This window comes from Primulina tabacum, chromosome 1, assembly GCF_025594145.1.
Source record: "Primulina tabacum isolate GXHZ01 chromosome 1, ASM2559414v2, whole genome shotgun sequence".
NCBI classification, from domain to species: Eukaryota; Viridiplantae; Streptophyta; class Magnoliopsida; order Lamiales; family Gesneriaceae; genus Primulina; species Primulina tabacum.
The window spans coordinates 46,749,502-46,821,590 of record NC_134550.1 but is presented as its reverse complement, the minus strand read 5'-3'; the positions used below and the strand labels follow the sequence as shown (position 1 = coordinate 46,821,590).

Genomic DNA, 72,089 nt, shown 5'->3' with positions numbered 1-72,089 from the left:
TACAAATCTATAGAGATAGATCAAAAGGATGCTAGGACTCACCCAAGCCACTTATATCGATATCATTCTGAAGCGATTCTCTATGGAAGAATCCAAGAAAGGATACTTAACAATACTTAACAATGTGTCATGGTATTACTCTATCTAAAGCTATGTGTCCCAAAACTGATGAAGAGATAAAGATGATGACATGTATTCTATATGCATCAGCCATTGGTAGTATCATGTATGGTATGATATAGACACATCCTGATGTTTTTTACGCTCTGAATGTTACAAGCAGATATCAGGCGAACCCTGGTCCAATGGATTGGAAGGCCGTGAAAGATATTCTTAAGTACTTGAGAAGGACTAAGAACTTGTTCATGGTCTATGGGGGTGGAGAATTGAAATTGGAAGGCTACACTGATTCTAGCTTCCAATGTGACGTAGATGATTCGAAATCGACTTCTGGCTTTGTATTCATGCTTAATGGTGCGGCTGTCTCTTGGAAAAGTTCCAAGCAAGACACCGTTGCGGATTCCACCACTGAATCTGAGTACATTGCTGCATCTGCTGCAGCCAAAGAGGCAGTTTGGATGAGGAATTTTGTCCAAGAGTTGGGCGTTATTCCCAATGGAGTTGATCCAGTCCCGTTGCACTGGGACAACACTGGTGCCGTTGCACAAGCAAAGGAACCAAGGTATCATTAGCGATCCAAACATATACTGAAGAAGTTCCACATCATACGGGAGATTGTGGGAAGAGGAGACATATCGGTCGAAAGAGTCCCTCTGCAGATAATGTTGCTGATCCACTTACAAAGCCCTTGCCAGGACCATTGTTTGAGAAGCATCGCGAAGCAATGTGATTAAAGTTATGGGTAGTTGGCTCTAGGGCAAGTGGGAGATTGTTAGAGTAGATGCCCTGCAAGCCAAAGGTTGGCTAGGGAATTTATTGACTCAAGTGTAATAAACAATATTTATTTTAATATAATTTACTTTTTAATGGTGTCGTTTTTACTTTATCTGTATACTCATGCAATCAGTATAGATAAAGTCCTTGATTATGCTTTAATACAAATGAATCGTAATTCGATGTTGAAACTCATTTGTAAACACTGCATATTCTAAATTCGTTCTTAGTCGATTTAGCCACCTAAAACATGAATAAAGGTCGCTTGATCTCGAGACTAGCATCTGTGATGTTGTGTACTGCGTTTCTTGGTAAGGGCATAGAGATGTCCAAACATGCAGATGGGTAGTCATATGATGATTATAACGAACAACCCTCCCTCGGAATTTCCAAGTGGTTATCATTCATCGAGAGGATAAGTCTGTGGTTATGATTTTACACTATTAGTCCTTACGACCCGGGACAACACTGAGGCTCTATATGCTATGGCTGTGCTTTGACACGTTTACCGGCTCCAGGAGAGTCATCAAATGGCGAGGTTGGGTACAGTTGCGACACATATAGGAGCCAGTGTATTGTAGTCGGGGATTCATCGCTCGCCTACGGGTGTGGATATCCTATGTGATCTGATGAAATAATAGTGCGTGGAATCTCTGGCCAGAGTATGAGATTTACGGTTGTTAGAGAAGGAGTTCTCCAACCGTACATGCGATGCCACTATTTATAGTTATCACATAGTTATCGAATTATTATGCAACCCTCGATGAACAAATGGTTGCAGATTCGATCGGGTATATGAGCTGAAGGGACCGTACTGTATGTTAATCATAATCGACTGGTTCTTGCACGCACTATCAGTGATACCTAGGGGATCATGGGGCGATGCTACTAGACACTCTTACCATGATCCGATGGGTGCAATCAAAAATGATTTCTGACATTCTTGATCAAGGTGTTGATGAAAAGAATGGGGCTAACTAGGGTAAGCCCGAATAAGAATAAATGTTATTCTGAATCACAAGGAGTTGTGAACCCACGGCTAGCTGTATCCCTGAACCATTGAGGGTCACACAAGTATTGGATTATTTGTTCCCGTTGAGAAAATAAATTCAAGTAGTTGAATTTATATATTATTATGGTAAATTCAAGGAGTTGAATTTATGATAATTAAATTTTGAGAAAATAAATTCAATGAGTTGAATTTATGAGATAGTAAATTCAAGAAGTTGAATTTATGAAATATGGAGAAAATAAATTCAAAGTTTTAATTTATAAAATTTGAGAATTTAATTTATTAAACTCAAAAGTTGGGTTTATTAAATATTAAATTTTGGAGTTGCTAAAATTCAAGGAGTTGAATTTATAATTTTAATAATAAATTCAAATGTTGAATTTATAAAAGATTTAATTTATTAAGCTCAAAAGTTGAGTTTATTAAATAATAAATTAAATATAATGGAAAGTGTGTTTATTGGGCTTGTAGGAGTACAAGTCCAACATATTAAATAATTAAAGTTCTAATGGACTTTGATTAATTAAACTAGTTGGACTAGTCCAATTTATTAATCAAGCCCATTAATGTTATTTAACAGGCCCATGTATTATTTTATGGTAATTAGGTCATGAAGGATTTATTTAAATAGGAAACTTAAACCCTAGCCTCCATTACACACCATAATTTTCGAAAATCATCCTCCTTCTCCCTACAATATTTCGGCCACCCTCTTTGCAAAAGAAGATTGAGCCGCCTCTCGAATTTTCGATTTCAACGAAAAATATCTTCTAAATTTCTAGTGCAATTTAGAAGAGGAACAAGTAATCCGGTCGTGGACCTGATTCGAAGATTGAAGAAAGGAGATTCGAAGAAAGTTCATGGGAAATTCATCAAAAGCTATCTCAGCTAACCCCGGAATAGTTGGAGCCATGTGAATCGTTCACCAAATGTATAAAATTTCCACACCCTATGAATGTTTGATTCAATAAACCTTACGAGCGCCCAAATCAAATATATTTTGATTGTCAAAATAAAATAAAAATTTTAAAACTTTCGCTGCGTTTGGACGCGTAGAAAACCGAGATCCTACAGTTCTTTTTAGCTGTTTGGAAAATTCTGAAGGTTTTTTTGGATCAAAATTGTTTCTTTGGAATGACTGGATTCTGTCTTCTTCTCGATTTTCAGACTCGCTTCACCATTTTTTTCAACACTCCCAAGGTTCTTAATAACATGAAGTACTCCAGTCATTTGAGCACTAACTCCAACCATTTTTTTATGTAAGCTGAGAGTTCACTTCATCGATCTTAGGGATAATTAGAAGTTACTAATTTGAATTTTCCACTAGGACTGGTTGCAGTAGCATTTTGTGATTTCTTGATTGATTCCAGCTTCATGAATATATGAATCACGTTCTTGGAAATGGCATAGACTTCCTCGATCACTTTGTCGTTAAAATCATCAACATTATTAGAAGTGATCAGTTGTACTCGCTGCAAAACTGTCAAAATGGTGTTGATATGGTCAAGAGTGTCAGTTTCTAAAATTTCTATCTTAGGAGAGTGCAAAGTTCTTGGGATTTATTTCAATCCACTTGGTGTAAGAGTGATTGTAAGTTGAATATCTGATACTAGAGGAGGAAGGACCTGCTTGAATGATCATAAAGCCTGATTGACTGGCTCAACAGTCTCAATTTTTTCAACTTCTTTTTATGGCAGAATCAATTTCTGATTAGTCATCACAACCTCTTGTACTACCTCAACTTGCTCAGGCAATACAACACTCTTCGCACTAACTTCTGCTCCAATCAGTTCTTCATCCTTAAATAAAATTAGCACTTCTACCGACATTACTATCTATTGTGGAATCAATGGTATGGCTAGCTGTTTAGTAACATGAGAGAAAAGAGGTAAATCATTGAAAAACCTATCATGTTGATATTGTGCAATGAAATGCACCACCTCGTCCACATTTGCAAGAGAGATTTCTTTGACTTGATGAGATGGCGCTTCTGACTGGGGAGGAAAGACCATAATTGATTCAACAGGAGGCACACTGCCTAAGGTCTCAACACTTGGGATCAGTGGAACTGCTTTGATATATTCTTGAATAGATGGCCAGGCTTGTTGATCTAGTTCTAAAGCTAATAGCTAAGCTTGTATGCCTAACTACTCTACTACAGGTTCATCACCATTTTCCTGTTGGGAAACCTAAGCTTTGCTGCCCTTCTTAACACCGATTGTCTTCTTAGCAACAACCAACTCTTCTCTTATCTCTTTCTTGACCTTCAGTAAGCCTGCTAGGGAGATATTGAGAGCATTTCCTTAGGGTCTTAGCGTAATTACATTCTACGGATTCAGAGTCTTGATTTTGTTCAGAGTAATTGTTTCACTTAAAGGTACATCGGCATCTTCGAACAGTCGGCTTAATGGAATGGAAAAGCCCTGTGATTGACTCTGAGAAGAAATCGTAGCTTTGAGTATATTGAGTAGCACTGATGACCAGTTCTTTATTCCGGCGGCAATGGTGGCCATCACAATGTATTTCTTAGTAGTATAAGTATCAAAGGTTCCTACCTTAACCAAAAGAGGTTTAGCTACCAAATCAACAAGGTGTTGAAACTCCATCTTCAAATCTCTTTTTTTATAAAAGGTCTTGAGTATGATTTTGCCTTTCTAGATTATAGTTTGATTTATTTCTAGATTATAAAATATTGCTTGATTTATTTCTAGATTATAAAATCTTGCTTGATTTGTATTTAGATATTATAGGATTTGTTTTTAATATGATTTTATCTCCAAGATATTTTATTCTTGTTAAAAAGAGTTTTATATCTAATGAAAATTTTGTTTCCATATTTTGTAGGACTCTTTTATGGATTAACTTTTAGGTCAAATCATGTATAGCCTTGCAGCCGTACAATAGGGTTCTTGGAGAGAGAATGGGCTTTTGAGAGAGAAAAGATTTTCGTGGGGTTGCAAAAAGAGAAAAGGCTTTTGTGTGAGAGAAGATGCTTTAGAGAGAGAAGAGCTTTGGAGAAAGAGCGAAGTTAGACACTTCGTAGAGACCTTTTTGTGATCTTTTGAGTGATCTTTTGGAGAGTCTCCTTTCGTGGTTTTGAAGAGTATTCTTTTGTGTCTTCGTGAGCTTTCTCGTGTGTGATCTCTGCGTGGTTTTTCGTGGACTTAGTGCATAGTCCTTTTACAGAGATTAGTGAAGAATATTTTTTATGTTGATGACTTTGTGTGATTGAGTCACAGACTTTGCCGTGTTGCAGATTTGTATTGCCTACACTCGAAGAACAACACTGACGCATGTTGATCGAAGAGTGGTTTCGTGTGGTTTTAAGCAATATGTTTTTATTTTATGCATCTAGTCTTTGTGTGGTTTATTTTGATGCATTTTTAATTTCTTGGAGTGTCAAGGAATCTTGTTTTGGTATTCTCACTAGTATTGTTTTGATGTAAACGATTTACATAATTTTCTAGTGAATTTTTTGCCATGAGGCATCGCACAAGTCTTTCTACTTGTGCATAATTTAATTCAAGTATTTATTTAGTAAAATTATATCCGTGAATAAATAATAAATTTCCGCTGCTGTGTTGTGTGCAGTGTTGACAACACCGAGCACAATACCCAATTCTGATATACCAGTTTTTAATATTTTCCTGTTACTTTATGCGCAATAATTCTTTCAAGTGGTATCAGAGCCTTCACTTGATACACTAAGTGATTGATTCTGGTTTATTGCTGTCTTTACAGGAAATACATTGATAGCTTAATGGATCCACTAGCATTTAACACTGCTTTTAGACCACCAGTCTTAGATGGTTCGAACTATGCTCTTTGGAAAGTCAAGATGAGGATGTACATCAAATCTATCGAATAAAGGGCATGACAACGAGTCTTAATGGTTGGTCTCCGCCAAGGATAGTTGATGATGATGGAGATAGTCGAAGCAAACCAGAGAGTTCCTGGTCCAATGATGAAGTTCAATCCTCGAACTTCAACTCAAAGGCGCTCAATGCTATATTCACCTCTGTTGATGTCAACATGTTCAGCCTCATCACCAACTGCATTTCTGCCAAAGAAGCTTGGGATATTCTTCAAAAGCACTGTGAAGGATCTGAAAGTGTTCGCAGAATCAAACTCAGGATGTTAACCTCTAAATTTGAAAGCTTAAGGATGGAGGAAAACGAGACTGTTGTAGAATATGATCGGAGATTGCGTGATATTGCAAATGAGGCCTTTAGTCTCGGTGATCCTATGTCAAACGAAAGACTGGTTAGCAAGGTCCTGAGATCCATTCCTGAGCGTTTTAATATCAAAATCTGTGCTATTGACGAATCCAAGGACACCTCTACACTTAATCTGGAAGACCTAATTAGCTCTCTCAGAACATTTGAGATGAATCTAGACCTACAGAAAAGAAATACTGGGAAGGCTGTTGCCTCACAAACCACTGATGACTCTGTGAATAGCCTAATTCAAGAGGCAGAGGATTCTGATCTTGGCGAGGAATCAATCTCCTTAATCACAAAAAAGTTTGGCGACTACCTAAAAAGAATGAGAGATAAGAAGAAGATTGTATCAACATCAAGACCACAGTTTGTTCCTTTTGAAAGGAATAAAATATCTGCATCAACTCAAGAGAATTTCAGATCGAGAAATGATTCATCAGCTCGAACAGAAACAAAGAAATTTAATTCAGTCCAATGTAGAGAATGCTCTGGATTTGGTCATTATGAAAATGAGTGCGCAAATCGACTTCACAAAAACAAAAATATGGCAGCTACACTGAGTGATGAGGACCCTGATGATGATTTTGATAGCAAGGATGGAGATGATTGCACCTCTTTATCTGCTATCCAGGAACAAACATACAAACTGCAGGTCAATCCCTTTGGTGTTGCCACTGGTGCTGCAACACCAGGGCGCAACACTATGTCAGAATCACTGTGTCTCAATGCTAACTCTCTGTAAATTTCAGAAGCTGACAAAATTCAGGAATCTGACCAAGAAGAGCTTACTATGGAAATTGTCCAAAGGATGTATGAAGAACTTTATGATGACTGGCTCAAAAGAAATAAAGCAAACTCATTACTGTCAAAAGAAAACACTGAGTTGAAAAGAAACTTGTCTCGTTTAGAAGTTTTGCTGAGTAGGAAGGATCTTGAACTATGTAAAGTCAAAGATGATCTTGGGAAAGCATAAAAAACTCTTGCCAAATTCAATTCAAGCTCATCAAAACTTGACACAGTGCTGACTATGAGAAAGGACAGCAGATCTGGCCTTGGTTATGTTGCAAGTATGTATGAACATGGTGAGTCGTCTAACTCCAGTTCAAGGACCACAGTATTTGTGAAGGGTGTAGGAGATGACGCTCTCACTAAAACAGAAAATCCACCCATGAAAACTGTACAAAGCTCAAAGCTGGTCTCTGAACAGACGCTGAAAACATCCTGTTCAGCTTCCTCACCGTCAAAAAGTCACTCCTCAGCAAAGATGGCTCAAGACAAGAAGCATGTATCAATCTCAAATCCCAAGCAGAGAAAGCATCATTTCATCTGTCACTACTGTCGTAAGTCTGGGCACATCAAACCTTTCTGCTACAAACTCATAACTGACTATCTCAGGTATCATTCAAATCGGGTGTTGCATAAGGTGTTGTCCAACACCATGTCCAACACCGCAGTCAAAAGTTCTTCCACTAAGAAAATTTGGGTACCAAAAACTGTTATACAATGCAATGTCATTTATACATCGCTAAAAACTAACATTGCAGGAGCATTGTACTTTGACAGTGGGTGTTCCCGTCATATGACAGGTTCTAAAGAACACCTTATTGATTATTCTGAACTAAAAAGTAGACGTGTAACTTATGGAGGTGGTGCAAAAGGGAGAATTATAGGCAAAGGAACCCTGAATGTTGATTGGCTTCCCAAACTTCATAATGTTCTACACGTTGAAGGACTTAACTCAAACTTAATAAGCATAAGTCAACTTTGTGACGATGATTTACATGTTAAGTTCAATAAAAATAATTGTGAAGTTTTTAATGATGCCAATGTTTGTATGATGTCAGGTACTCGTTCTGCTGACAATTGCTATCAATTGGGAGAAGGTGATGGTTGCCGAAGTGCCAAGGTGAGTGATTTAGACCTATGGCATCAAAAATTGGGACATATGAGCTTCAAGACCTTGAAGAATCTGTGTAAGTTTGATGCTGTGAGAGGTATGCCAAATTTAAGTTCAGGTAACTCATATGTCCGTGGACCGTGTCAGAAAGGTAAACAAACTCGTGTTGCGCACCTGGTGTTGCTACACTTTGGGACAACACGGTGCCTTGAACTCTTGCATATGGATCTAATGGGTCCGATGGAAGTTGAGAGCTTGGGTGGTAAGAAATATTCGTTTGTTTGTGTTGATGATTTTTCGCATTTTACTTGGGTAAGTTTTCTTAGAGAAAAATCTGATACATTTGATGCTTTTAAGAAGTTGCATGCTAGGATAACAAATCTGTATGATATGAGGGTGGTTAAAATAATAACCGATCATGGTGAGGAGTTCGAAAATTCTCATTTTATTTCTTTGTGCCATAAGAAAGGTATCACTCATGAATATTCATCTCCGAAGACCCCTCAAAAAATCGGCATAGCTGAAAGGAAAAATCGAACCCTGCAAGAAATGGCTCGGGTCATGCTTAGTTCTAAGAATGTGTCAAAATGTTTTTGGGCCGAAGCCTTAAATACAGCATGTCACATTTCCAACCGTGTATATTTAAGGAATGGTTCTAAAATGACCTCATATGAGATTATCATGGGAAGAAGACCAAACCTTAAATATTTTCATATTTTTGGATGTGTAGGTTATGTGTTGAATGATAGAGATCTAGCTAAATTTGATTCCAAAAGTGATAAATGTTTGTTTCTTGGATACTCTACTAATAACCGTGTTTATCATGTATTTAATCTAAGAACCAGGACTACAATGAAATCAATTAACGTTGTGTTTGATGATCTTGCAGATCTGGCAGTTAAAAAACCGGAGGATGATGTAGAAGAATTGGTGGATATAAGTGAGCCACTGACCAGAAACAGTGTTGAGTCTGGTGTTGAGACCAGGGAGACAACACCAAGCACAACACCGCCTCTGAACCGAACAGAAACTTTGGATAATGATAACGATGATAACGATGATGTGGTGATCAATTTTAAAAAAGGAATTCTCAGCAAGATTCAGAAGAATCATCCATCATCACAAATCATTGGTGAATTACATGATGATGTGCAAACAAGAAAGAAAGAAAAGGTGGACTACCGCAAAATGGTTGGTTTAATCTGCATGAGCTCCACGTTTTCCCAGGTAAGTCACTCGTGTTTTGTTTCTCAAATTGAACCCAAGAATATTAATGATGCAATAAAAGATGAATTATGGGTCAATGCAATGCATGAAGAACTTAAAAAATTTGTGCCCAATGATGTATGAGATTTAGTGCCTAGACTTTTAAATACCAATGTTATTGGAACAAAATGGATTTTCAAGAATAAAATAGATGAATCTGGTAACATTGTTCGGAACAAAGCTCGGTTGGTAGCTCAAGGCTATATACAGGTTGAGGGGGTGAATTTTGATGAAACCTTCGCTCCTGTAGCCCGAATTGAGTCAGTCCGACTGTTGCTTGCCATAGCATGTCACATGCACATCAAATTGTATCAAATGAATGTAAAGTGTGCTTTTTTGAATGGAATTTTGAATGAGGAAGTCTATGTCAGTCAACCTAAGGGATTTGAAGATTCTCACCATGTGGACCATGTCTACAAACTGAAGAAGGCCCTGTATGGACTGAAACAGGCTCCACGGGCATGGTACGGTATGTTAGCTGACTATCTGATAAACTTGGGCTTCAAACGAGGTGAGGTTGACAGAACCCTTTTCATTCAAAAACTGAAATCTGATATTTTGATCTGTCAAGTATATGTAGATGATATTATTTTCGGTTCTTCATCTCAAATACTTGTGAATAACTTTGTGGATTGCATGTCATCACAGTTCAAAATGAGCATGGTAGGAGAACTAAATTTCTTTCTTGGATTACAAGTTAAGCAATTACATGATGATATATTGTGACAACTCAAGTGTTATAGACATTTCTAAGAATCCTGTTCAACACTCTCGAACAAAACACATAGACATAAGACGTAACTTTATTCGAGATTTGGTTGAAAAAGGCATAATTCGACTGGAATTTGTTAGGACTGAGAATTAACTGGCTGATATATTCACGAAATCTTTGGACTTTGAGAGAATTTCAAATCTTCGGAAGTCTCTCAGCATGTGCATACAATAATCACACACACATGTTGTCATTGGTGTTGCCAACACAGGTGACAAAACCATTTTTGCATGTCTATTTTTAGGATGTTAGGCATACTGCATAATCATAAACATCCTATTTATTTGTGTAATGTCTGAACAGTGAAGGCAATTTCTGAAAGGTACTCTTTGAGTGTTCATACTTTCAATCAAATGTCGAGGAATAAATTATGCTCAATCCAAGGCACCGAGTAGTTGAGGATATTCATGGAAATCGTGATCTTGTCTAATGTGAAAAAGTGACTTGGAAAATGCTCGCATAAGGAGAAAAACAGAAAAGAGGTAAATAAAAAAAATTGTTAAGAAAAAAATGGAAAAAGCTACCTAGAGGAGTCCATTGAAGACCGTTCTTCTAGTGTGGGAGCTACCACTTCTAAGTACAATAGTAATGGAAAAAGCTATCTAGGGGAGTCCATTGAAGACCGTTCTTCCAGTGTGGGAGCTACCATTTCTGAATCAAAAGAAAATTTTATGGAAGTTTGACTAAAACTCAGTGGTGTTGCCAGGAAGTGTTGCCAACACCAAGTTCAGACACTGCACAATTTATACACTGCCTGGAATTTCGATAATTCATCATATTGGAGGCATATTTAGGACATGCATATTGATGTTTATTTCGTGAATCCATCATGTGCAGTGACATATCAGTATCTGACCTATGACAGTTGATAAAAACCTTGATTACCTAAATTTTGAATTTATGTGACTACTTGTGTCAGTGGGTTATACTAGACGTGGGTTTCACTGGATATTCTTTTGAAATCATCGTAACACGAGTTTGAATCAATTTTACTGTTTGATTTTGGGATTAAACCAGAATTATTTTTTTGGGTAAATTTCGAAAATTTTACATTTACCGTGTGGATTGTTCAGAATTGAAGGAGTGAATCAATGTGATTTTTTTTGGAGCAAGAGTATATATGTTTTGTTACCGTTGAATTCCTGATAATTACTATTGCTTATTTTCACTTACTCTCGCATCTTTCATTGCTCTCGTGATTTTTTTTGTGTGCGCAACTCCAGATATATCTTTATAATTTTCTCTCACATTTTACAGGTGGCTAAAGATACTGCTGATGTTGAGTCCGATGTTGTCAACACCGCTGACAACACTGACTCTTTTTATTATGCTATGAATCATTCTGTCTCCACCAAGTTCTACACTGAAGCTGCCTTAGTCCTATGGCTTCTCTATGTGAATAGAGAATTTATTGAAAAAAAAGAACATTGACATGGAGAAGCATGGCCAACCAAAATTTGACGACATTATTCAAAGATCGATGACTGCTTGCTACGAATTAAATGTTCAATTTCTCCCCGAATGTGATCAATGAGTTTTACAATATCCCCGCGGTTGAAGAAGATGAAATTTACGAGGCTACTTTTTTTTCCCTGATCTTTGGGATACTGGAGTTATAGGGGTTTCTCAAAGAAGATGATGAGATCCTTTTTTTTATGTGAGCGAAACCCTCAAGCTCGCTTCGCCTTATTTCAAGGGTAATAAGAAACTGGACCTACCTTGGTCAGTTACTGGTGTTCCCAATGGTGTTGGCAACATGGCGTCCTCGTCGACTTCCACTCCCAATGGATTTGTCATGGTCTATGCTTCTTACTTACAGGACCAAATTGAGTTTGGTCTACAACAGACTCAAAAGGCCAAAGAACTCATTGCTTATTAAGAAGAACAGGTGGCTGAGTAGAGGGTGCTTTTAGAAGTTGGCTTACATTCTGTTGAGAGTTTGGGTTGCTCTTATATCTGTTCGCGTGATTATTGAATTTTTCTTTCACATGTCTTCTTATGTTTTCAGGTGTTCTAACGATGGTGTTGACAACACTGTCAACAACACCAGTGCTCTAACATGTTTAATTCAGGGGGAGATGAACTTTGACTCAGGGGGAGATACACTCTAATGCAGGGGGAGCTTAACTGACTGCAATGCTTACCAAGATTATCATTTTTGGATGTTTTGTCCAGAAAGGCAAAAAGGGGGAGATTGAAAGGAATATTTTATTCCTTTATTATTTTGATAAATTGATATTATCAATTTATGATTTTGCCTTTCTAGATTATTGTTTGATTTATTTATAGATTATAAAATATTGCTTGATTTATTTCTAGATGATAAAATCTTGCTTGATTTATATCTAGATATTATAGGATTTGTTTTTAATATAATTTTTATCTCCAAGATATTTTATTCTTGTTAAAAAGAGTTTTATATCTAATGAAAATTTTGTTTCCATATTTTGTAGGACTCTTTTATGGAATAAATTTTAGGTCAGATCATGTATAGCCTTGCAGCCGTACAGTAGGGTTCTTGGAGAGAGAATGGGCTTTTGAGAGAAAAGAAGTTTTGAGAGAGAAAAGATTTTCGTGGGGTTGCAAAAAGAGAAAAGGCTTTTGTGTGAGAGAAGATGCTTTAGAGAGAGAAGAGCTTTGGAGAGAGAGCGAAGCTAGACACTTTGTGGAGGCCTTTTTGTGATCTTTTGAGTGATCTTTTGGAGAGTCTCCTTTCGTGGTTTTGAAGAGTGTTCTTTTGTGTCTTCGTGAGATTTTTCGTGTGTGATCTCTGCGTAGTTTTTCGTGGACTTAGTGCATAGTCCTTTTACAGAGATTACTGAAGAATATTTTTAATCTTGAAGACTTTGTGTGATTGAGTCACAGACTTTGCCGTGTTGCTGATTTGTGTTGCCAACACTCGAAGAACAACACTGACGCAGAGTGTTGATCGAAGAGTGGTTTCGTGTGGTTTTAAGCAATACGTTTTTTATTTTATGCATCTAGTCTTTGTGTGGTTTATTTTGATGCATTTTTTATTCCTTGGAGTGTCAAGGAATCTTGTTTTGGTATTCTCACTAGTATTGTTTTGGTGTAAACGATTTACATAATTTTCTAGTGAATTTTTTGCCATGAGGCATCGCACAAGTCTTTGTACTTGTGCATAATTTAATCCAAGTATTTATTTAGTAAAATTATATCCGTGATTAAATAATAAATTTCCGCTGCTGTGTTGTGTGCAGTGTTGACAACACCGAGCACAATACCCAATTCTAATATACCAGTTTTTAATATTTATCTCATGTTACTTTATGCGCAATAATTTTTTCTGAAGGAATTGTCATTTGTGCAGATGAAATTCTTTTAAAAAAAATTGAATAATTTGAATGCAAGGAAAATAAGAAGTAGGAATACGAAGAGTTTGCAAGAAATTTGAAATTCGGTGAAATAAAATAAATAAGGTGACTGGTATTTATATGTGCAACCTAATTCATACGGTCAGGACACGTGTCACAAAGCCGATTAAAAAATTTTGAATTATTTTCGAAAAACTTTTACGTTGTATGAACCAATCAACAATTTAATCGGACAACATTAAATATTTAAAATAAAATTTTGGAAAATTCAAATTTATATAATTTTCTAGGACCAAACGCTTGCCGCTTTACCAAAAGCTATAACTGGTGATAATGGTTCGACTCAAATCTTTTAAATCACACAGCAGCTCAAACACCACGGTTCGATCGCTCTACCAAGCAAGGACAATTATTGTATCCAAAAATCTCCCTCCCAATAATTGCACATTTTACAATAAATGGGAATCGAACCCTTGACTTTAGCTCTGATGCCAATTGTAGGACCGAGGGCTTGTCGCTTTACCAAAAGCTATAGCCGGTGGTAATGGTGCAACTCAAATCTTTTAAACCGCACAGACCACAGTTCGATCGCTCTACCAAGTAAGGACAATTATTGCCCCAACAAATTTAAATTTTTCTTTTGCTCTTAAATGATTAATTGAGGAATAAATGAGTCATTGTGACCATTACCACGTGATAAGTTCAGTCAGGCTTGGATTGCTGATAAATTAATGAGACTCCAAGTTGACTGATAATTGTCGTATCAGTAAGGCTCCAGTTCAACACATGCATTTTCAAGACAAATAAATAAGGCCTAAGATATTTTTAAAATAAGAAAGCTTAGCCTCTACAAGTGGTTTGGTGAAAATATCAGTTGTCTGCTGTTCCGTTGAGACATATTTCAACTTGATATTCGTTTTTCAACACAATATCTCTAATAAAATCGTATCAAATATTGATATGCTTAGTCCGAGAGTGCAAGACTAGATTATACATGATTGCAATTGAATTTGTCTTGTCACAAAAGTTTGGATACTCTGCTGCATTAATTTCATAATCTTTAAGTTATTGTTGAATCCATAATAGTTGAGCACAATAGCTTCCAACGGCTAGGCATTCAGCTTCGACAGTTGATGTGGCAATAGATGTTTGTTTCTTGCTAAACTAGGAAATCAGTCGGTCAATGAGAAACTGTAAAGTTCCACTTGTACTCTTCCTTTCAAGTTTGTATCAAGCATAATCTGCATCTAAATATGCAACTAAATTGAAAGATGAATCCTAAGGATACCATAAGCCTACATTCTGAGTTTCGTTTATATATTTAAAAAATCTTTTCGCAGCTAAGTAGTGAGAATATATAGGATCATATTGAAATCTAGCACAAATGCATAATAAAAACGTGATATCAGGTCGATTAGATGTTAGGTAAGGTAAAGAACCTATTAAATCTCGATACTTTGTTACCTCGACTGATATTCCTCCTGCGTTTTTATCAAGATTAATTGATGAACTCATTGATGTTGTTGTAGCAGAGCATGTCTCCATTCTGAATCGCTTTAGTAGTTATTTGGTGTTGGCTTGATTGATAAATATCCCAAAGTCCAACTGTTTGACTTGTAAACCAAGAAATAACAACAGTTTGCTTATAATACATATCTCAAATTTATCTTGCATCAATTTTGCAAACTTCTCACAAGTTTTTGGGTTAGATAAGTCAAATATGATATCATCAAAATAATTTTGAACTAATAAAGTATGATCAATGTTAGCAAAAGTAAATAAAGTCTTACCAACTGATCCGATTGTAAAATCATGATTAAGCACGAACTGTGATAATATGTCATACCTGGCTCGCGATGCTTGTTTTAATCCATACGAGGTTTATTCAATTAAACACATAATCAGGTAAAGTATAATTGGTAAACCCATGTGGTTGTTCCACATAAACCTTTTCTTGCAGTAGGCCATTCGAAAAGGCACTACTGACATCCATCTGAAACACTTTGAAGTTCTAATAGGCCGCATAAGCAAGAAATATTCTAATTGTCTCTAGTCTAGTTATTGGTGCAAACGTTTCATCAAAATTTATGCTTTTTCTTGCCTAAATTTTTGTGCAACTAATCTTGCTTTATTCATAATTACAATTCCATATTTTTTTGGTTTGTTTCTAAGAACTCACTGAGTTCCTATGACTGATTGATGAGTGTACCTAGGGACTAAGTACAATATTTTGTTTTCCATCAAATGATCAAGTTTTTCTTGCATAGCTTCTATCCAACTACTATCTAAAAATGTTTCGTCTATTTTCTCGTGTTCTAATTGTGAGATTAAAAAAATATGTAAATATTCATAAAGTATTAGTTGTCTAGTTCTAAGAGGTGCTGACGTGTTACCGATCACCAGCGATGATGGATGTTTCTTACTCCAATTGTAGCATGGTCCAAGAGGATTGATGTTATCATTGTTTAGAGTATGGTCAATTTGATTTTCTTCAGTCGGGTTCCATCAGCTTGGTTTTCAATGTCTTCGATTCATCAGTCCGGTTCACTTCAATTTGGTTCATATCAGTTTGATTATCAATGTAATTTTCTTGTTCCTCGGTAACTTGTCTGGCTAACTGACCTAGTATTTCTAGTTCAGGTTAATGGTGAATATTTTTGTTCACATTGATTTCATCATCGATTTCTTCTTCCAAATCGATTTTTGTCATCTGATTACTCATATCAACAATCAGACTAAGATCCATAGGGAACATGTGACAACTCAGACGCAAAAATTTTTGCGTACATCAAAGTTGATGATGCCAAAAAAGGAGAAGAAGGCCATAAAGTTCAAATGTTAGAGAACCAATAGACCTTCAACTGAATCCAGAACCAGTGAATTATTTTAAATATTCTGATTTAATGCTCTATGTTTTTAGCCGAAATATTTTGATAATATTATATGAAGCATTTGACTTATTTCAATTGCTAGATTTTGGCATCTCCAAAAAGAAAAATTGTTGGAACATTTAAAGTTTTGGTTATGTTCCTATCTTAAGAAATTAACTCATATATATGAAAATTCCGCACACCGAAAAATTCAGTAGTCAATCAGTTCAGGAGATCGTTTGCTTAATTATCAGAAAAGTTAAATAAGGTTTACCGAACTTCAAACAACCTTCACTAACTATCTATTTTTTTCTGAATTGTTGTCAACGATGATTTATGATATCATATTTGATTTATTATTTGAGGCATTAATTCAACAAATCAAAGATTCGGGGAATGTTCAGTACGCTATTTAAATAATTTATTCTGACACTTCGCATCACAAACATTAAATGTCGCCTACTATTTTTTGATCACAATGATTGATATATGGCAATTTGTATGCTTAAATTTATGACTTTGATACGACTCATTTATTATAAGGTCCAAAATGCGGTAACGTAATCCAACTGAATGCAAATCTAGAAAAAATGGAAAATGACTAATTAAATTATTTTAATCGCATTAATTAAATGTGGTAGACATGTTTACATGTTTAAAATGTGATTTTTTACTAGAATGCATAAAAACTGGGTTTTAAAGATTGTTCGAGACTTGATCGAGGAACGGAGACCGGGGATCACGAAAGGAAAATTTTTTTTACTAAATGATTATTTTTACTTATTTAACATATGGTATGTTTTGAATAAGAATTTCGAAAATGGTAACTTTTGATGTGCTTTTACACGTTGAGCTGTATTTAAAATCGATAATCGATTTTTGATAAAAATATGAACTTTTTTGGAACTCGGATAATATTTTCGAAAACTTTCTTAAACGAAATATTTTACCTACTTTATAATGGGCCTATTATACCTAAGTTATTGGGCCTAAACCTTTGCCATGGTATTTTTATTAAAACTAGTGTTTACAAACCCAAAAACTACATCATAATTCACACCTGAAGTACCTAGAGTCCTGGAGTTCGTTTCTCTCAAACCCTCGGCCACAACACACACCACACATCAGCTTATTCACGTTGGTTTTCAAGAAAAACGCAGCAAGTCCCGCCCTCTACGTCGACGTTCTTCGCATCTCAAATTGTTTTCATGCGTGAATACGCGAAGGCATGCCTTAATCTCTCTTCACTCATCGTTCATATCATATTATGTGTATTTAACATGATTGCATGAAAAACATGATACAATTTCCATTATTTTTGTTTTGATGGCTTGGACATGTAAAACCTTGATTTTTATGTTTCTAAATCCATGTTAATGTTGCATAAAGGGGCTGCCTTGCTAGGGCAATAAAAAGGGGTGAATTTCATAGGGATTAGGGACCCTTAGGTGCGTTAATGTTGCATAAAAGGACTGTCTTGCTAGGGCAATAAAAGATGTGAATTTGAGAGGGATTAGGGACCCTAAGCATGTTAATTTAAAAGGCTGGAAAGGAGAAAGCAAAAAGATGAACAAAAATTGGGGTTTAAGGAGACTAGGGTTTCAGCTTGGGGCTTCTTGAAGGGTGGGGCTGCTGGCTGCTGTTAGGACACATCCAGGGGTCCCAAGGGGGGCTGAGTCGGGGTCATAGGCTGATTTAGGGAAGGTTGGTTCGAAGGGAAAAGGCTGTGGCGTTCCTTGGGCGTGCGCAAGCCTTGTAGATGCATGGGTTGAGGGCCGGTCGTGTAAGGCCAATAGGGCATGGTCCAGTAGATTGTCAAGGGCTTGGTCTAGGTCCTAGGATGGTTGGTTAGGGTCGGAACGGGTTGGCTAAGTGCTGGGCTCGAAGATCGCATAGGTTGACTTGGGTTAGGGTTCGATCAATTTAGGGCAGAAAATTCAGTGACTGTTCTAGGCTTGTTCAAGGGTTTTAAATTCGTTGATTTGGGTTGTAAAGGGTATGTTTTGATGCTAATAAGTTATGGTTCAAGTTTGGTAAGGTTTGATTAACTTTTGAGTCAATTCGGGTTAAAACCGAAATATATGTTTAAGTTTTAAAACGAATCAAAAAATTAGTCGAGGAGCATAAGTTTATGTCTAAGAAATATTTATGGGTGTATTCTAAGATGTTATATTAAGTTTGGATGGATTTGGGTCGTCGTTTTAAGGTCCAAGGGTAAATTGGGAAAGTTAGGGTGTCAGGGGCAAAACGGTCATTTTACACCCGAAAAATGTTAGACGTCCTGGCAGTGCCTTGAATACTGTAACGAATGCTAAAATGTTTATTTTGAAAGTTTATGGAATTTTATGATGAAAAACGTTAATGCTAAAAGATGTGTTGCATGCTTGGTTTAAAAGAAAAATGAGATATATATTCATGAAATTTTATAAGTGATGAATATAATGAAAAGTTGAAGGAGGTGACTTGATTGTGATAATACGATGATATGATGATGTGTAAGGTCAAGGCTCAGTTGACGAGTGAGAGTGTCGTTGATGTCTCTGCCGCCTGATACCATGGTGATACGTAGATGGATCCATCGAATTACAGCTGATACGAAAGTCACAATTAACGATCTGAATTCAATAAAAAGGGAAAAATTATATGTATATGATGAAAGGAAATTTTTATGATGAAAGGAAAAAGGTTTAATGATATGCATGTTAATGAAAAGCTATTTTATGACAAGTATCTTTCGCTGTTGCTTGTGAATATATATGTATTATTTGTTATCATTGTTAAGGTTTGCTGAATAAAAAGACTTACTAGGTGTGATAAATGCAGGTGAGCATGATGTTCTTGATGATGGATGACTTGATGGTTGAACTAGCTGGACTGATGGTGCATATAACCCGAGGACATTTGCTAGTTTTCCGCAATAAAAATACTTTAAAGATTTTATGACTTTATGTTTTTGAGTGGCTTTGAGAGATTAAAGAGTTTATGCTTTATTTTGAAAAATGCTAGTTTTAGGTTTTGTTTGATGAGTTACGATTTTTTGTTTTGAAATGGTTTTTTGGATTTTCAAATAATTAGTTGGTGAGTTGATTTTAAATTTTGCAAAGTATAATCATATATATATATATATATATATATATATATATGTATATGTATATATATATATGGGCGAAATGTTTTTAATAAAAAAATTCTAATAAATTTTTAAAAAAAACGAGTTGTGGACGTTTCAGTTGGTATCAGAGCAATGTTCTTGCAAAGGGTTGTGCCACCACCAGTTCCGTAAAGCTCAATCATCAAGCCTCAAGTTTCTAAGTTTAAATGCTTAAAATATTTTTATGATGGTACTTGCATGTTTTCATGGTTTATATGCTTAAATTGCATGTTTAAATGCTTTTTGAAGTCAAAGGATATTTATGCTTAAAGTTGCTCAAAAAGGGATTTCTATATGCTGCATGACTAGAAGTTTAGATTTATATGCATGTTGGTTACGTTTAGAATTTGAAAAAAGTTCAGATATAATGCCTCCTAGACACACACTTAGTACCGATATGTAAGCTGAGACTAATGAGGATCGTCAAGGGAATGCATCCCCACCTCCTAATGGGGATGCTGCCACTCGTATTCTAGAGGGTATGTCACTTTTCTTTGAGCAACAGGCTCAGCAGGCTCGGAGGCCACAGCACGATATGTATTATCAGTTCTGGAGGCTGAGTCCGAAGGAGTTTTCTGCACTACCTACCCATTTGCTGCTGAAGGTGAGATTCGATCTCTTGAGATGCATTTCCGTTATCTGAATATGGGAGATGCTGACCGAGTTATATGTGATACTTACATGCTACGAGATGATAATTCTCTTTGGTGGGAAGGAGCTGAACATGATTTCAATCTAGCCACCCTCACTTGGGTGCAATTCATGAACATTTTCTACGAGAATTATTTTACTGCTGACGTCCGTGGACGCTTGAAGAGGGAGTTTATGACTCTCCGTCAGGGAGACATGACTGTGGTTGAGTTCGTTAAGAGATTTCATAGGGGTTGTCACTTTGTGCCCCTTCTTACTAGGGATGCTGCTGATAAACTGAGGCACTTCATGGATGGTATTCAACCTACTATACGCCGGGATATGATGTTGATTCGACCGGCAGATTATGCAGCTGCCACTGCTTGTGCATTCCAAGCTGAGCAAGCCTTAAAGGATATTGATTTTGAGACACAGTGCAAGAGGCAGCAGCACCAGCAGAACTCTCATCGAGTCAAGAGGCAATTTACGGGACCTCCTAAAGCTCAAGGGAAGCAAAAGATCCAAGGACAATTGAAGAAACCGGGGCAACCGAAGCCATCACAGCCTGGAGCACAAAAACCTGAAGAGATGTCACTGTGCAAAGAATGCAATTGCTTATAGTTTGGCAAGTGTATGTGGGGAATATACAAGTGCTTAATATGCAAGGACGAAGGACGTAAAGCTGTTGATTGTCCAAAGAAGAAGGGACCAACAGTTGGCAGAGCTTATGTGATGCATGCTGAAGAAGTCGAGGAAGAGTCAGACACGACTTTAATCACCGGTAACCTAGTTGTTTAACATTACATTGATTTTATTGCATGAAATGTTAAATTGGTTATGTGAATTGATTGGGATAATGGAGAATTTAGAAGAAAATAAGTTGCATTCTCTACCTTAGTTGGATTTAAGGGACGACGTCGAGAATTATAGAAATTGGGCATATAACATAAGCCTTAATAATGCAAAGAAACCAATGGAGCCAAAATAAGAATTGTAAGGCATGGAAATGGACAAATCGAAAATTTTTGGGGGCATGTATGGTAGTTTTCGAAAATTATGGGGACCAAATTGCAAAATCCAAAAGTATATGGTCTAAAGTGCAAGATATAAAATTTAAGGGGCTAAAGTGCACTAGGCCGAGAACTCAAAGGCTAAACCAAAATTTTTGAGCAGTCTGGGGATGGAAATTGTGAAAACCGAAAGTTTAGGGCTTAATTTGATTGGATTCGAAATTTTATGGGACTAGAATGCAAATTTTAAAAAATTTAGGACCAAATTGAGGAATTTTGTAACTTTAAGTGGATGAAAATGCAGTTTTAAAAAAAATATGAGCAAAATGTGCATTCTTCGAGAAATATTAGGGTCAAAGTTTTAATTTTCGAGAAATCTTGGGTAGTTAATGACAGAAATTCTTTAAGTTTGACACGATTGGATTTGTTGGTGTGTTTGTCGCAGGAAGGATATTCATTTTAGATGTAGCTACCTACGTATTGCTGGATTTTGGAGCTACACAATCATTTATATCCGAGACATTCGTCAAGCGACTAAAGATTATACCCTAGGATATGGTATTGGGCTTTAAAATTTCCATTTCTTCTAGTGATCAAATGGTCACTTCAAGCATTGTAAAGAATCTGGAGCTTCGTTTGCAAAAGGATGTGGCCCGAGAAGATTTTATCGAAACTCCCGATGCCTGAATAAAATATCATTCTTGTCATGGATTGGCTATCTATGAATGGAGCTTCGATAGATTTTCGGCAGAGGTCAGTATCTATTTGACCGCCCAGCGGGAAATCTTTTGTCTTTGAGGCAGCAAGGAACAAGCAAATGCCTCACGTTATCTCCTGAATCTGTACGAGAAAGCTTATGAGATGTGGCTGCCAAGCTTTTCTAGCATGTATTACTTCAGCACCTGTTCCGGTCAGTCAGAAGCTAGAGGATGTTGAGGTTGTCAGATACTTTCCTAGTGTCTTTCTTGAGGACGTTTCTGACATTCCACCGAACCGAGAGGTGGAATTTTCTATTGAGTTGATGCCGGGCACTGTGCCAATTTCTAAGTTAACCTATCGTCTAGCACCTGCTAAAATGAAAGAGCTAAAAGACCAAATTCAAGAGTTGTCGAACAAAGGTTTTATTCGCCCGAGTTGTTCTCCATGGGACGCACCGGTATTATTATGAAGAAAAAGGATGGTAGTATGGGTCTCTGCATTGATTATAGAGAGTTGAACAGAGTCACCATCAAAACAACTATCCCTTGCCTAGAATCGAGAATTTATTTGATCAATTGCAAGGAGAATCGATTTTCTCGAAGATAGATCTTCGTTCGGATACCATCAGCTGAAGGTGAAAGAGTTCGATGTTCATAAGACGAATTTTAGAACTCGATATAGGCGCTACGAGTTTATGGTGATGCCATTCAGGTTGACCAATGTGCCAGCGATCTTCATGGATCTCATTAATCGCGTATTTCAGCCGTCTCTGAATCAATTTATCATAGTCTTCATAGATCATATTCTGATCTACTCGAGGAGCAAATACTAGCACAGTCAGCACTTAAGAATAGAACTACAAATACTGCAAGATAGGAAATTTTTCGCTAAGTTCAGCAAATGCGAGTTTTGGCTCGAGAGAGTGGAGTTCTTAGGCCACATTATTTCTAGGTATGGAGTTTAAGTCGATCCAAGAAAAGTTGAAGAGGTTAGAGAGTGGCTAGTACCAAAGAGCATAACCGAGATCCATAGCTTCTTGGGTCTACCTAGCTACTACCAGAAGTTCATTTAAGGATTCTCATCTATCACAGTACCCTTGCCCGCGTTGACAAAGAAGAATGCAAAGTTTATATGGGGATCCGAGTGCCAAGAAAGTTTCAAGAAGCTGAAGCAAGCTTTGAATTCAGCTCCAGTTTTATCGATGCCATCGGGGCAAGGAGAGTATGTTCTCTATACCGACGCTTTGAAGCTTGGTTTAGGCACATTCCCGATGCAAAATGACCGAATGATAGCTTATGCGTCTAGACAGTTGAAGGTTCATGAGAAGAATCACCCGACTCATGACCTCGAGCTTGCAGCGGTATTATTTGCTCTCAAGATTTGGAGACATTACTTATATGTGGAGAAGTGCAAGATTTTCAATGATCATAAAAGCATGAAATACTTCTTCACCCAAAAAGAGTTGAACATGAGGCAACGAAGATGGTTAGAGTTGGTAAAGGACTACGACCGCGATATTAGCTACCATCCAGGCAAAGCTAATGTAGTTGCAGACACTTTGAGTAGAAAGACAACGATCATCGCCCAATTGACAGTTCAAATACCATTGCAAGAGGAAATTCAGCAATTCGAGCTTGCAGTATATGCTAGGAGCGAGGCTCATATTCTTTCTACTATGACAGTTCAGTCGACTCTAAGGGATAGAATCCGTGAAGGTAAGTCTTCTGATGAGCAGTTGCAAAAATGAAGACTGAGAGATGAAGCTAAGGGTCGGAAGCTGTATTCTGAGAAGGATGGCATCGTTCGATACCAAGATCGACTTTGGGTTCCTAGTGGCGATCCACTAAGAGAAGTTATTATGAATGAATCTCATAATAATCCGTACTACATTCATCCTGGAAGTACGAATATATACAAGGACCTGCAGTCATTGTATTGGTGGTGGGGCATGAAGCGAGACATCTTACGTTTTGTCTCTGAGTGTTTGACATGCCAGCAAGTTAAGGCAGAGCATCGGAGGCCAGCAAGGAAGCTTAAACCACTTCCTATTCCCGAGTGAAAATGGTAAAAGATTACTATGGATTTTTTTGTGGATTTCCAATGACTATCAAGGGATTTAATACCATTTAGGTGATAATTGGTCGTCTTACGAAATCAGCGTACTTTCTACCTATTAAGAAAACATTCACCATGACACAGTATGCAAAACTGTATATTCGAGAGATCATGAAACTGCATGGGATTCCAGTGTTCGTTGTTTCTGACCAAGATCCGAGGTTCACATCGTCTTTCTGGAATAGTCTGCTTGCAGCGGTGGGGATGAAGTTGTTGTTCAGTACAAAATTTCATCCTCAAACCGATGGTTAGTCTAAAAGGGTGATTCAAATTTTGGAGGATCTACTCCGAGCTTGTGTGATCGATTTTCAAGGAAGTTAGGAACCAAAGTTACCTCTAGTGGATTTCACCTATAACAATAGCTACCAATCATTTATAGGTATGGCTCTTTACGATACACTTTATGGAAAGAAATGTAGATCAGCTATACATTGGGACGAGGTTGGTGAAAAAGGAGAATTTGGTCTGGACTCGATCAAGCAAACAGCGGAGCTAGTAGTCAAAATCCGATATAGGATGAAGACTGCACAAAGCTGGCAAAAGAGCTACACCGATAAATGACGAAGAGAACTAGAGTTTGCAGTGGGTGACCACGTATTCGTAAAAGTAGCACCTACGAAGGGTGTGATGTGATTTGGCAAGAAGGGCAAACTCATTCCGAGGTTCATAGGACCGTTTGAGATTCTAGAGAAGATTGGAACATTAGCCTATACAGTGTTGTTGCCACCAATGCTAGCTGGAGTGCATAATGTGTTCCATATCTGAATGTTGCGAATGTACAAGTCGAACCCCTCACATTTACTGAATTATGAACCTCTGCAGTCAAAGTGAAATTTTTTATTTGCCTGTTCCTAGTCTTCATGCGAAAGAAAGGCATAAATTGACTCCAAATATATCATACGAGGAAAGACCTATACAAATAGATAGGCAGGGAAAAAGGCTCCGAAATAAGGTTAATCAAATAGTCAAAGTCAAGTGGCTAAATCTCTCGGAGGAGGAAGCTACTTGGAAAACCAAGGCTGACATGAGGAGTCGCTACCCGGAGTTGTTCGGTAAGTTTTAATTTCGAGGACAAAATTTCATTAAAGGGAGGGAGAAATTGTAAGGTTCAAAATGCGATAACGTAATCCAACTGCATGCAAATATAGGAAAAAAATGAAAACAACTAATTAAATTATTTTAATTGCATTAATTAAATGTGGTAGGCATGTTTACATGTTTAAAATGTGATTTTCTACTAGAATGTATAAAAATTGTGTTTTAAAGGTTATTCGAGATACGATCGAAAAATGGAGATCGGGAACCACGAAAGCAAAAATATTTTTATTAAATGATTATTTTTAATTATTTAACATATGGTATGTTTTAAATAAGAATTTCGAAAATGGTAATTTTTATTTGTTTTATACGCCGAGTCGTATTTTAAATCGGTAATCAATTTTTGACGAAAATATGGACTTTTTGGGAACTTGGCTAATATTTTTGAAAATTTTCTTAAACGAAATATTTTACCAACTTTATAATGGCCCTATTATACCTAATTTATTGGGCCTAAACCCTTGCCATGGTATTTTATATTAAAACTAGTGTTTACAAACCCAAAAACTTCATCATAATTCACACCTCAAGCACCTAGAGTCCTAGGGTTTGTTTCTCTCAAAATCTCAGCCACTACACACACAACGCATCAGCTTATTCACGTTGGTTTTGAAGAAAAATGCATTAAGTCTCGTCCCTCTGCGTTGACGTTCTTCGCCTCTCAAATTGTTCATGCGTGAAATACGAGAAGGCACGCCTTAATCTCTCTTCACTCATTGTTCATACCATATTATGTGTTTTTAACATGATTGCATGCAAAACATTATACACTTTACATTATTTTTTTATGGCTTGGACATGTCAAAACCTTGATTTTTATGTTTCTAAATCCATGTAATGTTAAATAAAGGGGCAGCCTTGCTAGGGAAATAAAAAAGGATGAATTTCATAGGGATTATGGACCCTTAGATGCATGTTTAAAGGCTGAAAAAAAAGAGGGCAAAAGGATGAACGAAAATTAGGGTTTAGGAAGACTAGGGTTTTGGCTTGGGGCTTCTTGAAGGGTGGGGCTTCTGGCTGCTGTTAGGACATGTCCAGGGGTCCCAAGGGGGGCTGAGTTAGGGTCCTAGGCTGATTGAGGGAAGGTTGGTTAGAGGGAAAGAGCTGCGGCGTTCCTTGGGCGTGCGCAAGACTTGTAGATGCATGGGTTGAGGGCTGATAGTGTAATGCCTGTAGGGAATGATCCAGTAGATTTTTAAGGGCCCGGTCTAGGTCTAGGATGGTTGGTTAGGGTCTCGACGGGTAGGCTAAGGGCTGGGCTCGAAGATCGCATAGGTTGACTTGGGCTAGGGTTCGATCAATTTAGGACAGAAATTCAGTGGCTGTTATAGGCTTGGTCGATGGTTCTAAATGCGTTGATTTGGGTTTTATAGGGTATGGTTAGGTGCTAATAAGCTATGGTTCAAGTTTGGTTAGATTTGGTCAAGTTTTGAGTCAATTAGGGTTAAAACCGAGACGTATGTTTAAGTTTTACAACGAATCAAAAAATTAGTCGAGGAGCATAATTTTACGTCTAAGAAATATTTATGGGTATATTTTAAGGTGTTATGTTAAGTTTGGATGGATTTTGGGTCGTCGTTTTAAGGTCCAAGGTTAAATTGGGAAAGTTAGGGTGTCAGGGGCAAAACGGTCATTTTACACCTGAAATTGTTAGACGTCCTGACAGTGCCCTGATTGCTGTAATGAATGCTAAAATGTTTATTTTGAAATTTTATGGAATTTTATGATGAAAATGATAATGTTAAAAAACGTGTTGCATGTTTGGTTTAAAAGAAAAATGATATATATATGCATGAAATTTTATAAGTGATTATTATAATGAAAAGTTGAAGAAGGTGACTTGATTGTGATTAATACAATGATACAATGATATGATGATATGTAAGGCTAAAGCTTCGCATTAAGAATACTTTAAAGATTTTATGACTTTATGCTTTTGAGTGGTTTTGAAAGATTTAAGAGTTTATGCTTTATTTCGAAAAATACAAGTTTTAACAAAGGTCCCTGTTATGATCTCCTGTATAAGATTTTATTCAAAAGAGAGAACTTGAGATCTTGTTTTTTGATCTTCTGGGCTTGATCTCGATCCTTGGGTAATCTATTATGGGAAATGAATTTGATCACATGTGTCATCCATGAATCCTCTTGCATCGGTAGTACTTCCTCCTCAGTAGAGAAAATCAGCCAAGTGACATGTGATTACGAGCGAGTATTGACTTCTGACAAGGAGGCGGCCATTTTGGCCAAGGTATCTGCTTCACCATTCTCATTTCGAGGGATCTGCTCAATGCTCAAATCCACTAAAGATTCTTCCTGGGTTTTAATGATTTTTAAGTACTTGAGAATTTTGTCATCCTTGGCTTCATAAACTCCCTATATCTGTTGAGTAACCAATTGTGAATCGGAGTAAAAAATGACTCGGGAGCTCTTATTTCCCGAGCAGCACGTATGCCAGCGAAAACAGCTTCGTATTTTACTTTGTTGTTGGTGACCCGAGAATCAATTTTCAGGGCCAACTTAATTTTTCTCTCGAGGGGGCTATTATCACTACTCCGACTCCACATCCGACTAGACTTGCTGCTCCATCTACAAATACTCTCCATACTTCTTCCTCATCTGGCTGAATCATTTCCGAAAAAAAATCCGACAGGGCTTGTGCTTTGATGGTGACCCGGGGCTTTTATTCAACATCATATTCTCCTAGCTCTACTATCCATTTTACCATTCTTCCAGAAACCTCCGGGTGAGTCATGATCCTCCCAAGAGGACTGTTAGTGAGCACAAGGAACGGATGCGAGAGAAAATAAGGTCGTAATTTCCGAGCAGTCATGACCAAGGCCAGAACTATCTTCTCCAATTCATTGTACCTGAGCTCAGCTCCCCTGAGAGCGTTGCTGAATAATGCACAGGCTTCTGGTTGGAGTTCTCTTCCTGTATAAGCACCGAACTGATAGCATACTCTGTGGTGGATAAGTAAACAAATAATTTGTGAGACCTCATGATACTCGTGATATAACTAACGTAAATTATGTAAATTATGAGTCGCAAATCAACTCATACTATAATCAATATGTTTAAATTCTAAACATAGTGAATAAAAATAGTCCAATAAATTTTAAAATAGTCAATTAAATTTTGATGGCAAATGTGCAAATAAATTGAAAAATATTCAATTTATTTTGATGGCACTTTTGTAAATAATTTGAAAAATAATTGATTTAAATTTGAGGGCAAGTTGGTCATTAACAAAAGGGAAGATTAGTAAATTGGCATTTTGTGTATGATGCTTACGTGCCAAGCAATGGTAAATTGGTGGAATATTAGCTACTCCAGGTGGAAGTGGATTAGCATAAAATAAAGAAAATAATAATAATAAATCATAAGGAAAAAACAAGAAATAACCGAGAAAGAAAAGTAGGAGACAAAGGGGAATTCAAGTTCTATCCCTCAAAATTATATTGAAACGTTGTCCAAACTCAGAAAAAATTATATATTCGAAATCCTCGTATCGAGAGCGTTCTTTTGAGGCAAGTTTTATTTAGTTTCAGCACATTTATTTCTTAAATTGCTGAAATAATATGCATTTGAAGTTGAATTCAACATATGCGATAGAATTATCGACAAGAAACTATTATTCAAAGTCAAAATTGAATTATGTTGTGATTTCGATTTGATATGAATTTTCAAAGTTTCAAATGATTTTTGGAACTTGAATTGTTGAATTTCAATGAAGTCATTGAATGCAATGAAGATGTTGATTATGAAGATAGCAATTTTGTACTGAAATCTTAAAGCTACATTGACTAGAGACGAAGAATTGGAGTATGTTGCGACCGAGTAACATACGACACGTATCTGTGTCATATGATATATGTGGATTGATTTTACTGAGATTACATGTCTATATTCCTTACTTGTTGAGTTGATGTGGCATAAATGACATTCATGATTTGATATCAATGTATGAAATAAATATTTTGTTAACACACATCATTTGATGCATACATCGATACATGACATGCACGTTGAGCTATGATCCTTGGATACCTTGATATGATTGGATTTGATTCTGGGTTTTGTGAGCACGCTGCAATGTTTGACATTACGTGGCCCTTAAAGCATAGTCATTCGTGGCCTCGATTATTGACTGATTGAGATTTGGGACTTGATGGCGCTTTGCCAATGCTATCATACTATTATCCCTTATACTTGATTGAGGCCAGTGTGCCAACTCGAACATTGATTTGATAGCGATTCGATTGATTCTTATACATGCTCAGTTGATGGACATTTGACCTGATATCCTCACGACATGCATGCATTGCATATCACATATCATTGTAAAGATTCATGTTGTATATATGATGGTTGTTCCATACGGAGCTTTTGCTCATCCCCAAAGGGGACTGTTGTTGTCTTTTTGTGTGTACAATGGCGGGTACTTCAGGATATCAGGAGACCGGAGAGGGTAATTCTGGAGAGAGTCACAATTGATGTTTGAGGTTTTGTTGTTTATCCCAATGTATATATGTATCTATATATCGGGACATGTCCCGAGGATGTGAGTTGTTGTATGAGTTGCTTTGATTATGTGTGGGCTTGTTTTATGACGAGACTTTATTATATACTATTTTTAGCATAATAATTATCGTTGACACGTTTTGGTGTCATTGTAAAGAAAATTTTCACTCATTTTTCCCTGTAATTAATTAACCCTAATGGAATAATACCCATTTTCGTCCTTATTATTTGCCGCTTTTCCCATTTCAGTCCCTCTTCATTTTTTACTGCTTAATTAATCCTTCAAGTTTTCAAAATCTTCCCGAATTGGTCCATGTCGTTATCTTGACGTTAATATTAACGTTGACCAACATCATGTGCCTCTCACATGATCATTTCTTTGTGAAGGCAGTAGATTAACACGTCCTTATTGTTTACTCTCCTTTTCAACCCTTACTCCCCACCTTTACAACCCTAATTCGAAAACCACGGCGAACTGGAAGAAAATTTAGCAAATCCAGATTCAATCTACTACAACATCTGCCATGGTAAAGGCTTTTCATTATTTTCCATGATTTTGTTGTAGCTTCTCGATTAGTATGTTCGTAGCATTCTTATTTTGTGAACTTTTATGTAATTTTGAAGTGGATATGAGTTGATCCTAAATGGTAAATGGAATATATATGTATATACTATATCTCAACATTTTGGAATATAAATTTCGAAGGTGGTTTATCAATATTTTTCTAATTTGTTAGGCACATCCTGGTAGCATAATTATCATGCTTGGATTTATTTTATTTGGTGTAGTTTTATGTAATTCTCCTACTTAGTTATATTTATTTTTTGATTTTTGCGAAATTTTTCAACAGATTAGTAGCATGATTATTTTATTACAAATTTAGTGTGTATTTTGTAACTTTCCATGTGATTTGGTTATGTGATTATCATGTTTAGTTTATGAAGTATTTTTAAAATTTGAAATTTCTTATTTAATGTAGAGAAAAACATATGTTGTATTTGTTGGACGAAAACCCGGTGTTTACGACAATTGGGATGAGGCTCAAGTGCAAGTGAATAAATACAGTGGAGCTTCTCACAAATCGTATTGGACTAGAGAAGAGGCATTGAAATCATTTGATGAGTATATGAAGAAACAATCTGCTGGAGCTGCTACTTATAACTCTAACGAGGCAAAATGTTCAAGTTCAACATCTGATGCAAGTTCGAGTAGAAAACCAAAAGAGTATGAAAGAATAGGCCACTTAGTAGATGATCAAATGGAATTGGAACGTGAGAATCGCAAAAATGCATTGAATATAGAATAGTTATCTAAAGATCTCAAAGAAATACTAGAGTCTCTACACCTTGGTGAAGATAAATAGAGTAGTTATTGCTTCTGTTGGTGGCGCAGCTAATGAGGCACATCTAAGTGAGGAAAGGAAAGAAGAGAAGGAGGAGAGTGATGATGCATGTGTTTCTATCATTTTCAATTATGTTGCACTTGTGTAAAAACTAAAGTTTGTTTTTTGGATTATGAGATTTGAATTACGAATGCAACAATCTGTCTTTAACATTGACTTGAGTAAGATGTTTAATATTCATATTGTGTTTGCAACTGTGACTGGTCATTATTTGTGTCCGATTTTTTATTTTCATTATTTTTTCAAATTGTTACCGGTGGAAGCTTAGCATTATTATGTTTTGCTATTAAGAATCTGCAGCATAAAAAAAACAACTCAATGATTCCTTAAGGCTACTAATTTCATAACCACAACATTTACTTCCACAACCATTAAAATCCAACAAAAAATAAATAACATGTCCACAACCACTACTTCCATAAAATTTAGAATCCAACAAAACAAGATAACATGTCATCAACCACTAGTTCCAAAACCATCCAATAATTTTTTAACATCAAGTTTCTGATTGATTTTTCAAGATTTTGATGATGATCCAGTACCCGTTTCCTTTCCGGCATCTTTCATCGAACGAGATCCACTTGATTCTATCGGTGTTTTTTTTCTTTGATCATCCAATGAAGCTCTCAAATTAGACAAAGTTACGAAGTTCCTTCCGCCTTTCACAATAACATGTGTTTGTTTGTTGAGTACTTTATGGACCTGAGAAAAAGATTAAGAAATTGAAACATATCCAACTCACAAAAATAAATGTCAAAGGTTTAGTTGCACTTACATTAACTGATGAGATTCTGTTAGAGCTGCCAGTAATTGTTACTCCAGTTGCTCGTTGTCGTATTACCTGAAAATAATCATTTAAATCGAAAAACTTTTTAAAAAATTATTGCCACTTAAAATAAACATAAATACACAACAAATAGTTGATAACATGTAGTTTTTTCCTTTTTTTGAATGCTGCTTCAGCACGTTCTGCGGTTTTATTGGATATGAATCTTTTGCTTTCATCTGACAGTGTGTTGCCTTGTGTAGTCGCACCAAGCTCGTCTTCATTGCATGTTTGTGGTGCAGATTCTATGTCGCCTAATAAATGCTAAATATTATTTAGCTAAAAATTAAATTAAGAATCTTAAATAACATAAAAGTAACTCCTCAAAATCACCTATATCCATTTCATTGTAATTTTGCGGTGTTTCAATTTCACCTCTGTCCATTTCATTGTTTTCTTGTGTTGCCTTATCCAAACCACTTGATTTAGATATGTTGCAACTCCTTTGATTGTGTCCAAACCCACCACATCTCCGACATTTGTTGTTACGTTTCGCACCTTTCAACTTTGATTGTCTTGAAGCTGGAACTTCATCAGGTTGTCGCCTTCTCAACTTAGCTGGCCTACCAACTTCTTCTTTATAAATTGTTGGTAATGGAGGGATTAACTGGCATTCAGGTCACAGGGCTGGTCCATTAATGGGCATGATGGATCGCGAGTAACACTGCTTGTATTTCAAAACACTGTAAAAATGATGTACATAAGCCTCCGGGTTCTCTTGCTTAGACCAAATAGCACAAATAGCATGTGGACATGGAATTCCAGTCAAATCCCATTTCCTACAACTGCAACTCATCCTACAGAGGTCAACAGAGTGATGCTGGTGTAATCCTGTGATCTGAAAATGTGTCTCATCAGCCATCAAAGGACTAAAAACAGCTGCTTCCTTGCTATTCTTTGCCAACACAACTTTAATTTTTGGACACATCACACCATCCCATTTCTCGGCCTTTTTTCTGTTCATTTGAAATCTGGCCATCAACAAATTTCTTAATGTTTCGAACACTGAAATGATTGGTTTTTCTCTTGCATCTAAAATCATGCTGTTGAAACACTCAAACATGTTGTTAAGAAGTATATCACATTTTGGAATTGTGCTAAAGTATGCCTTGGACCAGTATTGTTTAGGTTTTTTTGTCAACCAGATATAGGTATCATGATTAATCTTCTTCAAGTCTTCCATCCGCCTTTTGAACTCTTCAACTCTTGTCGCCCTAGCCGCAACCCAAAGAGCATTTTTTATCTCCACACCTCTGAAACCATCATATTTCATGTTGGTGTATATATGCCTAACACAAAATCTATTTTCGGCATTTGGAAACAAATTCTCAAGTGCAGGAATCAAGCCTTTTTGCTTATCAGACATGAAGGTCCAACCATCTTGATTCTCAAAGCCAATATCGTTATCCAACAACCGCAGAAACCACATCCAACTATCCTTTGTCTCTCCTTCCACCAATCCATAAGCAATAGGAAAAATGTTGTTAATTGGATCTAGGAAAACTACTGTCAACAACTGCCCACCACTATTGGTTTTCAAAAAACATCCATCAACTCCAACCACAGGTTTACAAGACTCTTTAAATCCTTGTTTACAGGCCGAAAAGCACACATACAGCCTCTGAAATCTTGGCCCATCATCTTCATCAGTCAGTTTCAAAATCACAGAAGCACCTTCAACGGACCTTCTCAGTTCAGCACAATAATTTTTTATTTGGCTAAATTGTTCCGCTATGCTACCATCAACTAGCTTCAATTCTTTTCTCCGACCCAAATAAGCTTGTTTATATGTGAGGGCTACATTCAAAGTAGATTTAACCTCCTCTCTGAACTCTCTTGTACCTAACTTAGGATTTGATTTCAATTTATTCACAAAAGTTTTACATAACCAGCTTGACTTGATGTTTTTGTTCTTAACATTCCAATAGCATTTTTTGTGCTCAGATTCAAATGTCTTTATCTGCCAGCAACTGTCCTTATTCATTGGTGACACATGAATAACCCATTTACATCCTTGATTTTTGCACACACCTCGAAGCCTACTTTTGTCATTCTTGACAAAGTTCACTACCATCCCTCGTCTGATACAATGACTTTCTATAGCAAACTTTGCCTCTTTTTTTGAATTAAATATCATAACAAGCTTCAAATAAGGATTTTCCGAATATTCATACATTTGGAATTTTTGTGGATCTTCCTCTTCAGAATCAAATGCACTCTGTAACTCATCACTTTCTGCACAATCATCATCTCCTTCATCACCTTGCATTCTCTCAAACAAATCATTAGAAATATCACCATCAATGACTATATTTTTCCCCTTTCCCTTAAAATTTTCATCTTCATCAAAATCAAATTCACTATCGTAAAATTCTGCATCATCTTCATCATTGATTCCAACCCTTGTTTTCGGTTCAACTTCTTTTGGTTTCTCTAAAACACCAGATGCATCTATCTGATTTATTGAAACAAATTCATCATGTTCAATATAAATTTTCACTTCAAAGTTTTTGGGTACATGGTTCCTAATTTCACCCACATCAGCATCACTTTCCAAATATCCACCATTGTTCAAAAATTTACCGATTTTGTGCCAAAATCTGAACCTATCTTTCTCCAGGCATCCTACTTCTTTAGCATAATCCCAGAGTTCAATAAACATATCTTATCCATATCCACAAAGTCAAAGTATTCAGTACTCCCACCTTTGTACATTTTCCTCTTGCGATTGGTTTCCATTGAACCACTATAGTACAATTTAATTGTAACAAGAGTGGGTTCTCGCATCCAGCCTAACAAACAGAATATTAACATAAGTAAATGTGATAAATCTCAATAAATTTATCCACAAAGTTATCACATTAAAAAAGGGAAACATGACCATAATTCGGGGTGAATTCAAGAGAATATTTAATTCTTTTAGCCATTACCGACTTCCACTTTAGCAAATCTACCAATCTATAATTTCAAAAAAAAAATCTGTGAAAAAAATTTGCGTCAATAACTGCAACAAATTAATCAAGGACAGCTTGCCTAATTCTTTGAAAACAGTATACTTCTTCAAGCAATCAGTGGTGTCTCCCACCATTTGCCCTTCCCTTTCCTTCCATCGTTTGATTTGGGGTTTAGGGTTATTGTACATGTGGGGAGAAAAAAAGAAAGGGAGTAATCGACTGCCTTCAAAAAGAAATGAACATGTGAGAGGCACATGATGTGGGTCAACGTTAATATTAACGTCAAGATAGCGACAGGGACCGATTCGGGAAGATTTTGAAAACTTGAAGGATTAATTAAGCAGGCAAAAATGAAGAGGGACTGAAATGGGAAAAGCGATAAACAATAAGGACGAAAATGGGTATTATCCCAACCCTAATCAAATTGCATTGTAATAACGATTAGGAGCTAAGGGCCCCACATAATTTCTCCCCGGGCTCTAGCTTTACCAAGACTGGAAGCTCTGCTAGGTGACTCTTGAGATCTTTAAATGCTTGTTCATACTTTTCATTCCAACCAAATTTTTGTGCCTTCCATAAGATCTGAAAGGAACAATAACTTATGTGCGAAGATCGGGATATGAACCGGGAAAGTGTAGCAATCCTCCCGATTAGCTTCTGTAGCTGTCGGACGGATCGCGGAGATGACATGTCCAGTACTGACTTGATTTTTTTGAAATTTACTTCGATTCCACGATCATTAACCACGAAACCCGAAAAATTACCACTCTTTACCCCAAAGATGCATTTGGCCGGGTTGAGCTTAATCTCATAACGCATGAGAGTGGAAAAATTTTCTTCCAAATCAGGAATAAAACAAGAAATCTCTCAGGACTTGACCAGTATATCATCGACGTACACTTCAATGTTCCTCCCAACTGCTTCACAAATACTCGATTCATTAAGCGCTGATATGTTGCTCCGGTATTCTTTAACCCGAAAGGCATGACTATATGGCAAAATGTGCCTCCCGATGTTATTTTATCTTCTAGTGATAAGTGGATGCTACAGCTTTCAATTCGTTCATAGCCGATTGACCTAAGATAATATTTTATATGAAGGGCCATCCACAACTGTAAAAGTGGTCATGACAATTTTTCTTAATTCTCTGGTGCCCAGGGTCTAAGGCAAAATAATTTCTCCCTCCAGGTATACGGCGTGACCAACAAAACCGAAAAAGGCGAATTCTATTGGCTCTAACTGGTACAATTGTAAATCCATTTGCACTAGGCTTCTTTGAAGATGACGTTAACAGAGCTGTCCGAATCCGCAAAGACCCTCATGGCATCATAGTTAGCAACTCGGGCTTGGATTACCAGGGCGTCATTTTGAGGAAAGATGACTCCCCGGAGATCATCTGGGCCAAAGCTGATGACAAATTCATTCCTCCTTGCTCCCTCGACTTCCAAGCAATCTCTCCTACCCTGTGCCTTTCGAGACCGATTAGAAACACCCTCTGTGGAGCCTCTGGAAATCATTTTTATCACCCCTAAGGCAGAGGATTAGGCTTTCTTCCGATCTGATTCCTGATTTCTTCTTCTGCTCGGGGCACCCTCGTGAACGAGGTCCTGGACGCTGAGTTGACCAGGGTGACAATCTCGTCCTTCTTTTTGATGGTGTTGGATCGGGAAAATCCTCTAAAAACGTGATGAGCTGCAATAGCTCATGTTCTAAGAATGTGTACATCGATGAATTAAATCGAGTTTTGTTAGAAACCAAGCGAAAAATATTCGAAGTAATCCTTCGTTAAGAAAACTGATCGGTTAAAACTTTTGATCTCGTGTAACTGATTAACTGAAGATAAGGGGGGTCAGTTCTCGCATATATCAGTTCAGTTATGGTGAGAACTGAACTAATATATACTCGAACTGATCAAATCAATTTAAAGCTATGGGTTAACAGTTAGAGTACACTAGATATGTTTATAGATGTTCGGAGACTAAACTGCTGCTACGTCATCCCTTCTACCTCCTCGGATAGGTACCACTAGAAGAATTTAATTTATACAACACCTTGTACAAACCCACCCCAGCTTAGGACTTACCCACTGCATAACTGAACTCCTAGTCTAGACTGAAGGCATCACCTTCCAGCCAACACTTGTTTAACGTCTGTGTGTCAAAGACTACATACACAAGTTTATTGTCTTTTGTACATTTGTGCACAGCTGGATTAAGCTTGTCATATCTGCAAACTGGTTCGCTCATAATCGATGTTCTGAACTGGTCAATTGAACTGGTCTTGATATGGTGAGGTGAAATCAGTTGACTCTTCAGCTGAACTGATTTCACTGATTTATTTGAACTGATCAGTTGGCTCTTCATCAGTTGAACACTTCATCAGCTGGCCGGGCTTCTGAAGGTCTTCAGCTGAACCACCTATCAACAGGACAATCAGTTGAACTGCTCTTTATACTTCAGTTGTACTGGTTCAGTTCGATCAATCAGTTTGCTCTTTCAGTTTGCGTCTTGATAGCTTCAGTTTAAGCTTGGTAACTGATCAGTTTGAAGCCTGATTAGTTTTAGTTTCTGCGCACTTAGGTAAACTCATTAGAAACAAATAAATAAGTTTTTTTAACATCAAAATCAAGATTGCGAACATGAAATGTTCCAACAATCTCTCCCTTTTTTATGATCATAAAACTTGAACAGTTAATTCGATTTAAAATAAATTTAAACAATTAATAATTCACCCCCTTCGTGAGAATGAAAAACGTTAAAAACATTAAAGCGAATAAAAGAATTTTCAGTTCGAGGGATAGCAGAAATAAAAGCTCCCCCTCAACAACTGAATAAACGATTTGAAAACAATATATCAATTCGAGGGATAGCAAAATTAAAATCAGTTTTAAATAATAGCTCCCCCTCAAGAACTGAATCAAAACTCCTCCTCAAAAATATAATCGTTGCACGATTTTGAAAAGAAGTTTAAGCAGTATACACTCAAGCACTTAAGGAAACATATAAACTGGAAAAATCAGTTCAGTTACATGCAAACTAACTGGATACACATTATGTTAATTTAATCCATTACGCGTCCCTTGTATTAATATAAAGCACACCATCTTACGTAAGGGAATTGCTACTACACTTAGCAGATATCAAATAACATCTAGTATAGTCAGTTTATATAAAATAGAACTAAGTGTACCAACACTTGGTCGCCTTGAATGCTTGGAATGCTGCATCGATTTTGAGTTTCTTTTGCTATAAGAACATCTAATTGCCTTGGACTTTATCTATGTGCTGGCTAACTGGTCTAATTGATGCAAACTTGACTCAACCGATGGTGAACCGCAATGATCAACTACTAGGATCTTATATGGCAATGAAGCGGCAGCACTTCTGATGATTAAGCTCCACTTAACTCATCAGTTTCAGCTGGTAGTTGGGTTTCGTCTGTTGATCAGTTTAATTGGTAAGCTGTCAACTGAAATCTTGTCCAATGATCAGTTTAGTTATCTTGCTGTCAGTTGAACTCAAAAAATCCTGGAAACCGCTATACAACAAAATAGCACAGCAAACATATAAAATATTATCAGAGGGTTTTGAAAACCATTTTAAAAACATTTTAAAACACATTTTAAAAAGAATATCAGTTTTCAAATGTCATTCTTAGAACAGCTAGCTCTGATAACAATTGTTGGATCGGGAAAATCCTCTAAAAACGTGATGAGCTGCTGCAATAGCTCATATTCTAAGAATGTATACATAGATGAATTAAATCAAGTTTGATTAGAAATCAAGCGGAAAATACTCAAAGTAATCTTTCGTTAAGAAAACTGATCGGTTAAAGCTTTTGATCTCGTGAAACTGATTAACTGAAGATAAGAGAGGTCAATTCTCGCATATATCAGTTCAGTTATGGTGAGAACTGAACTGATATATACTCGAACTGATCAAATCAGTTTAAAGCTATGGATTAACAGTTAGAGTACACTAAATATGTTTAAGGATGTTCGGAGACTGAACTGCTCCTACGTCACCCCTTCTACCTCCTCGGATAAGTACCACTAGAAGAATTTGATTTATATAACACCTTGTACAAACTCACCCTAGCTTAGGACTTACCCACTGCAAAACTGAACTCCTAGTCTAGACTGAAGGAATCACCTTTCAGCCAACATTTGTTTGACGCTTGTGTGTCAAAGACTACATACACAAGTTTATTGTCTTTGTCCAAGACTGAATACGAGTGGTGGTGTGTGTATGTGTGTGTGAAGTGATCTCTAAAAACTACCTGAAAGTGTTCTCACACACTGAGGAAAATATGCTTCTAAAACTAAGCTGATATAACTTTGGAGAGTTCCCTCAACTGGGTTGATTGCTTCTTTAAAGCTGATAAGCTTTATGTGTGCCCTCTCTGTATTTTATCTTTTCACTCGTCAACTCTCATCATCGTCTTCACTGAGCTCCGGCTTCTATTTATAGGCATTTGGCTGAACGTACAGTGAGACTCAGTGAATGAATTCGTTGCAGTTTGAATATGTTCCCCCAAATAGATATCTTGAACATAAGTGCTGCTGAAACGTCTCTTATTGTACCTTGATCGTACAATAGCTTTTGTACATTTGTGCACAGCTGGATTAAGCTTGTCGTATCTGCAAATTGGTTCGCTCATAACTGATGTTCTGAACTGGTCAGTTGAACTTGTGAGGTGAAATCAGTTGACTCGTCAGCTGAACTAATTTCATTGATTCAGTTGAACTGATCAGTTGGGTGCTTCATCAGTTGAACACTTCATCAGCTGTCCGGGCTTCTGAAGGTTTTATGCTGAACCACCTATCAAATGGACAATCAGTTGAACTGCTCTTGATACTTCAGTTGTACTGGTTCAGTTCGATCAATCAGTTGGCATTTTCAGTTTGTGTCTCGATTGCTTCAATTTAAACTTGGTAACTGATCAGTTCGAAGCCTGATCAGTTTCAGTTTCTACGCACTTAGGTAAGCTCATTAGAAAGAAATAAATAAAGTTTTTTAACATCAAAATCAAGATTGCGAACATGAAATGTTCCAAAAATCTCCCCTTTTTTGATGATCACAAAGCTTGAATAGTTAAAGCGATTTAAAATAAATTTAAACAATTAATAATTACCAATTGTTGGATCGGGAAAATCCTCTAAAAACGTGATGAGCTGCAATATCTCGTGTTCTAAGAATGTGTATATCAATGAATTAAATCGAGTTTGGTTAGAAACCAAGCGGAAAATACTCGAAGTAATATTTCGTTAAGAAAACTGATTGATTAAAGCTTTTGATCTCATGTAAATGTTTAACTGGAGATAAGGGGGGTCAGTTTTCTCATATATCAGTTCAGTTACGGTGAGAACTGAACTAATATATACTCGAACTGATCAAATCAGTTTAAAGCTAGGGATTAACAGTTAGAGTACACAAGATATGTTTATGGATGTTCGAAGACTGAACTGCTCCTATGTCACCCCTTCTACCTCCTCGGGTAGGTACCACTAGAAAACTTTGATTTATACAAAACCTTGTACAAACCCACCCAGCTTAGGACTTACCCACTGTCTAACTGAACTTCTAGTCTAGACTGAAGGCATCACCTTCTAGCCAACACTTGTTTAACGTCTGTGTGTCAAAGACTACATACACAAGTTTATCGTCTTTGTGCAAGAATGAATAAGAGTGGTGGTGTGTGTGTGTGTGAGAAGTGATCTCTGAAAACTAATTGAAAGTGTTCTCACACACTGAGGGAAATATGCTTCTAAAAATAAGCTGATATAACTTTGGAGAGTTCCCTCAACTGGGCTGATTGCTTCTTTAAAGCTGATAAGCATTATGCGTGCCCTCTATGTATTTTATCTTTTCACTCGTCGACTCTCATCATCGTCTTCACTGAGCTTCGGCTTCTATTTATAGGCATTTGGCTGAACGTACAGTGAGATTCAGTGAATGAATCCGTTGCAGTTTGAATTTGTTCCCCCGAATAGATATCCGGAACATTTGGCTTTAAGCGTTGCTGCAACGTCTCTTATTGTACATTGATAGTACAATAGCTTTTTTACCTTTGTGCACAGCTGGATTAAGCTTGTCGTATCTGCAAACTAGTTTGCTGCTAACTGATGTTCTGAACTGTTCAGTTGAACTGGTCTTGAACTGGTGAGGTGAAATCAGTTGACTCGTCAGCTGAACTGATTTCACTGATTCAATTGAACAGATCAGTTGGACTCTTCATCAGTTGAACACTTCATCTGCTGGTCGGGCTTCTGAAGGTCTTCAGCTGAACCACCTATCAACTGGACAATCAGTTGAACTGCTCTTGATACTTCAGTTGTATTGATCTAGTTCGATCAATCATTTGGTACTTTCAGTTTGCGTCTCGATTTCTTCAGTTTAAGCTTGGTAAATGATCAGTTCAAAACCTGATCAGTTTTAGTTTCTGCGCACTTAGGTAAACTCATTAGAAACAAATAAATAAGTTTTATTAACATCTAAATCAAGATTGCGAACATGAAATGTTCCAACAGATGGGTTGTGAAATGGGGCAGTAGGATGAATGCATTCTTTTTTCAACATTCGACATTCACCTGTGTCATGAGAACATACTTTGTGAAGGGTACAAAATCCCTTTTTCTCAGATATAACAGATGTGGATTGGGGTTCAGGTCCCGTGATCTTTCCGAGCTGTATTCTTGGACATCCCTGTCCCGGATAATTTTCAGAGGGACATGATGGGAAAAATGCCTGGAGTTTTCCCTCTTCTAAACTCTCTCCTCAGGTCTAGCCACCCGATCACCTCTCTCTCTCTTTAAAGCATCTCACTTCTGCTTCTGGGTTTCTTCCATGTTAATGTACTTTTCTGCTAGGGCCGAAAGATCCTCAAAGTCCCCGGGCAATTTCTTGGTTAACGACTAGGAAAAACTCTCCCTCTCCTAAACCCTGGGTAAATGCAGTAGTTAATGTTTTAGGGGCACAAGAGGGAACATCCAAAGCGACTCGACTGAATCTCTAGATGTATGACCTTAGAGTTTCTTCAGGGCTTTGCTTTACTTCGAACAAGCTGAAAGTGGTTCTTTTGTACTTCTTGCTTCTACTAAAATGATGTAAGAAAAATTTTTGGAAGTCTTCAAAAGACTGGATACTTTAAAGGGATAGTCCTTCAAACCATCTTTGGGTTGAGTCAACCAGAGCAGTCAATAACACTTTACACTTAATCTTATCCCCATAACAGCGTAACATAGCCATATTTTCGAATCGGGCAAGATATTCTTTAGGGTTGGAACTTCCATCATAATTCTTTACCATTGGGGATTTGAAGTGCCCTGGTAGAGGTTCTCGGATGATGACATAAAAAAAATGACATTCTTTAATGATTACCTAGGTACTATTCTGACCTCCAACACGCCCCTCCAAGATCTTCATTTTCCTCCTTAACTTCTCCAGTACTTCATCCACAGTAAGGGATTTGAAACCAGCAATGGACTCCCTCTCCTCCGCTCATTCCTACTCTTCTTTGCCCCCTTGATCTCGCTCTTCCTCACGCTCTGGCTGGGTAGAATGATGAGAAGGGGCTTTTTTTTCTATGGCCTTCTCGACGACATCGGATATAATCTGGGCCAATTCCTTGGGTGACAAGGTGATAGTAGGCTGAGGTCCAGTGAGTGGAGGGCCACCTTGACCAGAGAGAGGTGGGTTATCTCCAGGAACCCAAGAGTTCTCTTGGTTCGCTCTTCTATTGGGAGCCATATCTATGCCTTGAGCTCAATTTCCCACAGACGGTGTCAATGAAATGATCCAGGTGAATAAGGCAAGCTGGGTCGGAAAATCCACCGAATCTGATAAGAAGTTGATGAGGGAAAAGTGAGCCGCAAGATATATCCCAAATTGAGAGTATCTCTCTGGAGTAGAGCTGCAATGATGTCCTGAAAACAGGAAGACAAACACGTGAATGGGTGTCAGATGGGTGTCCGATATGGCCACTCTGATGCTTAAGTCAGCATGTGTAAAGTTAAGAAAACCAATGTCACTCTTTAGAAAAATAATGCCATTGGTGTATCTATGTGTTAGTTTAATGTAAAGCAAACATGCTATTTATGGGAAGAAAGATAATGATGGTCTTGTTTTCAATGCCTACTTACCACTTATATACATCTAATATTAAGTTCCTGTCACGTCGATTTGTCCTTTCCATCACGTCAAATCAGTATGATACTGTCAGGTACGCTTATTGAGATAAGATATTACTTGCTCTCACACTCGAGCTAACTCAATTAGTACCAAGTCTCTTTGAACTATGTACTTATGCCAGGAGGTCATGGGTTTGAGACTTGGGGACGTACCACTCCACCAACCTTCTTTTATTGTAACGATCATGGGCTATCCCGATCTTGGGTTCCCTCGAGGGCCTTTTACCGTCTTGGGTTCCCACTTGTTTATATGGTTGCTTATGTTTAATTTATTTAATGTAATAATTGAGATGTAAATATTTCATTTTCTGAACTACAATATAAGTTTGATGTTTATAATAAGCATATATTTTGGCATGTAGTTTTTTTACTTTCCATTTATAGATATATAGCATATATGGCTTCACAACAAACTGGCAGCTCGAATGTGGATAACAGCATTACTATCTCAGTACAGAATGGCGTGTAAGTTGTTTTATTATGTTAAATAAATTATTCAAATAATTTCTTATATTAGTGCATATGTTGGTGTTTGATACTTTCTTATATGAATTATTTCAGTTATGTGTAACAAATTTACACTGGATAATGGAAAGATGTCAAGATACATGACTTCTAGATTCGCATTACAGACCTCCCTTAGTGGCCATTCGTGGAAGTATGTCACACTTGAGCAGAGGTAGTGGTATTGGGAGGAGTTCGTCGTAAGTACTATAATATTGAAACTTTACTTTTTAATTTTTTACTTATTAACTTTTGTTAGGTTTAAGTGGCCAATATTTATAAATGTTAATTCAAACTTTGCAGAAAAAATATAGGTAGACCGATGCAGATGACAAGGCGATCAGAGATTTATGGTTCAGATCGTGTGGTAACCTTTACCGCCACACCATACATTCGTGGAGAACTTCTGGGCAGCATCCTCAGACAGCGAGCGATGAACAATGAGAGATTTGGAATAATTTTTGGGAAAGTGAAGATTGGAAGGCGAGGGCTTCCAAGAACAAGTAAACAGAAGCAGCGAGCCCGCAGGCCCAGAGACTGGCACGACAAAGCATATTGTATGCTCGAGATCAAATGCTGAGCATGGAGATACTCTGGTATATAACTAGTTTATTTTCAACGTTAGATATTTCGACATCGTATAATTATAATTATTACATTAACTAATTATATTAATGTTATTGTTATTCAATTTTGAATGCAGCATTGACAGCATGGACGAAACCCTATGTCATGGGAGTTGTACGTCCACAAACACAGGCATGCAGATGGGACGTTCGTTGATGAGCGATCACGGTGTAAGTTTCATTTTCAAAATTTATTTAAGTAATCAAATGTAATAGTTAATTTTAAATTATTTTTAATTCAAATAAATAATAGAAATTATAGTATACCCTGCAGGAAGCTGTGGAGACATATGTCGTTGACCCCATACGAGGATGGGACCATTCCGGAAGCTCCTAGTACACATGAGGTCAACAAAATGTTCAAGTTGGTGACAGGTAGGCCAAAAAAAGGATTGATGTATGGTTGTGGATTGATCACTTCCACGATTTATCCTGAGGAGATTGCTCCACGTCAACGTGGAGGTTCGAGTAGGGCTAGGAGGGGTTCGATGGCAGCTATGAGTCAGGAGACCCAGAAATTGAGGGAGGATTTGACAGCAAAAAAATCATGGTCGGACGTACTAGCGAGGGAGTTCGAGCAGTGGAAGAAGGAGTTCGAGGAGTTGAAGAAGGAAAATGAGTTGTTGAGGACTCGAATGTCCTCTTTGGAAGTACAAGTGCGTCTACTGGTCGCTGGCATGTCTCAAGGAGCACCTATGCAGCCACCCCTTTAGCCATACGACAGCTCCTCCCATCCATGCAGCTCCTCTCATAGCGACCGCTTCACAGCAGGAGGATCAGAGCTCGGCCGCTTCACAGCAGATACATCACAAAGCGGCCGCTTTGTCACCAAATCTTCACACGACCATAGATCGTTGCATGGATAGGGTTACTCACAGAAGTATATCGTATCATCACGTTACTTGGGCCACGACGATGACATTGACGATGATGATAGAAATGACCATGACGGTTACGACGATGACGAGAACGAGGCATTGTAGTATTTTTTTAGATTTTGTGTATGATTTTTATTGCACATCTTAGTTAACATATGAGACAAACTTTATATGTTTTATATGCGATATCAATTTGATTCAGTTGCATATATATTAGTTTAATGTTTTTTTCTAAAACGACTGGTTAACGAAATTTATTATGTTTGTTAAATATTAAAATATATTATAAATAAAATTTCAAATATGAATTTTGATATATAAATTTTTAAATATATAATAAATATATAATTTTTTAAAAAAAAAATTAAATATAGCGATGGTATTTTTTGAAAAAGCGTCGCTATTTTAAACCAGTCACTAAAATTAATTATGGTTTTTCAAAAACCGTCGTTACACATCAACGACGGCTGACTTAGTAACGACTTCAAAAACCGTCACTAAAACCGTCGCAAACGAAATTAGCTTCGGTTTTAACCATCGCAACCTTTTTTTATACAAAAACCCGGGATTATGCGGATTGCCTTTGACTGAGAAATGCATACCACCAGAAGTTGCAATGCTGCCACAAGAAGGTGATGGTGATTCTAGTATTTTGGATGGATTTAAGTGGCAACTGATTCTTATGGGGTATGGATTTGGAATCATTTTTGGTCATTTCTTTTTTTAACATCAAATGTTCAACTCCAACATCACGATTTACGTGAGATTTGTGTTCTAAATTCTATCCAGAATAACGGGTGAATGTATAATGCATAAATTGATAGTGAGGCAAGATAAATTGCTTGGTTTCTGGTTTTTCCCTGCAACCACAAAATGATAAATCACTGAGAGAATATTTACACGAGTAATAAATTCAGAGACGAGTGAGTGAAACTGCTTTACCTATTCTTATGCATACAAATTACAATTTTACTAAAACAGTAGTAATATTTCATATATTAATCAGTTAATATACACGTATGCCCTATAACTTTGTTCTATATTTCAATTGAATAAAAATTAATTTCAATTGAAAATTTTGTTCCATCTTTATGTATAATCAAAATGTTTTTATCAAACCAGCCAAGTGGGCAATTTGGAAAATCACTAAACCAAAAAGTCTGTAAATGGAAGGGTCTTCTTCAATACCAGAGTTCCCTTGGTAAGAATCAATACCAAAAGTAGGCCGAAATATCACTTCACATAATCACTCTTAACCCGAAACAACGAACATATTCTTTCAAAATTGCGAGAGTAATTTTTCGTGTAGCTATAAAAACAGATTAAAAAGTGAAGAAAATTAAGGAGAAAAAACGCTTGAATTTGTGTTTGTTAGAGAGAAGTACGCGGAACAGATGGAATGAGAGAGAAGAAAACCAAAACTAAATCACTTGCATCTTATATGAGTCTTGACAATATTTATCAATTATTGTTTCTCATTCTATCATAGCACATTCTTAACTGTAGGGCAGAATTATCAATTTATAAATCTGCCAGGTCAACAAAGTTCAACCTCAATGTTCATTTACAAGTGGGCTTGCCACCCCAACAGAGAAGACTCCTTTTTGAGGCAAATTGTATATAAAGTATATAAAAACAAAACTAACGAGAATGGTTAAATTGGGGGAGCACCTAGATCCTCTTCTACCTTGTTATCATTGCATCGCTTGAGCATAAGTAGTTGACCTCGCAAGTGAATAATCTGCAACAGGAAAAGGGACAAAAAAAAAACTATTACTACTTCCCAAAAGAAGCCATCCACTGAGAAGATTTGGCACGAGGAGTGTAGAAAAATGAAGAGGTGAAATTCACGATACCTCTCCTTTAAGTAGTGGAGGAAGACTATCTGTCGAAACTAAGCCAAAAATTTCCTGTGAAACCTTCTCGTCTTTGATACCAGACCATGTTTCAGGGGGTAATGCTAGTAAGAGTGCCGTCAAGACATCATCACTTGCTGGATGCATACCAGAGTAAACACATGAGCCAGAAGTGCAGCTGCTAGCTTCTGTTTGAGATAACGGCACCAGCATATCAACTCCATGCTCTCCATTGCCATTGACCACTGTACCAGACACTACTGTAACAGGCTTGACGCCATTTGTAGCCCTGTAACATCTTACACACGTTTCCCGACAGCAAAACCTATTTGACGAACCCGATATCCCAGCGAAAATTCCAGCCCCTTGGCAGCAAACAGCAGCAGCAATATTTGACAAACTATCCCGCTGATCTGAAGTTTGGTTAAACTGGCAGACAAGTTTTTCAGTAGATAAAAGATCAGTCACCATCTTATAAAGGCCAGTTTCTTGCACTTGTTTCAAGACCTCTCCCTGAAAATTTATATGGATTGTAGAAAATTAAAACACCATACAGACAACAAAATAAGGAGCACAATTCTCTGTGTGCAAAGGGTTCCTTTCGTTTCACCTTGATAGCAAGCCTTCCTTTTTCCTCTTGACTTAAACCTTGATCGCCATCCTCTCTTCTGCGAACCTCAGCAACCCACTTAATAAACTTGGAAAAATTTGAAGGAAGAGACATGACAAGTGTGGAGAGAACATTCTTGACATCCTTCTCACTATTCACACTTAACAGCATTGGAACATCATCCATCAAATATTTTGCAGTGCTGGTCCAACTCTCGTCCTTACAGCTCTGCAAGGCAGTTATCTTAACTGTAAACACAATCGGAAATCCAAAGGAACTAAGGTAGGGTGTGACCAAACAATTTAGACCATTGAAGTCTTAGAAGTGAAAACATTCATTGTTCACCCACAGCAATGGTAGATTGGAGCAACAACTAAGTGAAACTTGACGTGTCAGTGGATTAAATTGACAAAACTGACGTAAAAATTATTCATCAGGCATCATCAAATCAATTCACGTTCATCAGTTTGAAACTCATGAAGCAAACACACCAAGCAATCAATGGCGCAACCACAAATGAATTAGTTAACCGGAGATTTGCAGAGTTCTTTTTATCTGAATCATTTCACCCTGTGACTACCTCTTCTGAAAGACACAAGAAAATAGATAATCATAATTCTGCTTATGAAGGTTGTTAGTAATAGCATTATTTGGATCATACCAGGGTATACAGCAAAGCCGGTTCTCTCTGATGCCTGGACACGAGCATGAACCTGACAGCATATTTCAAGTCAATGGGGACATGCAGAGAGCTACAGGCATGTAATCAAATACATAAGTGAATGCATGCTAAACTGCAAACTATTGCCAATTGTCTGAAAGGCTTCAATCAGAAACATTAATTGCTTTCAAATATGGCTTCATGGGAAGTTAAGGTTGCCAGCTTTAGGTTCTATGCACCCATCGATCACTGAGGTGGCAAAGGATATTAATAAATGACTAAAAACACGAGATGGAATTTTTCTAGAGGTAACTTTATGTACTCTCCATAACAAAATGCACAATGAAATGCAAGTAGACATACCCACGTTGTTGTCCAGTTGTTTCATCAATAGTATTCATGGCATCCCAGAGAAGCTTAAGTGGGACCCAGTGAGGAGGATATTTAAACCGTGCAACATCTAGAATCAATGCCATATCACGTTCAGCATGATATCCCCCGATTGGTGAAAAATGACCTGTCCCAGTCTACAAAAAATCTCGTTCACATTACAATGATACTAAGCTTGAAACCAGCAAGAAAAAAATTTATAACAAAACCTAACGGAACCAAGAGGAATTTACCGAACACATAACCAACATATCAATCAAAATACCAGATGAAAGATAGCTGCAGCCTTGTAATTACTTCCCAAAAGGCTTATAAGTTAAAAAAAACAGGTATAGAAAATTAAAGACATCAATATGGCTGTCAATAGCGCGAGGAACATGTCTTAAACCTAGACACGATGAAAAAGAATCAGATTAACATCACATATACAGGCCCTGAAATGATCAATTGAAGAGTAAAAGATACAAAATTGATAATTTTATGGAATATAGGAATGACAGTGTTCAGAACTTGAAAACACGCAGACTTAAAGCAAGGCTTTGCAAGATACTATAGCATATGCATATGATAAGTCGTTGATCATATAATAACTGCTTAGTTTGGATAGATTCAATCGCATACCACAAAGTACAAGAATTTTAAATACAACAGTTACCCAAAACATCTGATGAAGCCTGTCTACAACACAGGGACACTAAATTTTCCCCTGCATACAGGCTTGAAAACATTATTACATATGCCCAAAAATAAACTTCCACCAGATGTAGCAGTATGGAAGCGGCAGCAAAAAACATGGTATTTGTCACAAAACGGATGAGACACTCAAATTCAGATTGCAGGAGCCAACTCAAAAGGAAAAGGCCAATCTGAGAAAGCAAAAATTTTAATATGGAAGCCTTGAGCAAAAACTACAGCTTTATTTGAATTTTTATGATCAACTAAAAAGATCGGAAGAGAAAATATCCACCTGCTTAAATGTTCCTCTGTTATAAGATGAAATCAGATGACAATCATCTGAACTTGAACAGTCCATCACATACTTCCGAAATTCATCAAAAGTGCTCTGATTTGCCCGAAAAGCTTTGACATCAGCTCCAGCACAATGGGCCAAGCAAACAACCTTCCCAAATGAAATACCTTTATCCTTGACCTCTTCTAGAGGCTCGCAGCAATCCAACATCGATTCATCGAACCATCTCCAAGGCCCTGTGATTAAATCTCAACAGGCTTGTGATACAAACTTTATTTCAGGGAGAAAGAAGTTAATTTCCACATAATATTTAGAATTGTTTACGGAAGGAGAACGATAAAGTAAAGTTAAAGCTAATAATTTTATAATGTTGCCAGCAATTAAAGAACTCTTCTGTACGCAAAATGCCAATCTCTCTAATGTGTCCCCCAAATTCTCCCAGGAGAAGTGAAATTGTCAACCGCAACAAGGATGTTCGGTGTTTGCATCTTTCTAATAACAAATTAATAATTTAAGGGAAAAATGCAGGTAAATGAAAGCAAGAAACAGAAAAAAAGCAGAGTTTCCAAAAATTCAAAAGTTTCCAACACCACAAAGATTATTTAAATAGAAGGGTAAAATGTTGCACTTTGATCCAAATGGCAATCATTTTCCAATCTCTGCAATTTTTCCTAAAACCCATGACAAACACCTCGCATTATATAAATCCGCTATTCCGCTTGTGTTTCAACTATCAAAAAATAGTCGAGACGGTAAACCACCATCTTAAAAGCTTATGTCAGTATGTATGTAAGACAATATATAATATCACAACTCCCAAGCTTGACAACGTTATTAAATTTGAAAGTTTGCACATCGGTGAAAAGAAAACCAAAGAATATAACCATGAAAACGAAAGAAATTTGCAGGATGCTAATTTAAGTTTAACATAGTGAAACATGTCTAGAATTAGCATGAAACCCGTCCACCATCTTATATGAGTTACCTTTCCATCTTCTACCTGGATCAATAGCAAGGGCATTCAATACCATTGAAAGGCTAGCCAAACCACAATAGGCAGGTTCAGATTGCGTCTGAAAATAAGAAATCAGCTTGAAAAATCCTTCCATAGTACCATTGTGAATGGCCTCTGAGAAGAGTTTCTGCATTGCAGGTCATGAAAAAGATCCATAACATGAAATGAGGAATATAGAAGACCATTTACACACATCATCATAAATTCATGCTTATATCTTAGAAACGTGAGCATGGAGAAAATTCCCAGAACTTCCAACTCAGTTAATAGATCGTATGATAAATAATTCCAGATTTTATCCAGAAAATTTTGAGGGAAACCTTTAAATCCACACAACTCTGAAAAACATTAATTTACCAGCTAAAAGATCATATCATAACATGTTAAATTGACTCCATAACTGCTCAATATATGATAATGTCATTCTAAATAAATTGACTGTCCCTAGCTTTGATCACAAACCGTGTGTTAGAATAGATGACCTGTAAGCAAACTGTTGGCTAGGGAATTTATTGACTCAGTTGTAATAAACAATCTTTATTTTAATATAATTCATTATTACATGGTTTGTTATTTATTTATCTCTATACACATGTGATCAACATAGATAAAGACCTTGATTATACTTTAATGCAAATGAATCGTAATTCGATGTTGAAACTCATTTTTAAACAATGTATAATCTAAATTTGTTCCTAGTCGATTCAGCCGCCTAAAACATGGAAAAAGTTCGCTTGAGCTCGAGACTAGCATCTGTGATGTTGTGTACCGTGTTTCTTGTTAAGGGCATGGAGATGTCCAAACATGCAGATGGGTAGTCATATGATGATTATACCGAACTACCCTCCCTCGGACTTTCCAAGTGGTTATCATTCATCGAGAGGATAAGTTCGTGGTTATGATTGTACACCATTAGTCCTTACGACCCGAGACAACACTGAGGCTCTATATGCTAGGACTTTGCTTTGACTCGTTTACCGACTACAGGAGGGTCATCAGGTGGTGAGATTGGGTACAGTTGCGACACATGTAGGAGCCAGTGCAATGTAGTCGGGAATTCACCGCTCACCTACGGGTGTGGATATCCTATGTGTTCTGATGAAATAATAGTGCATGGAATCTCTGGCCAGAGTATGAGATGTACGTTAGAGAAGGAGTTCTCCAATTGTACATGCGATGCCACTATTTATTCTCCTATATGTGTCACATAGTTATTGAATTCTTATGCAACCCTCGATGAACCAATGGTTGCAGATTCGATCGAGATATATGAGATGAAGGGACCGTACTGGACGTTAATCATAACCGACTGGTTCTTGCAGGCACTATCAGTGATACCTAGGGAATCATGGGGCGATGCTTCTAGACGCTCTTACCATGATTCGATGGGTTTAATCAAAAATATGATTTCTGACATTCTCATGATCAATTGTTGATACATAGAATTGGGAAAATTAGGGTAAGCTCGAATAAAGGATTATGTCATAAATCACAAAATGTTGTGAACCCACGGCTAGCTGTATCCCTGAACCATTGAGGGTCACATAAGCACTGGATCATTTGTTCCTATTGAGAGAATAAATTCAAGAAGTTGAATTTATATTATAATATAGTAAATTCAAAGAGTTTAATTTATGATAACTAAATTTTGAGAAAATAAATTCAATGAGTTGAATTTATGAGATAGTAAATTCAAGAAATTGAATTTATAAAATTTGAAGAGAATAAATTCAAGGAGTTGAATTTATTAAATTTGAGGATTTAATTTATAAAACTCAAAAGTTGAGTTTATTAAATATAGTGGGAAGTGTGTTTAATGGGCTTGTAGCAGTACAAGTCCAACTTACTAAATAATTAAAATTCTTAATGGACTTTGATTAATTAATTAAACTAGTTGGACTAACCCAAATAATTAATCAAGCCCATTGATGTTAATTATGAATATTAGGTCATGGCTTGTTTATAAAAACGAGTAAGCAAGCCAAAACCCTAGTCTCCACTTGACACCAAATTTTCGAAAATTCCTCTCCTCTCTCTCTCTCAAATATTTCGGCCATCCTCTCTTGAAAAAGAGGTTAAGCCGCCTCTCGATTTTTAATCTCCAACATTGAAACTTCTTCCAAATATTCTAGTGCTATTTGAAAGAGAAACAAATCTTCTAGTCGTGGACCTGATTCGAAGATTGAATGAAGGAGTTCTTGAAGAAAGTTCGTAGAAATACATCAAGAGCTATCTCCGCTAATCTCTGAATAGTTGGAGCCTTGTGAATCATTTACCAAAGATAAAAGTTTTAAACATCCTATGTATGTTTAATTATTAAAATCATACGAGTGCTCAAACAACTATTTTGATTGTCAAAATAAAATAAAAATTTTAAAACTTCCACTGCGTTTTGGACACGAGAAAACCGATATCCAACACCGTGGACACAGTCATAATATGATTATTATGAGTAGCCTTAGATTCCTAAAAATTCAAGTTTTAAACATCAATTTCTCCACTTTTAACAATCCGTTCATGTCAGCTACTTGTAACATACCGATTGATTCATCAAAACAAACTTATTCCCAGAAATCGATCAGCTTCTCAAATAGAATCTCGATCCTTTCACTGAAAACAGCATTTTTCTTACCCTAATCTTTGTCGCTCCCAGTACAAAAAAAAGTTCCAGTTCTTGGCTACTATATGATATAATTACATCTTATCCTCCTCACTGAGTAAGCATAATTTCAAATGACATAGCAGTTAATGTCTAATCAACAAAGACCTGATTTCAACAATAACAACAAAAATTGAAAAGTAAAGTAAACAGAGCGTAAACCTAACGCTCAACGCAATCGTATTAACAAACAAAAACTACCACAGAAATACCTTGCCTTCAAAAGAAGCAAAATCAATGGCAGGAGGAGAAGGGAGTACACGCCTATACAAGCCTGCCATCGCCATTTGTCTTCAAGCTCGGACTAGGGTTCTGCAAGTAACTTTTTCAACTTTTTTCTCAGTGGCAGAATACCCAAAACTATGTATATTAATATCTTTGTCAACCCGCGTAAACAACCCGTTTTCAAAAAAGGCAAATATTCCTTCGATAGTTGCCTTTTACGACCGGTGATTCTTTTATTAATGATTTGATTTTTAACCAGACAAAAATAAAATAAATTATATATAGACGGGTGATCATGCATTTATTTCAATGTCAGCTACAAAAATGATTCAACTTGAAAAAAATTTGTACAAAAACTGAAAGTTGATTTGCTTCACAAAAAAATAAATGTATAAAACTATCATCATTTGATAAAATACTATTATTTAGTGAGACAATTCAGGTCACGCAAATTTTGTTACTTCCAAAAATATTATGTTATCATCCATTCGACACATGACACGTGTATTGAATGATGAATAATGATCAATCATCTATACATCATGATTGAATGAGTTATCGTGATTTATCCATTCACGTCTCATGTGTTGAGTAGATAATGACACTGCTCATATGGGCAGCATGAACAAGACCTATTAGAAATCAATCCTGACTTCACAGTTCTTACTTCATTTGTTTTTGTGTCTTGAGTCCCTTGACAGTGATACACGATTTAAGATTGTAGTAATCTTTTTTGTCGTCGGAAATAAATATAGATTTCATTTTCCGATTATGGGTATTTCATCCTACATCCGGAATAACAGTATTTACTACTCCTACATTAGTGAAATCAGCTATTTCTGGATCGAAGTGAACTTGTATATCCATCTGTTATGCAGTGATGACCAATTTATTTCAGTATCTGTTACAGAAATTAAGGCACTTCTTTGCCAAAAAAGCCATATTCATGGAAATAACAATAGAAACGACAATACTACATATTTCTACTATGTATTCTGAATTCTATTCCATCGCACACCTATGGAAGCTAATCCTCTGAATGATAGCAGAATTTGCAGAAACAGATGATTTGTAGTTGGTTTATAGAGAGACCATCAATCTGAAAAAAACAATTCTTGAAATGTGAGCAGGTGCTAGCTACCTAGGCCAAAAACTTCAGTTCATGTCGAGCAAAATCAAGGGAAATCCCCCAGAACATCAGTGCCCATTAGACTTTAATCTACTCTCATCCTCTTCTTCATGTATACTTGGAATAGGACTCTGCTCAAAGCTGGCATTTCGTAATGTGGACCCAGTATCAGGTTCATTGGAGTTGGAGCCTTTGGATCTTGATTTCGTGGACCCACCACCGTTGACAGACTCCTTGGACTTCTTTCTACGCGATTTCTTGGGGATGTCGGGGAGGTCTCGTGAGGGCGAACTGGTTCCTTGGCTTGATTCTTGTAGCTGGCGAGTCGACTTAACGCTGCCGCCTTCTGATGAATCCTTGGACTGATGCCTTCTTGAATGTCTTGATTTGGTTGATGAGTCTTTCTTTCTCGGGGAGTCGTTTGCGTTGTTCTCTGCTGAGGCATGGCGCCTGGAAGATTTTGGTAACTCCGGGAGATCCTTGCGTGGAGAATTCGATGATTTGTTGCCTCTCCCTGAATCTACAACACCATATTTTATGTAAATGAAACATCAGTTATTATCTGGTTTATAATTTCGTTTGAGCAAATTATTATGAAAAGAATTTGAACCTGCAGAAACCCATTTGATTTCAGGGTTCTCTCCAAGTTCTCCTGGGGGGCCCAACGGTGCGGATTGGAATCCTGTTTGTGATGGAAACTCTTTCATCTGCAAGAATTTTTCAGTAAATTACCCAATTTAATATATGGAATGATCAGTCCTCCTACATAATTGCATGCAATTCACGTATGTTGCTGTGGGAAAAAAAAAAGACTAGCTGCAACATTTTCTCAAGTCGTCAAAATGCTGTTCAATACCCAGCTAGGTGAATCAATGGATGGTCCATCCCATCCTATGTGAGCTACATGCTTTACATCTGTGGGTAAGCCAATCTGCATTTCTGGCTCTTTTCCATCCTCTGCATCAAAAAAGTTCTCCTTTTAGGACAGAACTTCAAATTAACATCTATTTCATGATAGTAAATATCTTGTCATCCCTCCAAAAACATGGTATTTAACGGGTTCTTCTATACTGCACTGGAGAAGATCTCCCCGTGCAAGCACTATCATCAAATTGGGCGATGTTTGCATGTTTTGAAGCGCATCCATCCCCGAATTTGGAAATTCCACCCCGTCTAAAGATGGGGAAGTCTAATGCATATGTACAATCCCATCTCTTAATAAGGAAAAAAAAGGTTCATTCCGTGTGGTCGCCATACATCTTTTGCATCGTAAATTAGATGAAAAGAAACAAACACTTCACTAACACATTATACAATGAAAGAGTTGTTTTTCCATGAAAAGCTCACCGAATATCTGAGAAATGTATCTTAGACCTTTCAAAAGGCCCTTCACCTTAGTCGACATCTTTATTTCTTCTTCTCTGCAATTCAAGGATTAAGAGGAGAAAACCAACCCTTTACAAGGAAATTCAGTGCTTTATATCCCATATACTTGAAATTGATCCATGCAATAAAAGAACATGGATTCTTGAAGTCCAAGATGGAGGCTTATCGGAGATATATTATTATGTATCTGATTTCCTTCGGGTGGTTGACTCTGTTTTGCGAAAATGTAAAGATGTTCAAAACAGAAGGCTCAACAATCCAAAAGCAAATGCTGTCAAAGCGAAACCTTCCATCTATTCAATGGCAATTAAACCTTTGGTCCACAATGCCCGTTAAGACAGAGCATGTCCACCATCGAAAATTTAGGTTGGAATTAATGTATTCCAAGAAAACATAAACTCATGCTAAATTTAGAATAGCCCGTAACGAAGCCTTGGGGTTCCTGGGATGGCGGGTAATCTGCCACCATTTATTTTTTCATTGTTGAAACAGTAATGGTATAGCTTCACTTGGTGTGGTATGATTTTAGGGTGCATAAATGTCTTTCGTTGCAAAGTCTAAAGTTTTCTTTGAATTTATATGTTAGAGATTTTTCTCAAAATCATGTTTTTACGTATACATGAACATGAAAAAATAATATGCGGAAGCTTAAATCGAGTGTTACCTCCGGCCATTGAAAATTTTGATTTCTCTGATTTTCTTCTCGGTTGATGCCTTCTAAGCACTCCACCCTCTCAATAGATGGTGTAAATTTTTCTTATGAGGTGTGTGCTTAGGGACCTCAATCGCTCTATTTATAGACATTTCTCATGCCATCGATGAGTGTATCGGGAGCCGAGATTCAGAAGAAGAATCGTGTACGCATCTAAATTTTCTTGGCCGTCGCCAATATCAATTTGTACACGCTACTTCTTTTAATATGTGTCACGTTTTTTCTTACATTCTCCCACTTGACACATATATGTCATTTACCATAGGAGAAAACAAAATACATGAATCATGGTGATAAGTCATCTTAAAACGAATATTATCTTACATGTATTACAATTATGTCTCTCAAATCTGTATAACTTAATGAATAAACCTAATGTTTATTCGAGGTCCAACTTTATTGATATTTCTCAAATCAATGAATGTGTACACAACAAATATAAGAAAATATCACATCATAATTTCATTAATTTGTTTTTACAACAAAATTACATAAAGGAACCAAGTCTCATTCTTTCTGTATGATCCTTAAATTTCAATGGTGGCATGCCTTTAGTTAAAGGATCTGCAATCATCAATTCAGTGCTAATGTGCTCGATAAGTAACTTTTTATCTTTAACACGTTCTCGTATGGCTAAATACTTAATTTCGATGCGCTTGCTTCGACTACCACTTTTGTTATTTTTAGCCATAAAAACAGCAGTTGAATTGTCACAATATATTCTTAATGGCTTAGATATAGAATCCATAACTCTAAGCCCCGAAATGAAACTCTTCAGCCATACACCATGTGAGGTTGCCTCAAAACAAGCTACGAACTCAGCTTCCATAGTGGAAGTAGCAATCAATGTCTGCTTTGCACTTCTCCAAGATACAGCTCCACCAGCTAGCATAAAAATATATCCGGAAGTGGATTTTCGTGAATAAATGCAGACCTAGAATTCTCGAACAATCTTTCATCCGATATCTCTCTAAAACTTTGTTGATATAGTTTTCTTGAGACAGACCTAGAATATCTCGAATTCTGTCTCTATGTATCTTAATGCCAATGACATAAGATGCATCGCCCATATCCTTCATATCAAAGTTTTTAGAGAGAAATTGTTTCACCTCATATAACAAACCCTTATCATTTGTTGCAAGTAATATATCATCCACATATAGAATAAGAAAACAAATCTTGCTCCCACTGACCTTCTGGTATATACATTGATCCATGGGGTTCTCAACGAATCCGAATGAAGAGATAACATCATGAAATTTTAAATACCATTAACGGGAAGCTTGTTTCAGTCCATATATAGATTTCTTAAGCTTACAAACCAATTGCTCACTATTACTAGAGAAGAATCCTTCAGGTTGTTTCATATAAACATTTTCCTCTAGTTCTCCATTGAGAAAAGTTGTTTTCACATCCATTTGTTGCAAATCTAAGTCAAAATGTGCAACTAATGCTAGAATGATACGGAAAGAATTTTTCTTAGACACAGGGGAAAAGTTTCCTTATAATCGATTCATTCCTGCTGAGTGAATCCTTTAGCAACGAGTCTTGCTTTATATCTTTCAATGTTGCCTAATGAGTCTTTCTTTGTTTTGAAGACCCATTTACATCCAATGGCTTTTACACCATCAGGCAACTGAACAAGATCCCAGACTCCATTAACTGCGATAGAATTCATCTCTTCTTTCATAGCATTAAACCATAGTTTTGACTCATTACAACTCATGGCTTGTGAAAATGTTTCAGGATCATTTTCGGCTCCGATAAAATCCGATTCGTGTAAATACACAACACAATCACTAGATATAGCTGATCTTCGTATTCTAGTAGATCTCCTAAGGTTGTTTGGTTGATCAACATTTTCTTGTTGTTCTTCATTAACAACTTGATCTACTGGATTTTCATCAGCGATTTGTGGAACTTCAGTAATCGGTTGCCTAACACCCATTTGGTCTTGAGGGGTGTGAATAACAATCAATCTATCATTTGAATAAGAGGGTTGTGCATTAATGTGATCATTCTCAAAAATTATGTCATGATCACTCCCACTAATCAAGTCATTTTCAAGAAATTTTGCATTTATTAATTCCACAATTCTAGTGTTGTGAGATGGACAATAGAATCTGTACCCTTTGGATTTTTCGGCATACCCAATGAAATATCCACTTATAGTTCTTGGGTCCAGTTTCTTTTCATGTGGGTTGTAAACTCTTATTTCTGAAGGACAACCCCAAACACGTATATGTTGCAAACTCGGTTTCCAACCTTTAAATAACTCAAATGGCGTCTTTGGGACAGCCTTAGTTGGAACTCGGTTTAATATATACACAGCTGTCTTAAGAACTTCAATCCACAAGGATTTAGGAAGTTTAGAGCTACTAAACATGCTCCTCACCATGTCCAATAATGTTCGGTTTCTCCTCTCAGCTACGCCATTTTGGTCAGTAGAACCAGTCATAGTATATTGGGCAACAATCCCATGTTCTTGGAGAAACTTCGCAAACGGACCAGGTGCTTGTCCATTCTCAGTGTATCCACCGTAATATTCTCCACCTCTATCAGTTCTCATGATCTTAATATGTTTTCCACATTGCTTCTCCACTTCAGCCTTAAAAACCTTAAAGGCTTCAAGTGCTTCGTTTTTATTATGAAGCATGTAGATATACATGTATCGTGAGTAATCATCAATGAAAGAGATGATGTATTTCGGACTTTGCATGTCCATATCTGGACAACAAATATCTGAATGTATGATTTCTAATATTTCCGTACTCCTCTTGGCACTTTTTTTAGACTTATTGGTCTGCTTTCCCTTAATACAGTCCACACAAGTCTCAAAATCAGTAAAATCTAAAGTACTGAGTACTCCATCGTTTACTAATCTTTTAATTCTCTCTATGGAGATGTGTCCCAATCTCCTGTGCCACAATATAGAGGAATCTTCATTTATAACACATTTTTTAATACCTTTTTGAACATGCATAGTGGTGTTATTATTTTGTAAAGAAATAGAGAAAAGACCATCAACCATTGTACCATTTCTAATAAGGTTTGATTTATAAAACAAATTTATTGATTTATCCAAAAACTGAAATGAATAATCAAGGGATACAAGTTTTGAAACTGAAATTAAATTCCTAGAAAAACTAGGAACATAAAAGGTCTTTTCTAATTTTAAAATATAACCACTATTCAACACTAGACAGCAAGTCCCAATAGTCTCCACATGCGAAGACATCTTGTTTCCTGAATAGATGCTCCGCTCATTTTCTATTGGCTTCCTTAGGTTTTGCATACCCTGCAAGGTATTTGTAACATGGATTGTAGAACCAGAATCAATCCACCATGTGTTATAAATCATATCAACCATATTAGATTCATAACAGACAAATGAAGTAGGAATACCTTCCTTTTCAAGTCAGTCCTTAAATGTATTGCAATTCTTCTTAATGTGTCCCGTTTTTTACAGAAGAAACACTTGGATTCTTTCTTGATGTCAGGTTCCGGTGGAATTATTCCTTTCCCTTGACTTTGGCTTGCTTTTTATACTTTCCTTGTGTGGTCATAAAGATATTATCACTTGTTTCCATCAACAACCTTCCTTCCTCTTGAACACACATGGTCATTAATTCATTAATCGACCATTTATCCTTAAGTGTATTGTAAGAAATTTTGAAGGGTCCATATTGCTGTGGAAGAGTGCGTAAAATGTAGTGCACAAGAAAAGTCTCAGACATTTTCACTTCAAGTGTCTTGAGCCGAGCTGCTATGTCCCGCATTTTCATTATGTGCTCTCGCACACCTCTCACACTGGTGAGCCTTAATGAAGAAAATTCCATAATTAGGGTGCTTGCAACTGCCTTATCTGAAGACTGAAACTGTTCATCAATAGCCTTCAGTAATTCTTTGACATTATTATGCTGAAAGACAGAACCACGCATACCAGCAGAGATTTTGGTCTTTATGAACATTACGCAGAGTCGATTAGATCGCTCCCATTTTTCATAAAGATCAACATCATCCGGAATGCTGTTTTCAGTAATAGCAGATGGTTCGTCTTTCCGTATAGCATAATCAATATCCATCCACCCCAATTGAATAAGAATTCTTTCTTTCCATATTTTATAGTTATCGCCCTTTAGTTCGGGAATGTCACATTTCATATCAGAAAAACTCGCAGGTTGCATAACTGCACAAAATATCATATGCTTAAAATTTTGAGACAATATCATGTTTTACCAATGTAATTCTTGTTTTAAAAATCTAGTGACATAAAATTTGCCAATTGGCTAAAATTTTAATTCAATAAGATTTTTCGGTAACTTTATGATAAAACTATCAAAATGTATTTTCCTTAACTCCTGTGGCTAAATTAAGAAAAATATAATTTGATATTTTAACCTAATTAGTTATATAAATATAATAAAAATCCACGTGGGGTAAAATTTATTATGTTTATATAATTAATTATAATTGATGTCCATTATGTGATCCAAATCCACTTAATGCACAATTTTTCATAATTAAGGATGATGTGGCTATTCCTCAATTATTTAAAATTATACGGTTCACCGGACAAAATTTTGGTTTTACTTTAATACTTTATATAATAATTATTTAGTAACATAATCAATTTTTTCCAAGAGTGCTCCCAGGAAAGATAGATAATGCTAAGACCCTTTAAATACCTAACTCCTAGTCAGAAAAAAATTCCTCAGGAAGATCAGTGGCTAGTCAAGGCAGTTTAAACCGATCTATGAAGAACACCCCATAGCATGTTTTCTCATGTCACCTTATAATTATTATTCACTTTAATTATCCATATTTATGTGAATCTTTATAAGCCAAAACTTTTAATTAAATAACTTTATATTCACATTTTTACTTAATATGAATAAATACATTCCCCATCAGTTTTTCTCTTCAATCAGAGTAGTGATAAAGTGAGGATCACATTTATGTGAAAATGTGGGCTCCTCATCAGTTTTTCTCTTTTATCAGAGTAATGATAAAATGAGGATTATTTGTTCATTTGTGAATATCTGAAATATTTTATAATATTATATCAACATCTTACTTGATATGTTCATTTCAAATTATAAACAACTTAATATAATTTAATATGAACATAATGTGAATATTGATGTACCATTTATTTTTCAAAATTATTTGCATTTTAAATTTCAAGAATAAATGCAAACATAATATTAAATTTGCATGTACACTTCAAACACTTATCCATAATACTTGACATTATACATAACATGCAAAATTAATTTCTAAACATGTATTATAAATTACGTCGATATTTGCAATTATTTTAATGTGTACAAATTATTTAACCAAATGTTATATGTATACTGAATTATACATATAACTTAATTACACATTAATTATTTTATTATTATTATTATTATTAAAAATAATAAAATAAATAAATATATATAATTTAACCGAGAATTGAAGGCAAACAAAATATGTGGGCCTCGTATTAAAATTTTTTTTTAATAAAAAAAATAATTATAAACAAATAAGACATCTTGTCTCCTTATTAAATGCTCTGCAGGCCATTTGATGCATTCACGTGAATGCATTTCAATTATGAAGGCTTTCAATTATGAAGACCATTTCAAAACTGATAGCATCGTCTTCTTCTTTATTTCTTCTGCAACATTTCTCGGCAATATTTTTTCCGTAGAGAAAGTTTGTTCAAAATTTTTCAGAAATTCTCCAATTTTCAAGACTTCAATGAAGATTTTAAAGGTGGAACCGAGAACAAAATTCCCAGGTAAGTTTCTTAATATTATGATCTCCAAACTTTCATTTTTTTTTACGTAAACTTTCAAAAATCAAATTTTCAAGGCAGAAGTATCACGGCTCTGATACCAAATGTTAGAGATTTTTCTTAAATCATGTTTTTACGTATACATGAACATGAAAAAACAATATGCGGAAGCTTAAATCGAGTGTTACCTCCGGCCATTGAAAATTTTGATTTATCTGATTTTCTTCTCGGTTGATGCCTTCTAAGCACTCCACCCTCTCAATAGATGGTGTAAATTTTTCTTATGAGGTGTGTGCTCAGGGACCTCAATCGCTCTATTTATAGGCATTTCTCATACCATCGATGAGTGTATCGGGAGCCGAGATTCAGAAGAAGAATCGTGTGTGCATCTAAATTTTCTTGGTCGTTGCCAATATCAATTTGTACACGCTACTTCTTTTAATATGTGTCACGTTTTTTCTTACATTATATCCATTTCTTCCGCGAGCAGGACCTTCTAAGTAGCCTTCCACTGCTAAGTGTGAATTTTTGAAACCCAAATGGTGTACAACGAAAATTCGGTAATGAAAGGGCCACTGCTTTTAAATTTTAAAATCTTACTAATTTTTTTTTTCTTGTTTAAACTCGAAACTTGCAATTCAAGATACTCAACTACTCCAAAATCAAAAATTTAATTTAACATTTAAAATCTCAAATGCATAAAAATCAAAAAATCGTCAATTAACAAAAACCATGCGTCAACCATTAACACGACCAAACTAACTTCCAAAATAAAGCATAAAAATCTCAAAATATTTTTAACAAAATCTTTACTTCAAAACTTTACTATCAAGCTGATGCGGAAAATAAATATGCCGCGGGAGTGTATTGTCGGACTCGATCCACTCAAGCGTCAGTGTCTCCCTCAATATTATCATCACCTGCAACCATCCAAACCTAGTGAGTTTAATGACTTAACACGTTCTAACTATGAATAACAAATAATACATATACAGGCACATGCATAATATCATAATTTTATTGAAAATAAGCTTGTAATCATAAATCATTTAATCGTAAAGATTTTCAATATCATATATCATTTTTTGGTGAAGTATGATCATTGAAAGTGACTAGATGTATCATGTGGTCGACTAATCAATCTTAGCTCACCATTGCGCATGGAGACGGGCAATAGGCACCGACGTAAAAAAGAAATACGATCATTGGACTCCCTCTGAGCCTTCTCCCATAAACAGACTCTATCTAGGCCTTTTCCCTCACGATATTCCCAATAATCATGTATCATATCCTTTTTGTCATAGTCAATTCACATCCTTCAAAATATTTTTCTTTTCTTTTTAATCATAAAATATCATATGCTTTCTACATTTGTAAAATATCATTTTTAACAGTGAAAATTACACAGCCTTATCATAAATCGCGAGATCCCATAATTTCATCATAAACGTTTTTAAAATATCATTTAGCATGCGTTATGATTTTTCGGGACAACCAACTTTTTTTGTACTACTCAGGTGTAAAATGACAGTTTTGCCCCTAGACCCAAAAATCCTCGATTTTGACTTTTCCTCACTTTTGTTGACTCGAGACTATCTCAAATAATTATTTAATCTTATATTTGACTTCTAGTATTTTTATTTAACGTAAACTCGGTGTCATGCCCCAAAATCGAGACATGTCATCAACGTTGTTTAACAATTTAACATCGTGTAACCACAAGCCACGTAGTACATCAAATAGCCAAAACACAGTCTATTATATAAATCAATAATCGTCTTTAAAATGCGATTGAAATGAAATGCGGAAGCGTAAAACACGATAATATAACTAAAAGACTGAATGACAAGACTGGTCTTGGATTGGATTGGCTCATCACCATCCCCAAAAATATTCATGCTCTTTAACTTCGATTTGTTTCTCGTTCTCATCTGGGGTGAGAATGTAAGGGGTGAGTATTTGGGAAAATACTCAGTAAATAGGGGTCGATCGTGCATAACAAATATCAATTACATAATCATGATTTCAATAATTATCATGTTGAGTCGAATACGAACAAAATACAAACATAGCACTGAAATTCATCTCATTTTCATGGTTTACTGATCAGTCCCCTAGATGTTACTTCTCTGAGGGGTGAGGCCAAATGAACGGTTATTGTATTGCACAACATCAGGGTTAATTGAAGGGATTTCGGATAGTGGCAGTGTAAGGTTCAAAATTAAAACGACGTAATCCAACTGCATGCAAATCTAGGAAACATGAAAAATGGCTAATTAATTGATTTTAAATTGCTTAATTGATTATGTGACATACATGATTATATGTTAAATAGGATTCTATTATCATTATGCATGAAAATGTATTTTTGAGGAATATTCAAGTTTCGATCGAGGAACAGGGACCGAGGGCTGAAAAACGTAAAATGTTTTTATTAAATAATTATTTTTAATTGTTTAAAATATGGTTGATGGTTTTTTATATTTTTGAAAATAAGGGGCTTCGAGGTGATTTTATACGCCGGGACGTAAATTTTATCGGTGTTGGTTTTTCAACAAAATTACGAACTTTTTGGCAACCCGGCTAATAAATTCACAAACCTATTTTACCAAAACTATTTTTAATATTTTAATTAAGACTAATGGGCCTAATTGGTAGGCTTATTAGGCCTAAACCTTTATTAGTAAGTTAATTAGTATATATTATATGAAACCCTCCCCAATTTACAACACGTACACACGGCCGCACACTTCAATCAAACTCAAACTCTCTCCACTCGATATACAAGATACACACACCACTTAAGTTGAGAGAAAAATCGAGAGGTCCAAGGATTTATCAAGCATAGGCCCTCCTCGTCGTCGTTCTTCATCGTCAACGTATATTCGTGCGTTTAAAACGCAAAGGCACGCCATACATCTCCTTTTCTCGTCTATCACATCGTATTAGTGTTTTAAATTATGTTTCCATGAAAATCTTGAAGTTCATATGAAATTTTTGTATTATTGCATAACCATGTGTAAAAATCATGATTTAAGGTTTCAGAAACATGTTTTTATGTGCTTCAAAGAGCTGCCATGATTAGAACATGATCAAGCTAATTTTTTACATGATTTAGAGTCTTAGAACCACACCCTAAACACTGCATAATCGAAGGAATCATGCTGGTGCGAAAATCTGTCATGGGAGTCATAAGGGTTCGGATTTCTTGTATGGGGGTTGGCTTGGTCTTGGCTTGGGTCAAGGCTCGGCCAGTGTCTGTCATAGGTCAGGGAGAGAGTCCTAGCCATGCTAGGACTCCCACCCGATAACGCGCAAGGAGCTGCGCATGTGTGCAGCAGCGTGCAAGGCAAGGGGTTCGGCCTGGGGGACTTCGGGCTGGACTAGGGCGACTCACTAGGGTCCTAGGTGGGTGCACGGCATGCTGGTTCATGGGTTGGGTCGAAGGATAGAGCCCTAGGCTCACAAACTTAGAGTTCTATTGTACTAGGAGTAACGGCCAAGACTTGCAGCTAGAGTGGGGGCTTCGGCTTCGGGCCAGGGCCTGGTTCAAGGAGTCACGCAGGTCCTGGAAGGTCCATAGAAGGGTTAGGAAGGGGTTGGCTCAAGGTGGCTCGGGCTTGGCTCGACAAAATCGAGACATGGCTCGGGTGAGACTTTTATAGGTCATATTAGGGTTTTAGAAGCTAAAATAAATCGAAACACGGCTCACGGGGTTTGAGTCGTGGTTCAAAAGGGCTAAAATAATATAAAAAGGCTAAGTTTTGAATTTAGGAATTTTATATTAATGTTTGGAATTTTTCGGGATTAAAACGCCTTCAAAACGACTAATTACGAATTAATTAAAAAGCCTAGTTTTTAAGCTAAATAAAATTATAAAAATTTTTATTTATGCTTAAATAATTAATTGAGACATGTTAGAGGCAATGATATCATGAAAAATTCAAAAACGTTAAACGTTACGTCCAGGGGTAAAACTGTCTTTTTATACCAAAAAAATTAGTAAATGTCATTGCAGTGCTCTGAATGCTGTTTTACATGCTAATATGATTATTGCAAATGTTTATGTAATTTTACATGATTAAATTATGATTTTTAAATGTCTATTGGATTTTTATGATTTAACGTTGACATTTAAAAGATATGTTGCATGCTTAGTTTCAAAAATAAAAATTATATGTTATGCATGATTTTATAAAGTGATGAGAATGTAAAACGTTGAAGGAAGTAAAGTAATTGTGACTGTTGAGGTTATGAGGATTTGTGGTAAGAATGAGAATGTCATGAGGGAAAAGGCCCCAAAGGGAGCCCATTTATGGAAAAAGGCCCCAGAGGGAGCCCGACGATCGTATTTCCATTCGAATGAGGATAGGCCAGGGTCCAGTTGACCGGTGAGAGTGTTGCTGGTGTCCCCCGCCGCCCAGTACTGCGGTTTCATGTAGATGGATCCATAGACTTTTTGAGGTTTGAGGAAAGTCACAATTAACGATCTTAATTCAATAAAAGAAAAGGAAAATGTTTATGATCATGATAAAAGATTTTATGTTATGTTGAGGAAAAGGAAAAGGTTATGGGTTATGCTATGCATGTCATGAAAATGTTATTTTTACGTATAAGTATGTTTCACTGTTGTTTATGTTTTTTATACGTATTATTTGTTATAAAGATTATGGTGTGTTGAGTATTTAGACTCACTAGGTATGATGGATGCAGGTGAGTTTGATGGAGGTCTTGATGGTTGACCTGACTGGACTGAAGGTGCACACAACCCGAGGACCAGCGCTTCTACTTTTCCGCATTTATGATTTACGTTAAGGATTTTACGACTATTTATTTATGTTTAGAAGGATTTTTGAGAGGTTTAGTATGAGCTATACTTTTCAAATTTATTGCTTTTTAGGTTTAGTAAATATTTGAAGATTTCATTTTTATGACTATTTCACTTGATTTTAAATACTAGTTGGTCGATGTTTTACTTTAAAATGAGCAAAATATTTTAATAAAATATTTTCATGTAGTATGGGTGATCGGCCGAATTAAGCTAAGTTTTTTTTAAAAAAATTCTAATACTTTTTAAGCAATTAAAATGGGCAGACGTTTCAGGCAGCACTTGAGCAGCAACTTTAGCTCGAAATTTTGGGACAGAATGTGGGTAGGACGGAGGTAAGCCGATGTTTGAGAATATCAGCCAAGGAGCTTGAAAAGTGGTTAACTTTGTGCCTTGTTTTGGTGTGATTTCCTTCAACTCTTGAGGGGTATTTGTAGGTTAGAAAATGAGGGGATTACACACAAATTTTCAGCCATGTTTATGGCCTCCTTAATGGCTTTAAACACAATTAAAATGGCGGTTATAGGTTGGCCATGGGCTATCCAAATTCAGCTTTGAATGGCTTGAATGAGATTTAATTCATAGCTTGAATGGGATTTAAAGGCTTGGTTGAATCTGCATTTCATGGCTTTGTGTGGTTAATTTTGGGTCTTCACACTCGGGCTTTTTGATTTAGCATTTAATTTTCGAATTAATTCAAACTTAAATATTTTAATCCCAAACTTTAAACATGAACTTTTCATTCCTAAAATACCCCTGTGGCCCCTTCCATTATAAACCCAAAATTTGAAACCTAGTCTATTCGTATTGAACCACAGCTCAAATCCATCGAGCCACCACCGAACTAGGATGGACCAGACCCTCACCCGTGCCTCCTTTACCCTTACTAACCTAGCCTAACCCAGCGCACCAGACCCTAGCCACCAACCCAAGTCGTGTGCTCCCTTCCTTTTTTCTCTCGACCGCGACCCTCTCCTACTAAGCCACCACAAGCCACGATTGCACCAACCCCAGCCTCAACCATGAACCATCATCCTTAGACCCTACTAGACCATCCCCAAGCCTTCCCTCTCCTGGACCTAGCCACGTGCGTGCAAGGAGAGAGTCCTAGGATTTGTGGACTCTCCCATCACTTGCGGCAGCCTGGTCCAGCCCTCCATGGACCCTTAAACGACTGCACCAGACCCTGATGAGCCAGCCCAGACCAGCCCTATCCCCTACACGCAGCCCCTCACTCGAACCCCCCCATGGCCGAGCCTTGTAACCCAAAGAAGCCCTAGGTTCGTTCCTCCTTTGCCAAGCTCGACTCCAGCCCTCGTGTTGTCCCTTAATGACTCTTTTCCTAGCCCTTAAACACATCCTATTGGCAGTGTGTCCTTGGAATTCATAACTTTTTTCAAACAAGCGTAAAATCATCAAACGTTTAAAATATTTGTTCTATCGTTAAACGGTTCATGCTTCAATATTTTTCATGTAAAAATAAATAAAACAAGTATAATATGATTTGAATGGTGCATTAATGAAGTTTAGAAGCGTTTCTTTGTGTTTTAGAACGCTCAAATATACGATCGTTGGCGTGGGGTTCGAAGGACGAATGGGCGACGAAGACTCCTTGTTTTTCCTCCTCAAATTTTCGAAAATATTTTGTGTGAAGTTTTCGGCTGAATGGACTCAAGAAAGACCCTAGGTTTCTATTTTATAGATTTAAAATTTGCATGTTAATGGGCTTAGGTTTTGGGCCTTTGTGTTTAGGAGCAATTGGGCCCATTAATATTAGATATATTAGGTCCAATAACACATATTTAATTCAAAAATAAAGGTTTATAAAAATTAGTTCAAAAATAATACTTTTGGTCCTTTAAAATCTCTCGTTTGCCCAAAACCAGCTTCCCGGATAAAATCGAGCTCGTCTCGTAAAATAATTTGGACTCTACCGTTTTTAGAAAAATTTAATCATATTCAATCATATTAATGAGCCTTGAAAATATTTATTGAAAAAAATATATTTTATCTTGGTCGTCCCCGGTCTCCTTTCCCAGTCTATTATCGAATATTCAGATAAAATCTTTAATTCTCATGAAATCATACAATATAATCATTTAATCATGCAATTAGACCTTCAATCCTATAATATACCGTTAGAATCAGAATTTCGTAGTTTGACAAATTAAGTGATTGAAGATTACAAAACTGATCGGCTCAACGGAAGTTATTCGAATTGAAACTACCCGAACTGAAATTGCGCGAACTGATAATTAATGAGTTAAATAATCAAAGGCAATCGAACTGATAAAAGCTAACTGAATCTGTAAAGATAGCTGAACTATCAGTTAGAACTAATCGGTTATACAGTCAGCTCAACTGATCGACTAAAGTTAACTAATGATCAGTTTGACACGTCATCAGTTGAAGCGTAGCTATCAAACAACAAATTGTACAAAGCAGACTGTAAATCATAGTGGGAGCGCCGCATATCAGACTGTCACAGTGTAGTATTGTTAGAAGAATGTCGACACATTCATAAAAGACAAATCAACGGACATGAGTCATTTAATGCATTCAATGTTATCGTTGGAAGCAAAGCCTATAAATATCTGTGGAGTTCAGCTGAGAGGAAAAATCAACTTTTGAATCGTTACTCTTATTTATTTTTGAATATACAAGTTCAGTTATGATATTCTCACAGAAAAATCTCAAAATTAACAGAGATATTTCGTAGCTTTCAGACTATTATCTAAGCTAAAGCACTAACACATTAAATTGTTGTAATCGATCTTTTAAGATCAGTTATGCTAAGAAAAGTTGTGAAGAGAACAAAGAGTTTCAGTTTGGGAGTGTGTAAGTCCAAACTGAAATGGGTTATTACAGTTTCTGTAATCAATCAAAGTCTTTCAGTGAAAACCTATCTTTGTGATAGAAGGGGTAAATAACATAGGAGCATTTGAAGTCTCCGAGCATCATTAAAATCTTTGTGTTCTTTATTTCAGTTATTCTTTGAGAATTCAATTTGTCAGTCAGTTTATTTTCGCACTAATACTAGTTAACTGGTTGACATTGACAACAAGATTCTTGAATTCAATTTATCACTAAACTGATTCACCTTTATCGAAAAAGATTTGAAAATCTTGAAGTGTTTATTCAACCCCCCTTCTAAACACTTTAAACCTTCAAACCGATCCTAACAAGTGGTATCAGATCAGTTTCAATCTTGTTTCTGAATACTTCTATTCATATATCTGATCACCATGCTTCTTTCAATAAAATTCTCATGTTCTCAAGAGAAGAATTCAATGATTGGAAAATCAGAATGCAGACTCATTTAGCTACACAAGATGATGATATGTTGTACGTTATAACTGACGGACCAATGAAGATATTGAAAGCAAATACAAATATTGCCATAACTGATGGAGCACCTCATCGTATTGAAAAACCATAAGAAGAGTGTACTACTGAAGACAAAAGGAAAGCGAACTTGGATAATGTGGCAAATGATATCCTATACAAAACACTGAATAAGATTACTTTCAGCAAGATCAAGATGTTCAGATGAAGGATCGTTTGCTGAGCATCTTTAGGATGCTTCAAACAAAATATTCTCCAATGAGCTGCAATAGCTCGTGTTCTAAGAATAAGAACATCAATGAATTAAATCGATTTTGGTTAAAAACCAATCGGAAGAAACTCGAAGTAATCCTTCGTGAAGAAGACTGTTATATTATAAAACATTTTATCTTATGTAAACTGAATAACCGAAAAACGGTAGATTAGTTTTTGCATTCATCAGCTCAGTTATGGAGACAACTGAACTGACGGATAATCTAACTGATCCAAACAGTTTGAAAACAATAGTTAAACAGTTAAATACACAAGATATGTTTTTGGATGTTCGGAGACTTCAACTGCTCCTACGTCACCCCTTCTACCACCTCGGGTAGGATCCACTAGAAGACTTTGATTTATACAACTCTTTATACAAACCCACTCAGCTAGGACTTACACCACTGCCTAAACTGAACTCCTAGACTAGACTTAAGGCAGCACCTTCCAGTCAACACTTCTTTAATGTTTATGTGAGAAAAACTACATATACAAGTTTAACGTCTTTGTGCAAGACTGTATTTGAGTGAATGAGAGAGTTCGTGTGTGAGAACTGAACAAGGATGTTCTCACACACTGAGGGAAATAAGCTTTTAATCTAAGCTGATATAACTATGAACAGTTCCCTCTGGGCTTATTGCTTCTGAAAGCTGATGTGCAATGAGCGTGCCCTTTCTTTTCTCTCGTATATGCTTAAAAGCTTTTTCCCTTCTTTTCTTCTTCTTGTTCTTGTTTCTTCTTCTTGTTGAGTCTTCACTGATCTTCTCTATATATAGGCGGGAAAACTGATCGTACAGTGAGACTCATTCGTTGTATCCGTTGCATCTTGAATTCGTTTCTTGGACTTTGGGTCTCGGCTTTTCGACTGCCCTTCTGAAATGTTTTTTCTTTAATGCTTTGATTCAACGTCCATTATTGTCCTTTGACTGGATAATGGCTTTGTACCTTCACGTACAGCTGGATTCCACTTGAGAAAGTTTTGTCTTCATCCATAACTGAAAGATTCTGACTGATGCTTCGAACTGGTCAGTTGAACTGATCTTTCAGTTGGGCTGATTGACCAGTTGATAGGTGGTTCAGCAGTTGAACACTCCTTTGGCTGGCCAGGCTTCTGAGGTTCTCCTGCTGAACCACCTATCAACTGGTCAATCAGCTGGACTGTTCAATTGACGTAATCAGTTAGACTGATTCATTTTGTGCGATCAATTGGGTCTTCAGTTTGCGATGTAAACATCTCGTGAGTGATCCTAGATGTTTCACACTAAGTTAGATTATCAGTAACACAATTAACAAGTTTTGTTATCATCAAAATCAAGATTGCGAACTTGAAAAGTTCCAACAGCAGAACAGCTAAAGAGATTTGGGAAAAGTTGATCCAGCTGTGTGAAGGCAAC

The 72,089-nt window shown here is 36.6% G+C and overlaps 2 protein-coding genes across 3 annotated transcripts; both read right to left on the bottom strand.

Annotated features, from left to right (window-relative positions):
* Positions 1–46,269: 46,269 nt before the first annotated feature.
* LOC142545081 (glutathione gamma-glutamylcysteinyltransferase 1) lies at positions 46,270–53,472 on the bottom strand. 2 transcript variants are annotated; one of them, XM_075652061.1, is made up of 8 exons: positions 53,243–53,472; positions 50,342–50,498; positions 49,354–49,592; positions 48,360–48,523; positions 47,997–48,048; positions 47,336–47,563; positions 46,726–47,238; positions 46,270–46,610 (listed from the first exon to the last, which is right to left on the bottom strand). In XM_075652061.1, the coding sequence occupies exons 1-8, from the start codon at positions 53,315–53,317 to the stop codon at positions 46,524–46,526; spliced, it is 1,515 nt and encodes a 504-aa protein (XP_075508176.1). In that variant the 5' UTR covers positions 53,318–53,472; the 3' UTR covers positions 46,270–46,523. The 2 variants fall into 2 exon arrangements, with proteins under 2 accessions (XP_075508176.1, XP_075508179.1); XM_075652064.1 differs by having other exon boundaries at positions 53,248–53,403.
* A 630-nt stretch (positions 53,473–54,102) lies between these two features.
* LOC142519062 (CRIB domain-containing protein RIC6-like) lies at positions 54,103–56,057 on the bottom strand. The gene is made up of 4 exons (XM_075621958.1): positions 55,732–56,057; positions 55,241–55,341; positions 54,995–55,091; positions 54,103–54,904 (listed from the first exon to the last, which is right to left on the bottom strand). The coding sequence occupies exons 1-4, from the start codon at positions 55,787–55,789 to the stop codon at positions 54,453–54,455; spliced, it is 708 nt and encodes a 235-aa protein (XP_075478073.1). The 5' UTR covers positions 55,790–56,057; the 3' UTR covers positions 54,103–54,452.
* Positions 56,058–72,089: the final 16,032 nt, after the last annotated feature.

Bases quoted from the DNA above. Each gene is read 5' to 3' on its own strand.
- LOC142545081 (XM_075652061.1), bottom strand. From the start codon at position 53,317: ATGGCGATGGCAGGCTTGTATAGGCGTGTACTCCCTTCTCCTCCTGCC. The intron at 48,049-48,359 runs GTATGTCTACTT...ATATGCTGTCAG, and splicing joins ACAACTGGACAACAACGTGG to GTTCATGCTCGTGTCCAGGC. The intron at 47,239-47,335 runs GTGAAACGAAAG...ATAAATTTTCAG, and splicing joins AAGGAAGGCTTGCTATCAAG to GGAGAGGTCTTGAAACAAGT.
- LOC142519062 (XM_075621958.1), bottom strand. From the start codon at position 55,789: ATGTCGACTAAGGTGAAGGGCCTTTTGAAAGGTCTAAGATACATTTCT. The intron at 55,092-55,240 runs GTATTGAACAGC...AAATTCTTGCAG, and splicing joins CCATTGATTCACCTAGCTGG to ATGAAAGAGTTTCCATCACA. The intron at 54,905-54,994 runs GTTCAAATTCTT...ATGGTGTTGTAG, and splicing joins AATCAAATGGGTTTCTGCAG to ATTCAGGGAGAGGCAACAAA.